Source organism: Somniosus microcephalus, unplaced genomic scaffold (genome assembly GCF_052327205.1).
Source record: "Somniosus microcephalus isolate GS21.2 unplaced genomic scaffold, FLI_Smic_1.0 unresolved_chr5, whole genome shotgun sequence".
NCBI classification, from domain to species: domain Eukaryota; kingdom Metazoa; phylum Chordata; class Chondrichthyes; order Squaliformes; family Somniosidae; genus Somniosus; species Somniosus microcephalus.
The window spans coordinates 50,561,896-50,633,167 of record NW_028225183.1 but is presented as its reverse complement, the minus strand read 5'-3'; the positions used below and the strand labels follow the sequence as shown (position 1 = coordinate 50,633,167).

Below are 71,272 nucleotides of genomic sequence, written 5' to 3'. Positions count from 1 at the left end.
TAAACATACCAGGTTATTTAACGATCAGGAAGGACAGGCAGGAAGGAAGGGGAAGTGGCGTGGCTATGTTAATAAAGGAAGGAATCACTGTAATACAGAGAAATGATATTGGGTCAAAAGATCAGGATAATGAAACAGTTTGGGTGGAGGTAAGGAATAAAAAGGGGAAAAAAACACTAGTGGGCGGAGTCTATAGGCCTCCGAACAGTGGCAACTCTGTTGGACGGAGTATCAATCAGGAAATAGTTGAGGCTTGTAATAAGGGAACATCTATAATTATGGGGGATTTTAACTATCATATTAATTGGACAAATCAAATTGGGCAGGGCTGCCTTGAGGATGAGTTCATTGAGTGTATTAGGGATGGGTTTCTTGAGCAGTATGTAACTGAACCGACCAGGGGGCAAGCAACCTTAGATCTGGTCCTGTGTAACGAGAAAGGATTAATTAAAAATGTAAATGATCCCCTTGGAATGAGTGACCATAACATGGTAGAATTCCATATTCAATTAGAGGGTGAGAAGGTTGGATCTCAAACAAGCGTGCTAAGCTTGAATAAAGGAGACTATGAAGGTATGAGAGCGGAATTGAGTAGAGTAGATTGGGAAAATAGATTAAAGGGTAGGACGATACATGATCAGTGGTGTACATTTAAGGAGTTATTTTACAACTTCCAAAAAGTATATATTCCACTTAGAAGAAAAGGGTGCAAAAGAAAAGACAGCCATCCGTGGCTAAGTAAAGAAATTAAGGATAGTATTCGACTAAAAACAAGGGAATATAAGGTAGCCAGTGGGAGGATAGAGGATTGGGAAAACTTTAAAAGACAGCCAAAAATAACAAAAAGATTGATTAAGAAAAGGAAGATAGGTTATGAAAGTAAATTAGCAAAAAATATAAAAACAGATAGTAAGAGTTTTTATAGTTATATAAAAAGAAAAAGGGTGGCTAAAGTAAAGTTGGTCCCTTAGAGGATGAGACTGGGAAATTAATGGTGGGAAATATGGAGATGGCAAAAACACTGAATGAATATTTTGTATCAGTCTTTACAGTAGAAGACACTAAGAATTTCCCAACACTGGACAAACAGGGGGCTAACGGGGGGGAGGAGCTAAACACGATCAAAATCACTGAGGAAGTGGTACTCGGTAAAATAATGGGACTCAAGGCGGATAAATCACCTGGACCTGATGGCTTACATCCTAGGGTCTTGAGGGAAGTGGCGGTAGGGATTGTGGATGCATTGGTAATAATTTTCCAAAACTCCCTGGACTCGGCAAAGGTCCCGGCAGAATGGAAAACAGCTAATGTAACACCCTTATTTAAAAAGGGCAGTAGATTGAAGGCTGGAATCTATAGACCAGTTAGCCTAACATCTGTGGTAGGTAAAATTTTGGAGTCCATTAATAAGGAGACAGTAACAGGACATTTGGATAATCATAATTTAATAGGACAAAGTCAGCATGGTTTTATGAAGGGGAAGTCATGTTTGACATATTTGCTGGAGTTCTTTGAGGAAGTAACATATAGGGTGGATAAAGGGGAACCAGTGGACGTAGTGTATTTAGACTTCCAAAAGGCATTTGACAAGGTGCCACACAGAAGATTATTGCTTAAGATAAAAAATCACGGGATTGGGGATAATATTCTGGCATGGATAGAGGATTGGCTATCTCATAGAAGGCAGAGATTTGGGATAAATGGTTCATTCTCAGACTGGCAATCATTAACTAGTGGTGTTCCGCAGGGGTCAGTGCTGGGTCCCCAAAATCTTTACAATCTATATTAACGATTTGGAGGAGGGGACCGAGTGTAACATATCAAAGTTTGCAGATGATACTAAGATGGGAGGGAAAGTAGTGAGTGAGGAGGACATAAAAAACCTGCAAGGGGACATAGACAGGCTAAGTAAGTGGGCAGAGATTTGGCAGATGGAATACAATACTGGAAAGTGTGAGATTATGCACTTTGGCAGGAAAAATCGTAGAGCAAGTTATTATCTTAATGGCAAGAAACTGGAAAGTACTGAAGTACAAAGGGATCTGGGGGTCCTGGTGCACGAAACTCAAAAGGTTAGTATGCCGGTGCAGCAAGTGATTAAGAAGGCCAATGGAATGTTGGCTTTCATTGCTAGGGGGATAGAATATAAAAATAGGGAGGTATTGCTTCTGTTGTACAAGGTATTGGTGAGACCGCACCTGGAATACTGCATACAGTTTTGGTGTCCATACTTAAGAAAGGACATACTTGCTCTCCAGTCAGTACAAAGAAGGTTCACTCGGTTAATCCCGGGGATGAGGGGATGGACATATGAGGAGAGGTTGAGTAGATTGGGACTCTACTCATTGGAGTTCAGAAGAATGAGAGGTGATCTTATTGAAACATATAAGATTGTGAAGGGGTTGCATCGGGTGGATGCGGGGAAGATGTTCCCCATGATGGGTGAAACTAGAACTAGGGGGCATAGTCTTAGAATAAGGGGCTGCTCTTTCAAAACTGAGATGAGGAGGAACTACTTCACTCTGAGGGTGGTAGGTCCATGGAATATGCTGCCCCAAAAAGCTGTGGAAGCTACACCATTACATAAATTTAAAACAGAAATAGACAGTTTCCTAGAAGTAAAGGGAATTAAGGGTTATGAGGAGCGGGCAGGAATTTGGACATGAGTCTAGGTTCGGAGCGGGTCCAGGGGCCGTATAGCCTGACCCTGCTCCTATTTCGTGTGTCTAATTCTGTTAGATTCAGGAGATGGTTCTGTGATAGTGGATTGGCGGTTAGGATCAGATCAGCCATGATCTTATTGAATGGCGGTGCAGGCTCGAGGGGCCGATTGGCCTACTCCTGCTCCTATTTCTTATGTTCTTATGTTCAAATGAGAAGGTGCTTGAGACCAATCGACTACCGGGGTAGTCGTGGCTGAGTGGTTATGGTTAAAGCGATGGACTTGACATCTGTTGGGGTTTCCCCGTGCAGATTCGAATCCTGCCGACTACGGAAATGAAGACGTCGTCCCAAATTACCCGCTTTTACTTCATTTTAACCGTTGCCTTTCGTTTCCTGTGCCGAGACACATTCAAAGCTACAATCAAACAAAGATTCAAGCAGAAAGTAAAACAAGCGCTTCACCCCATTATTACATCAAGGCACCACGAGAGGCCGAGGCCACAGGAGAAATACTACGTTGTTTAATGCTCTTGAAACCGTGAAAGCAATTGTAACCGTGGAAAATATTTCTTTTGCAACGCATTGAAGAAAATGCACGTCGTCCGTGCAGCCATTTTCCAGTTTATGCTACTGCCTTCTGCGATGCTTATTAATGAACTAAGCCAGACCAGCCACAGTTCGCAAACCTGCCGGCCAAGATCGGTACATGATAACATAAGAAATAGGAGCAGGATTTGGCCATGTGGCCCTCGATCCTGCTCCGCCGTTCAATAAGTTCATGGCTCTACCTCAACTGAAAATTACCGACCTAGCCCCATATACCTTGATTTCTGTAATGGGCAAATCCATCTCGGTTAGGAATGTACTCAACGACTGAACACCACAACCGTCTGCGGTAGAGAATTCCAAAGAACCGCAATCCTTACAATTAAGCAATTTCTCCTCATCTCAATTGTTAATGGCCGGCCCCTTATTCTGAAACATTGACCCCGAGTTCGGGACTCCACAGCCAGGGTTAACAGCCTCTCAGCATCCGCACAGTCAAGCCCTGAAAGAATTTATATGTTCTTCCTTCGTACAGTCTGCTGATTTCATTTCACCACTGAAAACAATGCAGCCGCAGATTTATTCTCCAACCACATTCTCTGACACGCACGCGGCCGTATAAAGGGACAAAAGCAGCACACGAGAGAAATGGCGATTTGAATCCCGTTCGTTGTGTTGAATTCCTCAATTTGGCCGAACGTCATATGGAGCAGCAATTTGAATCAGACATTACACTTCATTTCAGTCTCAAAACGTTAAGCGGTCACACACTGCAAACCGCACGCGAAAAGAAAAGCACAAGGCCCGTGCGAGTCACTAAACCGCATTCAAACACAATAATCAAGTCATCTCGGGTCAAAGATTTGATGATTAGAAATTCATACCTCTAGCATTTGGCTGAAAACAGGAGATTGCAGGGGCTGCTCGTTTCTCGGCCATGCCGCCAGCGACAGGAACAAATCACCCGCTCACAACCGAGTCCTCCAACGTACTGGAGCTGATTGTGATGGAGCAGCTCAATCCTCAGGCCCTGATTGGACACATCCAAATGGGGGCGTTCTCGCGACGTTGTATGTGATTGAATCGTTGTTGACTCGTGATCAGGGTGCGGGGCGATGCAAGGAAGCTGAAGTTGTCTGGCAATTGTTATTGTTTCAAGCTTTCCGTTCTTGTCCATGTAAGTGTAAAACGGAGGAAAGTGTAGATAAGGGTTTTCAGAATGGATTATCTACTGTGGCCGATTTTCCTGCTGGATTTTCACGGCAAGAACTCTGCACTTGGAATATTGGTATAAGGGAAGTAGTATATCCAGGCTGCCTGGCAGAAGACTGATCGCTGAAGCGATTGTTCCCATTGGAAGCAGGAAGGCAGCAGCAGTTTGCTCACCACTGTTCATTTCATGGAATGAAAGACTCAATTTTTATACAATAGATATGTTTTCAATAAGTAAAACCTGGTGAATGTTAAATCTCAAGAGTTTAATTACCTTGCTTGTATAACAATTAAAAGAGTACGCAGGAGACAGAGTTCAGTTAACAGCCATCACTTTCAAGAGAGTCTTCTCAACTCGATGCACTCTCATTCCCATAGTGCATTGCACATCACAACTACGGTAACCTATGTGGAACAATTCAAATACAACATTCAAAATACACAACATCTCCTCCCCTCTTACATTAGATGTCCCAATAGAACCACAACATTTTAAAACACAATAACCTGGGTGGGGGTAGACTTCCTCCCACCATGGCTATAGCCATGGGGATTATACTGCCCCAGATAAATGGTAAGCCTCTGAACTTTAAGTTCAAATGTATAGGTGCCCGCCGTTCTCTGGTAGGATACCGGCGGTCAACCTGACTCTCCAGTTCATTGTCTCTCACAGGTGACGTCAACACAGTTGTAGGCGGCTGAGGTGCCTATATACAGGCCTCCCTTGCTGATGAGATAGGGGCTCAAGCGGCTGCTTTCTCAGAAGTTGAGCCTCTCGGTGCAGAAGGCGGATGACCCACAGCATCACCCAATGGCAGATAAACTGCTGTTGGTGGTTCAGTGGGTGTTGCTGCACTTTGAAGAAGCTGATCGGTGTGTCACTTCCAGACAATGTCCTCAGGTGTCTGTCCAGTGTAGGGTACTGGACCAGTCTTTGCAATGACAGTAGCAGGAACCCACTTAGGTCCAGCACTGTAGTTCCGTGCCAACCCATGTTCACCTGGACTGAAGACAATGGGCTAGATTTTCAGTTGCTTGCGCCAGCAGTTAGCGCCTTAAGAGAAGTGATTTCCGGGCGCTATGCGTGTAGCGCCCGGGCGCAGCGCAGTTTGCGCCCCGCCCCAAATTAAGTTGCCCGTTAGCGCCGGCGCAAAGTTTAGCGCCCGCCCGGATGCGCGCGCAGAAAATGACGTCACATCCTCGTGCAACGCCCTTTGGCCGCCCCGATTGCAAACTTCAGTCGGACCGCCCCATTGTGCGGCGGGCGGCCGGAGCGTTTGGAAAAAGGAACGCAACACAACCAGCGCGGGCCCCGGGGGGCGCTAATTAAAGGGACCGTCCTCTCCAGTATAAAGGCCATCCATTATTTCAGAAAACAGTCTTGTGCAACGCATTTCTGGAGACACAACAAGGAGGATAGCTAACTGGTTTCAAGCAGCAAGAGCCAGGTATTTTTGGACTCAGGCAACAGCGCTGCAAGTGGCCATTTGGAAATTAGAGTGTTTGCCAGGATTTGATGGGGGTTGCATGGGGTGCCAACGCGGAGCTGCAGCTCCATGTCCGTAGGGCTCGCAGATGCATTGTGAGAGGGGCAGCCCTGGCTAGAGGCAGAGGGGGCTACAGGCGTCGGCCACGTAGGCCTTACCCAGTCAGGCTATACCGCCAGCAGCGCTCCTACCTAAACATGAGTGCCGCGCGATGTGTTAAAAGGCTCCGATTCCGGAAGGGGGTGATTGCAGAGATCTGCCACCTGCTTCGCCGAGATCTGCGGCCAAAGCTCAGGTGCAGGACGTCTCTGTCGGTGGAAGTGAAGGTGACAGTGGCATTGAACTTCTATGCCACCGGCTCCTTCCAATACGCTGCTGGGGACATAGCAAACATCTCCCAGTACGGCGCGCATCGCTGCATCCGCCAGGTGACCGAAGCACTGTTCAGAAGGAGAAGCCAATTCATCTCCTTCCCCATGGCCCTGGAGAGCCAGCATCAGTGCGCATTGGGATTTTCCAGACTCGGGGAATTCCCCTTGGTGCAGGGCGCCATTGACTGTACGCATGTGGCTTTGCGGGCCCCTCTGGAGCATGGCGAGCAGTATCGCAACAGGAAGGGCTACCATTCTCTGAATGTGCAGCTGGTCTGTGACCACAAGCAGCGCATCATGGCAGTCAATGCCAGCTTCTCAGGCAGCAGCCATGATGCCTTTATCCTGCGGCAGAGTACTGTGCATAACATGTTCCAGGCACAGCCTCCCCCAAGAGGATGGCTACTCGGGGACAAAGGCTATCCTTTGTGCACCTGGCTCATGACCCCGCTCCACGCGCCCAGGACCGCTGCTGAAGAGGCCTACAACGAGAGCCATCAAACCACCCGCAACATCATCGAGCTAACTATTGGGGTCCTCAAGCAGCGGTTCCGCTGCCTTGATCGCTCCGGAGGAGCTCTCCAGTATTCGCCGGACCGGGTCTCCCAATTTGTGGTGGTTTGCTGCATGCTACACAACCTGGCTATCCGCAGGACTCAGGCACTGCCACCTGACGTTGGACCAGCACCTCAGGAGGAGGAGCAGGAGGAGCATGAGGAGGAGGAGGAGGAGGAGGAGGAGGAGCAGGAGTACGTTCCCAGGAGGGAGCGACCAGGGCCAAGGGCCGCACGACGCCACCTTATTACACGGTACTTCTAAGCCCCCTGTCAGGGAATGGCCAGGGGCCATGAGGGAAGATGAATGCAGCCGCTCCGCAAGCCCTCAGCCGGCGAAGCCAACAAACACTAAGAAGAACAACCATGGAGACTGCATGAATAAAGATAATTTTTTATTAAACAAAAATGAAAAGCCCTTCCCACATGAATCCCCAAAAACAATAAACGGGCCCCACAAAAAGCCCAACAAACGACTCACTCCCACAAACTGGGGAGGAGCCACTCCACCTTTATTGAAACCGGGCCTCAACGTCGGCCTAACGCAAAAAAAAAGCCCTCCAAAAGAACAACCATGGGCAAAATAAAGATGGCCACCGCCATATTAAAGGAAAGCTGGCCACACTCTCTACTGAGTGGCCCGCGAGGGCGAGACCTTGGCCAGCATTTTGCCTCCCCTGCCCTGCCTGCTGCTCCTTCGCAAGCTCTGCCCAGTGGCTGCTGCGAGGCTGGGGGAAGGCGCCTGAGGCTCAGATGCCCTTCCGCCAGATGCCGCTGGGGGGCGGCCTACACGGCGTTTGGGCCTCGAGGGGCCGTCTCCTGAGTGGCGCACCTGAGCCTGGCCACCATCAGCTGCAGCCGCTTGCCCTTGACGGCCCAGAGGGGGAATGGCGGCGACGGATGGCGCAATGTGGGCCAGCAGGCGTCTGGGATGCGCTCGCTGGTGCTGTGGCGCGGTGGCACTCGGCCGGGCCCGCACTGCAGGATCCGCAGCAATCAGCCGACGGCCGGCTTGCTGGGATGGTCCAGCGCGGCGCCTGCCCTGGCGATGCCTGCCTGAGACAGCGCGTGTGGCAGCAGTGAGTGGCCCTGTGGTCCTGGTGTGCACGCGCATCACATCCGCCAGGGTCTTGACGGCATCAGTTAGCATGCGGCCAGTCACGGCAGTTGCTGCCCCGAACTCGCGCACACTGGTCGCCAGCGACTCGATGGCCTCAGGCATGCGCCCCACCACGCTCATGAGCTCCGTGTGGCGCCGGTCCGAGTCGTCGGCCATCTGATCGAGCTTCCGCACCTCCTCCGAAGTGAAGGTGTCCGGACTGGAGTCGCGACTCTCCCGCTGGGGAGGAGGGGGCCGAACTAGGGGACCCTTGCCGCGTTGGTGACGGCGAGTGTGCCGAGCAGCAGCACTCCCCTCTGATCCTTCCCCCCTTTGGGGGGAAGGCCGCGGGCCACGCGCACGGCTGCTGGGTGGCTGGACGCCACTGGTCCCAGAAGCTGCATTGCCCTGCGACAGTTCCTCCAGGCACTCGTCCAGTGAGGAGGTGTCGAGCATTTCCTCCTCTCCTGCGGGACGTGACTGTTCCCCCGAAGGTCCGGCTTGCTCCTCCTCCTCCTCCTGGTTGGAGGTGCTGTCACTGGCAGCCTCAGGGTCCTGGTCGTCACCAGCTGAAAGCAGGAATGCACAAGAGTAGCTTCAGAGTGAGGAGACGGCGTCAGCGAGGGAGTTAGGACTGGTGGGATTCAGCGCATTGTTGGGACAGTGGCAAAGGAGGTAGCTCGGATGGGCCAGTGCGACGCGAGAGGGCCAAAAGGCGAGGTCCTTACCATTGCCGGGCAGTGGAGGGTCGGATACACCGCACGCTGTGGGGACAATCACACGTGCTCCCATGAGCACACACACGCGCTCCTCCAGCTGAGTGAGATTCTGCAGCTTGGCGCGGCCACCCCTGGCACGGGCCTGGCGATTAAACGCTACTTTAGCCTGCAAGAGAAAGGACGGGCTGTAAGTGCGCAGTGAAGCCCTGATGTAGTGTGCACTGCCTCCCATGGTGGAATAGCTTGGACAGAGTGAAGCTCTGATGTACTGTCCACTGCCTCCCATGGTGGAATAGCTTGGACAGAGTGAAGCCCTGATGTACTGTCCACTGCCTCCCATGGTGGAATAGCTTGGCCAAAGTGTAGAGTGCCGAATGGCCATTTGATGCTCATGACTGTCCCAATGCTGCTGGCTGAGGGCTGGCCAAAAGGACTTTCAGGTCCCTTTGCCCATCATGTCAGGTGTACATGCAAGAATGAGGAGGAGACTGGAAAGGCTACTCACCCTCACAATCCTGGTCAGATCGTTGTATTTCTTACGGCATTGTGTGTGGGTCCTGGGGGCCTCGCCGGTGAACGTCACCCTCTGGGCGATCTGCTTCCAGGCTTTGGTGTAGTCGTGGTGGGTTGGATTCCTCCCACTGTCTGGAAACAAGATCTTGCGCCTCACCTCCAGAGCTGTGACCATGATGTCCAGATCACCCTCTGAGAAGCGCAGGGCACGCTGACGGGCCTTCTCTGGCGTTGCCATGACTCCCTGGGGCTGAGCAGTAGTGTTGAGGCCTCTTTGCAAGGCTGCAGTGTGCAGGGCGTGGCAGCAGACCAATTCGTCCCTTCCCCCTTTAAGAGCTGGTCGGCACCACGGGGTCTGCTGTCAGTGCAAAAATGACCGCACCCGTGCTGCGCCCCGCCTGGGCGCTATCCCTCTGGACCGCCGGCTTAGCGCCTAAAGAGAGTAGTGGAACGCCTCTTTTAGCGCTCCACCAACCTCTTAGGGCGAAGCCACTGAATTCCCGGCAACGGGGCGCTACTTTGGGGCGGGCGCTAACTTCGGGCGGGCGCTAAGGTTAGCGCCCCAAAACTGCCTATACTGAAAATCTAGCCCTCTGTCTTTGGAGCGTTCTTCACGTCGTTTGCTGTGCTTATCCTGCTGATACTGTACCACGTCTTTCACCTTTGGCGGTTTCAGTCGGTCGAAGTTGGTTCGTAGCTATCTTTTGAGCAGTAGAGTGGCAGGTGATGCTTTTGTGGTCGTTTGTGGTGTGTTCCTGTAACTCAACAGGAAACTATACAGGCGCTGATGAAGCATTGCCTGGCCTTAGAGAGTGCTCCATGGTCTGAACAAACCTCTCAGCTAGACCATTGGTCGCAGGGTGGTATAGTGCAGCCCTGATATGTTGTATGCCATTCACCTGCAGGAATGTAGCCATTTCTTGTGACACCCATTGTGGACCGTAGTCTGAGACAAGTTGCATTGGAGATCCACATCGGCTGAACACCTCACCTAACTTCTCGATGGTCTTCTCAGCGGTGGTGAACCTCATTATAACAACCTTTGGCCACTTACTGTGCGCGTCAACAGCCACCAGGAACATTCTCTCCTCGAATGGACCTGCAAAGTCTACATGAATGCGGTGCCATGCTTCCTCTAGAAAGTCCCAGGGGTGAAGAGGTGCAAGCTGTGGCACATTACGAACTCTCTGACATGAGGAACAGGTTTTAGCTTTGTCCTCAACCTATCCATTCATACCCAGCCACCAGAAGTAGCTCTTCGCCATTTCTTTCATACGAACCATTCCGCAGTGTCTGGAGTGTAGTGGCTGTAACACTGGTTTCCGTAGTGATGGTGGAATAACCACTCTCCTCCCCCACAGGAAACATCCAGACTGCACCAACAGTTCGTTTCACCGTAAGAGATATGGTTTCAGGTTTGGGTCATCGCTGACAAGCTTGCCCCTGATGATAATGTCCAGCAGTGCAGACAACACTGGGTCGTTTCTGGTGTTTCGTCGGACCTGTGTAGCAGGCACGTTCTCCACCTGCCTAAAATAGCAGATGTCCAAGCTACGCATCATAGGCTTGGTGACAGGCAGCGGCAACCTGGAAAGACCGTCGGGATTGCCGTGCATGTCAGATTTGCGATATCTAATGTCAAATGTGTGTACAGACTACAGCAGCGCCCACCTTTGCATTCTGCTCGCAGCAAGTGACTGAATCCCTGTATGGGGCCCGAGGATGGTCGTGAGAGGGCGGTGATCTGTTAGTGGGGTGAACTGTCTCCCGTACAAATATTGGAGAAACTTGCGAACGCCATAAACGATGCTCAGTGCTTCTCGTTCTATTTGGGCGTAGTTAGTTTCAGCTCTGTTCAAAGTCCTAGATGCGAATGCTGTCGGCTTCTATTCTCCATTTGGCATGATATGAGAAACGACCGCTCCAACAACATATGACAATGCATTGCAAGCTAACTGTATTGGTAATGAAAGGCTAAAATGCGTCAAAGGCTCTGAATTCAGGAGCGTGTCCTTTGCTGTCATGAACGCCTCCTGACACTTGTTAGTCAATTCCCACTTCTTGCCTTTACATAGAAACCAATGCAGCGGCCTCAGCATCGAAGCTAGTTTCGGTATGAACCGTCATAGTAGTTCAGTAACAATAGAAAAGAACGCAGCTGGCTGATATTTTCAGGTGCTGGGGCATCCTCGATTGCCTTGGTCTTGGACGGTGCCTTGTGAAGGCCTGTGGCATCGATCACATGACCGAGGTACTCAACTGATGCCTGAATAAAATCGCATTTATCCCTGCGAACTCTGAGTCCGCAATCCCTCAGTCTCTGTAGCATTGCGTCCAAGTTACGCAGATGGTCTTGGTCATCACACCCAGTAACTAAGATATCATCTAAATAGCAGTGGACTCCAGGCAATCCACTAACGATCTGGTCCATAGCATGTTGGAAATGCGATGGAGCTAAAGTAAATTCGAAAGGTAGTCGACGATACCTAAATAGGCCCTTGTGCATCACAATAGTCAGCATTTCTCGTGACTGTTCATCCACATGCATTTGCAGGTAGGCTTGACAGAGGTCGACTGGCCCCCAGCAAGTCCCGCAAACAAATCATCAATATGGGAAAGTGGATATTGCTCCACGGACAATACAGGGTTAACAGATACTTTAAAATCTCCAAATATCCTAACTCCACCCCCTTTCTTGAGCACTGGTAAGATGGGCGTTGCCCATTCACTCATGCTGCATGGTTCTAGTACTCAGCTTTCAACTAGGGCTTCTAAGTCACCCTCGACTTTTGGTCTGATGGCATAGGGTACAGGTCGGACCTTCATGAACTTGGGTTTGCTATCCTGCTTAATAGGGAGCTTCACAATAATATCTTTCATGCTACCCAGTTCTCCAATAAAGAATTCTGCATGCTTCTTTAAGATGGCGGGTAAGCCTGGATCATTGTGTGACATCATATAGACTGATGACCAGTCTAATTTTATTTCCTCCATCCACGAACGTCCCAGCAGGGAGGGTTAGTCTCCTTTAACTATGTAGAGTGGTAACTTCCTAGTTTGTTCATTCAACTAAACTGCGACCTCAGTGATATCTCTCACGGTTACTCTTTCACCAGAATATGTCTTTAATGCTATGTTAGCTGGCTGAAGTGGAAGGTGCTTTAATGTCTTTTTGTAGACTGTCTCTGACATAAGAGATACTGCTGCCCCGGTATCGATCTGCATTCGCACAGGCTGCCCCTCTAACAAGGGTGATAGCCAGTAGCCATGCGAATCCCCAGCTACAGTCAGCACGCTCAGTGATCATTCCTCCTCTGACGTGTCACTTGCCTCTGTTTTGTCCTGTTCTACAGAGCCGACATGCTTCTTTGTCTTTTGTCTGAATGTTTCTTTTCTTCCTTCCGTCTTTGACGTTATCTCTGTGTCCTTTTTATTTCTGCATGTGCGCTGACTATGTCCCTTTTTACCACAACTGTGGCAATCCATGTCCACTCAACAGCATGCAGACGCAAGATGCCCCGTTTTGCCACAACGGAAGCATGGCCCTTGGCTCTCTGTTCTTACTTTGTGCACTTTTTCTTTTGTACCCAAATGTTGAGCTTCCTTTGCTGCCAACTCCGTGGAAATACTGATTTCAATGGCCCTTTGTAGTGTCAGATTAATCTCCATTAATAGTCTCTTCTGTAAGGCTTCAGTCAGTTCTCATACCATACACTAGCCTATCTCTTATAGTATCATTTAGCACGTCATTAAACTCACAGTGCTCTGATAGTCTTTTTAGTGCAGCTACAAACATGGTCACTGTTTCTCCTTCTTCCTGGTTACGCCTGTGGAACCTAAACATTTCAGCTACGACTATGGGTTTGGGTGAAAAATGCCCTTTTAGTATCTCCACAATTTCGCTATATTGTTTAGTCCCTGGTTTATCTGGATGCACTAAAGTACGCAAAAGATTGAAAGTCTTTGGTCCCATCACACTTAACAATGTAGGTACTACTTTGTTCCCTCCAATGTCATTTGCTTGTGTGAAGTATTCAAATCGTTCTGTGTATGAGCTCCATTGTTCGACATTCTCATCAAATGGTCCAGTGTTAACGACAATTCCAGCCATTTTCCTTCTCTCAGGATCCTAATTATCATTCACTAAGGATCCTTCCAATGTTGAACTCAACGAACATCACTATCAGTTATTTAGTGCTTCAATTCACAGGTCGTTTCACAGTCGAATAAGTGTCCTTCCCGATTTACTCACTGCTTTTACTCCCCTTTTTCAAGTCGTTAGAACATTATACGCCATCTCGTCTTCCCGACATTGCAAGCTCCTTTATCCTCGAGCCAGCCTCACTTTAATTAACTGTCCATGGCAAAAATAACAGTTTTAAACACGTAAAACATATAAGTATGTGAAGGGGTTGGATCGGGTGGATGCGGGTAAGATGTTCCCGATGATGGGTGAAACTAGAACTAGGGGGCATAGTCTTAGAATAAGGGGCTGCTCTTTCAAAACTGAGATGAGGAGGAACTACTTCACTCAGAGGGTGATAGGTCCATGGAATATGCTGCCGCAAAAAGCTGTAGAAACTACATCATTACATAAATTTCAAACAGAAATAGACAGTTTCCTAGAAGTAAAGGGAATTAAGGGTTACGGGGAGCGGGCAGGAATTTGGACATGAGTCTAGGTTTGGATTGGTCATGGCCCTGTGGGTAGCGGAGCGGGCCCAGAGGCCGTGTAGCCTGATCCTGCTCCTATTTCATGTGTCTAATTCTGTTAGATTCAGGAGATGGTTCTGTGATAGTGGATTGGCGGTTAGGATCAGATCAGCCATGATCTTATTGAATGGCGGAGCAGCCTCGAGGGGCCGATTGGCCTACTGCTGCTCCAATTTCTTATGTTCTTAAAACCCGACTATTTTCCGCACAGCAGAGCCACGTAAGTTCAGACGTCCTCGTCGCCACTTTTGTTAAATCTCAAGAGTTTAATAACATTTCTTGTATAACAATTAAAAGAGTATGCAGGAGACAGAGTTCAGTTAACAGCCATCACTTTCAAGAGAGTCTTCTCAACTCGATGCACTCTATTTCCCATAGTGTATTGCACATCACAACTACGGTAAGCTTTATGGAACAATTCGAATACAACATTCTAAATACGCAACAGTCACGTCCCTGGGTGGTCTCAAACCATCAACCTTTCAGTTAACAGCCGAACGCGCTGGCTCATTGCGCCCCAGAGACAAGTGACGAAAACTTTACAACTGGAATTATTCCACAGGAACCCAAGTGATTATGTACCAGAGCGTTTGCAGCAGAGGCACCGATTTTGCAGCAAATGAGAAGCTGCGTGGTTCCAATGGAATGTCGGGTTTGTCGTGGCCGAATGGTTAAGTCGATGGATTTTAAATCCATTGGAGTTTCCCAGCGCAAGTTCGAATTATGCCGACTACGGAAATGAGGACATCGTCCCCAATGAGTCATTTTTACTGCATTTTAACCGCTGCCTTTCGGTTCCTGTGCCGAGACACATTCAAAGCTACAATCAAACAACGATTCAAGCAGAAAGTTAAACAAGCACTTCACCCCATTATTACATCACGACATCACGAGAGGCCTAGGCCACAGGAGAAATACTACATTGATTAATGCTCTTGAAACCGTGAAAGCAATTTTAAACGTCGAATATATTTATTTTGCCACCCATTGAAGAAAATGCACGTCGTCCGCGCAGCCATCTTCAAGTTGATGCTGCTTCCTACTGCGATGCTTATTTAATGAACTAAGCCAGACGAGCCACAGTTCGCAACCCCGCTGGCCAAGATCGGAATATGAGAACGTAAGAAATAGGAGCAGGATTTGGCCATGCGTTCCTCGAGCCTGCTCCGCCATTCAATAAGATCATGGCTGATCAGATGTTCGACTCAACGCCACTTTCGCACCCGCTTCCCCTAACGCTTGACTCCCTTGTAGCTCAAATGTATGTCTATCTCCGCCTTGAATATAATCAATGACTCCGCTTCCACAGCTCTCTGGGCTAGAGGATTCCAAAGATTCACGACCGTTTGAGAGAAGAAATTCCTCCTCATCTCCGTTTTAAATGGGCTACCTCTTATCCTGAAACGCTGCCCCCATGTTATAGATTCTCGCAGGAGGGGAACATCCTCCCTGCATCTACACTGTCAATCCCCCACAGAATCATATAAAGAGACAAAGAGGGAGACAGAGACAAAGATAGACATATAGAGCGAGAGCCTCAGTTTGACGTCTTACGGACTGGTCCGAGGGAAAAGGGACTTCAGATATGTTGAGAGTGTGGAGAAGCTGCGATTGTTTTCCTCAGAAGGTTAAGAGGAAATTTAATTGAGGCTTTCAAAGCTAAAGTGGCTTTGATTGAGGTAATAAGGAGAAACGCTTTCCAGTGGCAGGAGTGACGGCAACCAGAGGACACCGATTGAAGATAACCAGCAAAAGAATCAGTATGGGGAGAATTGTCTTACGCAGCAAGGGCTCAGGACTAATGAATATCTTACTGCTCAGGATAAGTTATCACGGCCCAGGCACTCTCTCATTCCAGGATTGCAACCGTTTATAAGTCTCAAATGTTGCATTTTTCACACTGGCAATGAGTTGATTGATAGCCGTGCTGTGATCAGCTAAGTTTGTTCGGGAGATGCAGTTGACAAGAAAATACATGGAATACGGATAATAACCGTGACTGTTCTGACACTGTCAGCTGCAGTTAAATGTGGGCATGTACACGTTTAAATTGTCTCGTCCCAAATGTAATTTCCTGCTGACTTTGAAACAGCAGGCATTTTACAAAAGGCAAGGAAGTGCATTGTGTACCTGTTGAGGCAGCAGCAGTGTTGAAATTGCAAAGGTTGATGAGGAGCAGGCATTACTTCGCGCGGGTGCGTTGATTGGAGGCATTTCAAACAGCCACAAAACGCACTGGTCCCTAACCGGGAATCGAACCCGGGCCGCGGCAGTGAAAGCGCCGAATCTTAACCACTCGACCACCAGGAAAGCTGCAAAAAGCAGCAAGAAGCTGCCTGCCAGCAAGCAGAGCAACGCAGACTTTCCTCCTTGCTGCTTTGAAATTCAGATCACTTTCACGCCAGGCAAACTTTTCGTACAAGATGACATCTTTTAGACGAGAACACAAAGGACATGTTCACTAAGCCACAGCATCAAGTGCGGGAAGGGGTCCATTTGCCATATATTTCCTTCTATGCTTTTCTCAGAGACAGAGGCATAAAGTCAGAGAGAAGCCGTCGGGGAAGTGAAAACTGAACATCATAATATCCACGACATTGTCCAGGAAATGGTTATGCAGTGCTTGAGACAAAGCAGCAAACACACACAAAATACCCGTATGTGCTCTCTTTGTGTGGGTATGTCTCAGATATCCATCTCAGTGTCATGCATTCATGGAGGCTGGCAGCACGGTGGGAGGCCATTCGGCCAATCGTGCCTGTGCTGTCTCTTTGAAAGAGCAGTCGTGCTTTCTCCCGCTGTTATCTCATTTTCTCTCTCCCTCCTCAGTGCCCCACACAACAGGCAAACAGAAGGAGAACACTCTACTAACGAGGAACTGGTGCAGGGAGTTGTTATAAATTTCGTCATGTACATATTTTAAAATTATTTTCGTTCATTTTGTTCTATTCAACTTTTCCCAGGGTCTTTTTAAGGAGCTGCCCAAAGGTTTAAAATTGGGGATGTTAAAAATTCTCCCCGTCGGGTAATTGAACCCCGGTCTCCCGCGTGACAGGCGGGGATACTCACCACTATACTAACGAGGAACTGAAAGGTGCCGAATCTGTCAGAGCAAAAATCGACCTGTGAACAGAGGGACAGAAGGGACAGAAATAAGAATAAGAACAGAAGGAATAGGAGCAGGCCATTCGGCCCCTCGAGCCTGCCCCGCCATTCAATAAGATCATGGCTGATCAGATCTTCTACTCAACGCCACTTTCCTGCCCGCTCCCCATAACCCTTGACTCCACTGCAGCTCAAATATATGTCTACCTCCACCTTGAATATATTCAGTGGCTCCGCCTCCACAGCTCTCTGGGGTAGAGGATTCCAAAGATTCACGACATTCTGAGAGAAGAAATTCCTCCTCATCTCCGTTTTAAATGGGCGACCGGATATCCTGGAGCTTTGCCCCCTAGTTGTAGATTCCCCCAGGAGGGGAAACATCTTCCCTGCATCTATCCTGTCAAGCAACCTCAGAATCCTATACAGAGAGAGACAGGGACAAAGAGGGAGACAAAGATAGACATACAGAGCGAGACACTCAGTTTGACGTCTTGCAGAGTGGTCCGAGGGATAAGGAACTTCAGTTATGTTGAGAGTTTGTGATTGTTTTCCTCAGACGGTTAAGAGGAAATTTAATAAGAGGCTTTCAAAATTACAAGGGGATTTGATTGAGGTAATAAGGAGAAACGCTTGCCAGTGGCAGGTATGACGGTAACCAAAGGAGACCAATTGAAGATAGCAGAATCAGTATGGGGAGAATTGTATTACGCAGCAAGGGCTCAGGCCTACTGAATATCTTACTGCTTAGAAATGTTATCACGGCCCAACTCTCTCTCACTAAAGTCTTGCACACGTTGCTAACTTTCAAATGTTGCATTCTTCAAACTGGCGTTGAGTTGATTGATAGCCGTGCTGTGATAAGCTAAGTTTGTTAGGGGTGCAGCCTGCAAGAAAATACATGGAAGTTTGATAATAACCGTGACTGTTCTGACACTGTCAGCTGCAGTTAAATGTGGGCATATACGCGTTTAAATTGTCTCGTCCCAAATGTAATTTCCTGCTGACTTTGAAACAGCAGGCATTTTACAAAAGGCAAGGAAGTGCATTGTGTACCTGTTGAGGCATCAGCAGTGTTGAAATTGCTAAAGGTTGATCAGGAGCAGACATTGCTTCGCGCGGGTGCATTGATTGGAGGCATTTCAAACAGCCTCAAAACGCACTGTCCCCTAACCTGGAATCGAACCCGGGCCGCGGCGGTGAAAGCGCCGAATCCTAACCACTAGACCACCAGGGAAGCAGCAAAAAGCTGCAAGAAGCTGCCTGCCAGCAAGCAGAGCAACGCAGACTTTCCTCCTTGCTGCTTTGAAATTCAGATCACTTTAACGCCAGGCAAACCTTTCGTACAAGATGACATCTTTTAGACGAGAACACAAAGGACATGTTCACTAAGCCACAGCATCAAGTGCGGGAAGGCGTCCATTTGCCATATATTTCCTTCTATGCTTTTCTCAGAGACAGAGGCATAAAGTCAGAGAGAAGCCGTCGGGGAAGTGAAAACTGACATCATAATATCCACGACATTGTCCAGGAAATGGTTATGCAGTGCTTCAGACAAAGCAGCAAACACACACAAAATACCCGTATGTGCTCTCTTTGTGTGGGTATGTCTCAGATATCCATCTCAGTGTCATGCATTCATGGAGGCTGGCAGCACGGTGGGAGGCCTTTCGGCCAATCGTGCCTGTGCTGTCTCTTTGAAAGAGCAGTCGTGCTTTCTCCCGCTGTTATCTCATTTTCTCTCTCCCTCCTCAGAGCCCCACACAACAGGCAAACAGAAGGAGAACACTCTACTAACGAGGAACTGGTGCAGGGAGTTGTTATAAATTTCGTCATGCACATATTTTAAAATTATTTTCGTTCATTTTGTTCTATTCAACTTTTCCCAGGGTCTTTTTAAGGAGCTGCTCAAAGGTTTAAAATTGGGGATGTTAAAAATTCTCCCCGTCGGGGAATTGAACCCCGGTCTCCCGCGTGACAGGCGGGGATACTCACCACTATACTAACGAGGAACTGAAAGGTGCCGAATCTGTCAGAGCAAAAATCGACCTGTGAACAGAGGGACAGAGGCAGAAGGGACAGAAATAAGAATAGAAGGAATAGGAGCAGGAGTGGGCCATTCGGCCCCTCGAGCCTGCCCCGCCATTCAATAAGATCATGGCTGATCAGATCTTCTACTCAACGCCACTTTCCTGCCCGCTCCCCATAACCCTTGACTCCACTGCAGCTCAAATATATGTCTATCTCCACCTTGAATATATTCAGTGGCTCCGCCTCCACAGCTCTCTGGGGTAGAGGATTCCAAAGATTCACGACATTCTGAGAGAACAAATTCCTCCTCATCTCCGTTTTAAATGGGCGACCGGATATCCTGGAGCTTTGCCCCCTAGTTGTAGATTCCCCTAGGAGGGGAAACATCCTCCCTGCATCTATCCTGTCAAGCACCCTCAGAATCCTATACAGAGAGAGACAGGGACAAAGAGGGAGACAAAGATAGACATACAGAGCGAGACAGTCAGTTTGACGTCTTGCAGAGTGGTCCGAGGGATAAGGAACTTCAGTTATGTTGAGAGTTTGTGATTGTTTTCCTCAGACGGTTAAGAGGAAATTTAATAAGAGGCTTTCAAAATTACAAGGGGATTTGATTGAGGTAATAAGGAGAAACGCTTGCCAGTGGCAGGTATGACGGTAACCAGAGGAGACCAATTGAAGATAACAGAATCAGTATGGGGAGAATTGTATTATGCAGCAAGGGCTCAGGCCTACTGAATATCTTACTGCTTAGAAATGTTATCACGGCCCAACTCTCTCTCACTAAAGTCTTGCACACTTTGCTAACTTTCAAATGTTGCATTCTTCAAACTGGCGTTGAGTTGATTGATAGCCGTGCTGTGATAAGCTAAGTTTGTTAGGGGGGTGCAGCCTGCAAGAAAATACATGGAAGTTTGATAATAACCGTGACTGTTCTGACACTGTCAGCTGCAGTTAAATGTGGGCATGCACACGTTTAAATTGTCTCGTCCCAAATGTAATTTCCTGCTGACTTTGAAACAGCAGGCATTTTACAAAAGGCAAGGAAGTGCATTGTGTACCTGTTGAGGCAGCAGCAGTGTTGAAATTGCAAAGGTTGATCAGGAGCAGGCATTGCTTCGCGCGGGTGCATTGATTGGAGGCATTTCAAACAGCCTCAAAACGCACTGTTCTCTAATCGGGAATCGAACCCGGGCCGCGGCAATGAAAGCGCCGAATCTTAACCACTAGACCACCAGGGAAGCTGCAAGAAGCTGCCTGCCAGCAAGCAGAGCAACGCAGACTTTCCTCCTTGCTGCTTTGAAATTCAGATCACTTTAACGCCACGCTAACTTTTCGTACAAGATGACATCTTTTAGACGAGAACACAAAGGACATGTTCACTAAGCCACAGCATCAAGTGCGGGAAGGCGTCCATTTGCCATATATTTCCTTCTATGCTTTTCTCAGAGACAGAGGCATAAAGTCAGAGAGAAGCCGTCGGGGAAGTGAAAACTGAACATCATAATATCCACGACATTGTCCAGGAAATGGTTATGCAGTGCTTGAGACAAAGCAGCAAACACACACAAAATACCCGTATGTGCTCTCTTTGTGTGGGTATGTCTCAGATATCCATCTCAGTGTCATGCATTCATGGAGGCTGGCAGCACGGTGGGAGGCCATTCGGCCAATCGTGCCTGTGCTGTCTCTTTGAAAGAGCAGTCGTGCTTTCTCCCGCTGTTATCTCATTTTCTCTCTCCCTCCTCAGTGCCCCACACAACAGGCAAACAGAAGGAGAACACTCTACTAACGAGGAACTGGTGCAGGGAGTTGTTATAAATTTCGTCATGTTCATATTTTAAAATTATTTTCGTTCATTTTGTTCTATTCAACTTTTCCCAGGGTCTTTTTAAGGAGCTGCCCAAAGGTTTAAAATTGGGGATGTTAAAAATTCTCCCCGTCGGGGAATTGAACCCCGGTCTCCCGCGTGACAGGCGGGGATACTCACCACTATACCAACGAGGAACTGAAAGGTGCCGAATCTATCAGAGCAAAAATCGACCTGTGAACAGAGGGACAGAGGCAGAAGGGACAGAAATTAGAATAAGAACAGAAGGAACAGGAGCAGGAGTGGGCCATTCGGCCCCTCGAGCCTGCCCCGCCATTCAATAAGATCATGGCTGATCAGATCTTATACTCAACGCCACTTTCCTGCCCGCTCCCCATAACCCTTGACTCCACTGCAGCTCAAATATATGTCTATCTCCACCTTGAATATATTCAGTGGCTCCGCCTCCACAGCTCTCTGGGGTAGAGGATTCCAAAGATTCACGACATTCTGAGAGAACAAATTCCTCCTCATCTCCGTTTTAAATGGGCGACCGGATATCCTGGAGCTTTGCCCCCGAGTTGTAGATTCCCCCAGGAGGGGAAACATCCTCCCTGCATCTATCCTGTCAAGCACCCTCAGAATCCTATACAGAGAGAGACAGGGACAAAGAGGGAGACAAAGATAGACATACAGAGCGAGACAGTCAGTTTGACGTCTTGCAGAGTGGTCCGAGGGATAAGGAACTTCAGTTATGTTGAGAGTTTGTGATTGTTTTCCTCAGACGTTTAAGAGGAAATTTAATAAGAGGCTTTCAAAATTACAAGGGGATTTGATTGAGGTAATAAGGAGAAACGCTTGCCAGTGGCAGGTATGACGGTAACCAGAGGAGACCAATTGAAGAAAGCAGAATCAGTATGGGGAGAATTGTATTACGCAGCAAGGGCTCAGGCCTACTGAATATCTTACTGCTTAGAAATGTTATCACGGCCCAACTCTCTCTCACTAAAGTCTTGCACACGTTGCTAACTTTCAAATGTTGCATTCTTCAAACTGGCGTTGAGTTGATTGATAGCCGTGCTGTGATAAGCTATGTTTGTTAGGGGGGTGCAGCCTGCAAGAAAATACATGGAAGTTTGATAATAACAGTGACTGTTCTGACACTGTCAGCTGCAGTTAAATGTGGGCATGTACACGTTTAAATTGTCTCGTCCCAAATGTAATTTCCTGCTGACTTTGAAACAGCAGGCATTTTACAAAAGGCAAGGAAGTGCATTGTGTACCTGTTGAGACATCAGCAGTGTTGAAAATGCAAAGGTTGATCAGGAGCAGACATTGCTTCGCGCGAGTGCATTGATTGGAGGCATTTCAAACAGCCTCAAAACGCACTGTTCCCTAACCGGGAATCGAACCCGGGCCGCGGCGGTGAAAGCGCCGAATCCTAACCACTAGACCACCAGGGAAGCTGCAAGAAGCTGCCTGCCAGCAAGCAGAGCAACGCAGACTTTCCTCCTTGCTGCTTTGAAATTCAGATCACTTTCACGCCAGGCAAACTTTTCGTACAAGATGACATCTTTTAGACGAGAACACAAAGGACATGTTCACTAAGCCACAGCATCAAGTGCGGGAAGGGGTCCATTTGCCATATATTTCCTTCTATGCTTTTCTCAGAGACAGAGGCATAAAGTCAGAGAGAAGCCGTCGGGGAAGTGAAAACTGAACATCATAATATCCACGACATTGTCCAGGAAATGGTTATGCAGTGCTTGAGACAAAGCAGCAAACACACACAAAATACCCGTATGTGCTCTCTTTGTGTGGGTATGTCTCAGATATCCATCTCAGTGTCATGCATTCATGGAGGCTGGCAGCACGGTGGGAGGCCATTCGGCCAATCGTGCCTGCGCTGTCTCTTTGAAAGAGCAGTCGTGCTTTCTCCCGCTTTTATCTCATTTTCTCTCTCCCTCCTCAGTGCCCCACACAACAGGCAAACAGAAGGAGAACACTCTACTAACGAGGAACTGGTGCAGGGAGTTGTTATAAATTTCGTCATGTTCATATTTTAAAATTATTTTCGTTCATTTTGTTCTATTCAACTTTTCCCAGGGTCTTTTTAAGGAGCTGCCCAAAGGTTAAAAATTGGGGATGTTAAAAATTCTCCCCGTCGGGGAATTGAACCCCGGTCTCCCGCGTGACAGGCGGGGATACTCACCACTATACTAACGAGGAACAGAAAAGTGCCGAATCTGTCAGAGCAAAAATCGACCTGTGAACAGAGGGACAGAGGCAGAAGGGACAGAAATAAGAATAGAAGGAATAGGAGCAGGAGTGGGCCATTCGGCCCCTCGAACCTGCCCCGCGATTCAATAAGATCATGGCTGATCAGATCTTCTACTCAACGCCACTTTCCTGCCCGCTCCCCATAACCCTTGACTCCACTGCAGCTCAAATATATGTCTACCTCCACCTTGAATATATTCAGTGGCTCCGCCTCCACAGCTCTCTGGGGTAGAGGATTCCAAAGATTCACGACATTCTGAGAGAAGAAATTCCTCCTCATCTCCGTTTTAAATGGGCGACCGGATATCCTGGAGCTTTGCCCCCTCGTTGTAGATTCCCCCAGGAGGGGAAACATCCTCCCTGCATCTATCCTGTCAAGCAACCTCAGAATCCTATACAGAGAGAGACAGGGACAAAGAGGGAGGCAAAGATAGACATACAGAGCGAGACTCTCAGTTTGACGTCTTGCAGAGTGGTCCGAGGGATAAGGAACTTCAGTTATGTTGAGAGTTTGTGATTGTTTTCCTCAGACGGTTAAGAGGAAATTTAATAAGAGGCTTTCAAAATTACAAGGGGATTTGATTGAGGTAATAAGGAGAAACGCTTGCCAGTGGCAGGTATGACGGTAACCAGAGGAGACCAATTGAAGATAGCAGAATCAGTATGGGGAGAATTGTATTACGCAGCAAGGGCTCAGGCCTACTGAATATCTTACTGCTTAGAAATGTTATCACGGCCCAACTCTCTCTCACTAAAGTCTTGCACACGTTGCTAACTTTCAAATGTTGCATTCTTCAAACTGGCGTTGAGTTAATTGATAGCCGTGCTGTGATAAGCTAAGTTTGTTAGGGGGGTGCAGCCTGCAAGAAAATACATGGAAGTTTGATAATAACCGTGACTGTTCTGACACTGTCAGCTGCAGTTAAATGTGGGCATGTACACGTTTAAATTGTCTCGTCCCAAATGTAATTTCCTGCTGACTTTGAAACAGCAGGCATTTTACAAAAGGCAAGGAAGTGCATTGTGTACCTGTTGAGGCAGCAGCAGTGTTGAAATTGCAAAGGTTGATCAGGAGCAGGCATTGCTTCGCGCGGGTGCATTGATTGGAGGCATTTCAAACAGCCTCAAAACGCACTGTTCCCTAATCGGGAATCGAACCCGGGCCGCGGCAGTAAAAGCGCCGAATCTTAACCACTAGACCACCAGGGAAGCTGCAAAAAGCTGCCTGCCAGCAAGCAGAGCAACGCAGACTTTCCTCCTTGCTGCTTTGAAATTCAGATCACTTTCACGCCAGGCAAACTTTTCGTACAAGATGACATCTTTTAGACGAGAACACAAAGGACATGTTCACTAAGCCACAGCATCAAGTGCGGGAAGGGGTCCATTTGCCATATATTACCTTCTATGCTTTTCTCAGAGACAGAGGCATAAAGTCAGAGAGAAGCCGTCGGGGAAGTGAAAACTGAACATCATAATATCCACGACATTGTCCAGGAAATGGTTATGCAGTGCTTGAGACAAAGCAGCAAACACACACAAAATACCCGTATGTGCTCTCTTTGTGTGGGTATGTCTCAGATATCCATCTCAGTGTCATGCATTCATGGAGGCTGGCAGCACGGTGGGAGACCATTCGGCCAATCGTGCCTGTGCTGTCTCTTTGAAAGAGCAGTCGTGCTTTCTCCCGCTTTTATCTCATTTTCTCTCTCCCTCCTCAGTGCCCCACACAACAGGCAAACAGAAGGAGAACACTCTACTAACGAGGAACTGGTGCAGGGAGTTGTTATAAATTTCGTCATGTCCATATTTTAAAATTATTTTCGTTCATTTTGTTCTATTCAACTTTTCCCAGGGTCTTTTTAAGGAGCTGCCCAAAGGTTTAAAATTGGGGATGTTAAAAATTCTCCCCGTCGGGGAATTGAAACCCGGTCTCCCGCGTGACAGGCGAGGATACTCACCACTATACTAACGAGGAACTGAAAGGTGCCGAATCTGTCAGAGCAAAAATCGACCTGTGAACAGAGGGACAGAGGCAGAAGGGACAGAAATAAGAATAGAAGGAATAGGAGCAGGAGTGGGCCATTCGGCCCCTCGAACCTGCCCCGCCATTCAATAAGATCATGGCTGATCAGATCTTCTACTCAACGCCACTTTCCTGCCCGCTCCCCATAACCCTTGACTCCACTGCAGCTCAAATATATGTCTACCTCCACCTTGAATATATTCAGTGGCTCCGCCTCCACAGCTCTCTGGGGTAGAGGATTCCAAAGATTCACGACATTCTGAGAGAAGAAATTCCTCCTCATCTCCGTTTTAAATGGGCGACCGGACATCCTGGAGCTTTGCCCCTTAGTTGTAGATTCCCCCAGGAGGGGAAACATCCTCCCTGCATCTATCCTGTCAAGCACCCTCAGAATCCTATACAGAGAGAGACAGGGACAAAGAGGGAGACAAAGATAGACATACAGAGCGAGACAGTCAGTTTGACGTCTTGCAGAGTGGTCCGAGGGATAAGGAACTTCAGTTATGTTGAGAGTTTGTGATTGTTTTCCTCAGACGTTTAAGAGGAAATTTAATAAGAGGCTTTCAAAATTACAAGGGGATTTGATTGAGGTAATAAGGAGAAACGCTTGCCAGTGGCAGGTATGACGGTAACCAGAGGAGACCAATTGAAGAAAGCAGAATCAGTATGGGGAGAATTGTATTACGCAGCAAGGGCTCAGGCCTACTGAATATCTTACTGCTTAGAAATGTTATCACGGCCCAACTCTCTCTCACTAAAGTCTTGCACACGTTGCTAACTTTCAAATGTTGCATTCTTCAAACTGGCGTTGAGTTGATTGATAGCCGTGCTGTGATAAGCTATGTTTGTTAGGGGGGTGCAGCCTGCAAGAAAATACATGGAAGTTTGATAATAACAGTGACTGTTCTGACACTGTCAGCTGCAGTTAAATGTGGGCATGTACACGTTTAAATTGTCTCGTCCCAAATGTAATTTCCTGCTGACTTTGAAACAGCAGGCATTTTACAAAAGGCAAGGAAGTGCATTGTGTACCTGTTGAGACATCAGCAGTGTTGAAATTGCAAAGGTTGATCAGGAGCAGACATTGCTTCGCGCGGGTGCATTGATTGGAGGCATTTCAAACAGCCTCAAAACGCACTGTTCCCTAACCGGGAATCGAACCCGGGCCGCGGCGGTGAAAGCGCCGAATCCTAACCACTAGACCACCAGGGAAGCTGCAAGAAGCTGCCTGCCAGCAAGCAGAGCAACGCAGACTTTCCTCCTTGCTGCTTTGAAATTCAGATCACTTTCACGCCAGGCAAACTTTTCGTACAAGATGACATCTTTTAGACGAGAACACAAAGGACATGTTCACTAAGCCACAGCATCAAGTGCGGGAAGGGGTCCATTTGCCATATATTTCCTTCTATGCTTTTCTCAGAGACAGAGGCATAAAGTCAGAGAGAAGCCGTCGGGGAAGTGAAAACTGAACATCATAATATCCACGACATTGTCCAGGAAATGGTTATGCAGTGCTTGAGACAAAGCAGCAAACACACACAAAATACCCGTATGTGCTCTCTTTGTGTGGGTATGTCTCAGATATCCATCTCAGTGTCATGCATTCATGGAGGCTGGCAGCACGGTGGGAGGCCATTCGGCCAATCGTGCCTGCGCTGTCTCTTTGAAAGAGCAGTCGTGCTTTCTCCCGCTTTTATCTCATTTTCTCTCTCCCTCCTCAGTGCCCCACACAACAGGCAAACAGAAGGAGAACACTCTACTAACGAGGAACTGGTGCAGGGAGTTGTTATAAATTTCGTCATGTTCATATTTTAAAATTATTTTCGTTCATTTTGTTCTATTCAACTTTTCCCAGGGTCTTTTTAAGGAGCTGCCCAAAGGTTTAAAATTGGGGATGTTAAAAATCCTCCCCGTCGGGGAATTGAACCCCGGTCTCCCGCGTGACAGGCGGGGATACTCACCACTATACTAACGAGGAACAGAAAAGTGCCGAATCTGTCAGAGCAAAAATCGACCTGTGAACAGAGGGACAGAGGGGACAGAAATTAGAATAAGAACAGAAGGAACAGGAGCAGGAGTGGGCCATTCGGCCCCTCGAGCCTGCCCCGCCATTCAATAAGATCATGGCTGATCAGATCTTATACTCAACGCCACTTTCCTGCCCGCTCCCCATATCCCTTGACTCCACTGCAGCTCAAATATATGTCTATCTCCACCTTGAATATATTCAGTGGCTCCGCCTCCACAGCTCTCTGGGGTAGAGGATTCCAAAGATTCACGACATTCTGAGAGAACAAATTCCTCCTCATCTCCGTTTTAAATGGGCGACCGGATATCCTGGAGCTTTGCCCCCGAGTTGTAGATTCCCCCAGGAGGGGAAACATCCTCCCTGCATCTATCCTGTCAAGCACCCTCAGAATCCTATACAGAGAGAGACAGGGACAAAGAGGGAGACAAAGATAGACATACAGAGCGAGACACTCAGTTTGACGTCTTGCAGAGTGGTCCGAGGGATAAGGAACTTCAGTTATGTTGAGAGTTTGTGATTGTTTTCCTCAGACGGTTAAGAGGAAATTTAATAAGAGGCTTTCAAAATTACAAGGGGATTTGATTGAGGTAATAAGGAGAAACGCTTGCCAGTGGCAGGTATGACGGTAACCAGAGGAGACCAATTGAAGATAGCAGAATCAGTATGGGGAGAATTGTATTACGCAGCAAGGGCTCAGGCCTGCTGAATATCTTACTGCTTAGAAATGTTATCACGGCCCAACTCTCTCTCACTAAAGTCTTGCACACGTTGCTAACTTTCAAATGTTGCATTCTTCAAACTGGCGTTGAGTTGATTGATAGCCGTGCTGTGATAAGCTATGTTTGTTAGGGGGGTGCAGCCTGCAAGAAAATACATGGAAGTTTGATAATAACAGTGACTGTTCTGACACTGTCAGCTGCAGTTAAATGTGGGCATGTACACGTTTAAATTGTCTCGTCCCAAATGTAATTTCCTGCTGACTTTGAAACAGCAGGCATTTTACAAAAGGCAAGGAAGTGCATTGTGTACCTGTTGAGACATCAGCAGTGTTGAAATTGCAAAGGTTGATCAGGAGCAGACATTGCTTCGCGCGGGTGCATTGATTGGAGGCATTTCAAACAGCCTCAAAACGCACTGTTCCCTAACCGGGAATCGAACCCGGGCCGCGGCGATGAAAGCGCCGAATCTTAACCACTAGACCACCAGGAAAGCTGCAAGAAGCTGCCTGCCAGCAAGCAGAGCAACGCAGACTTTCCTCCTTGCTGCTTTGAAATACAGATCACTTTCACGCCAGGCAAACTTTTCGTACAAGATGACATCTTTTAGACGAGAACACAAAGGACATGTTCACTAAGCCACAGCATCAAGTGCGGGAAGGCGTCCATTTGCCATATATTTCCTTCTATGCTTTTCTCAGAGACAGAGGCATAAAGTCAGAGAGAAGCCGTCGGGGAAGTGAAAACTGAACATCATAATATCCACGACATTGTCCAGGAAATGGTTATGCAGTGCTTGAGACAAAGCAGCAAACACACACAAAATACCCGTATGTGCTCTCTTTGTGTGGGTATGTCTCAGATATCCATCTCAGTGTCATGCATTCATGGAGGCTGGCAGCACGGTGGGAGGCCATTCGGCCAATCGTGCCTGCGCTGTCTCTTTGAAAGAGCAGTCGTGCTTTCTCCCGCTGTTATCTCATTTTCTCTCTCCCTCCTCAGTGCCCCACACAACAGGCAAACAGAAGGAGAACACTCTACTAACGAGGAACTGGTGCAGGGAGTTGTTATAAATTTCGTCATGTTCATATTTTAAAATTATTTTCGTTCATTTTGTTCTATTCAACTTTTCCCAGGGTCTTTTTAAGGAGCTGCCCAAAGGTTTAAAATTGGGGATGTTAAAAATTCTCCCCGTCGGGGAATTGAACCCCGGTCTCCCGCGTGACAGGCGAGGATACTCACCACTATACTAACGAGGAACTGAAAAGTGCCGAATCTGTCAGAGCAAAAATCGACCTGTGAACAGAGGGACAGAGGCAGAAGGGACAGAAATAAGAATAGAAGGAATAGGAGCAGGAGTGGGCCATTCGGCCCCTCGAACCTGCCCCGCCATTCAATAAGATCATGGCTGATCAGATCTTCTACTCAACGCCACTTTCCTGCCCGCTCCCCATAACCCTTGACTCCACTGCAGCTCAAATATATGTCTACCTCCACCTTGAATATATTCAGTGGCTCCGCCTCCACAGCTCTCTGGGGTAGAGGATTCCAAAGATTCACGACATTCTGAGAGAAGAAATTCCTCCTCATCTCCGTTTTAAATGGGCGACCGGATATTATGGAGCTTTGCCCCCTAGTTGTAGATTCCCCCAGGAGGGGAAACATCCTCCCTGCATCTATCCTGTCAAGCACCCTCAGAATCCTATACAGAGAGAGACAGGGACAAAGAGGGAGACAAAGATAGACATACAGAGCGAGACACTCAGTTTGACGTCTTGCAGAGTGGTCCGAGGGATAAGGAACTTCAGTTATGTTGAGAGTTTGTGATTGTTTTCCTCAGACGGTTAAGAGGAAATTTAATAAGAGGCTTTCAAAATTACAAGGGGATTTGATTGAGGTAATAAGGAGAAACGCTTGCCAGTGGCAGGTATGACGGTAACCAGAGGAGACCAATTGAAGATAGCAGAATCAGTATGGGGAGAATTGTATTACGCAGCAAGGGCTCAGGCCTACTGAATATCTTACTGCTTAGAAATGTTATCACGGCCCAACTCTCTCTCACTAAAGTCTTGCACACGTTGCTAACTTTCAAATGTTGCATTCTTCAAACTGGCGTTGAGTTGATTGATAGCCGTGCTGTGATAAGCTATGTTTGTTAGGGGGGTGCAGCCTGTAAGAAAATACATGGAAGTTTGATAATAACAGTGACTGTTCTGACACTGTCAGCTGCAGTGAAATGTGGGCATGTACACGTTTAAATTGTCTCGTCCCAAATGTAATTTCCTGCTGACTTTGAAACAGCAGGCATTTTACAAAAGGCAAGGAAGTGCATTGTGTACCTGTTGAGGCAGCAGCAGTGTTGAAATTGCAAAGGTTGATCAGGAGCAGACATTGCTTCGCGCCGGTGCATTGATTGGAGGCATTTCAAACAGCCTCAAAACGCACTGTTCCCTAATCGGGAATCGAACCCGGGCCGCGGCAGTAAAAGCGCCGAATCTTAACCACTAGACCACCAGGGAAGCTGCAAGAAGCTGCCTGCCAGCAAGCAGAGCAACGCAGACTTTCCTCCTTGCTGCTTTGAAATTCAGATCACTTTCACGCCAGGCAAACTTTTCGTACAAGATGACATCTTTTAGACGAGAACACAAAGGACATCTTCACTAAGCCACAGCATCAAGTGCGGGAAGGGGTCCATTTGCCATATATTACCTTCTATGCTTTTCTCAGAGACAGAGGCATAAAGTCAGAGAGAAGCCGTCGGGGAAGTGAAAACTGAACATCATAATATCCACGACATTGTCCAGGAAATGGTTATGCAGTGCTTGAGACAAAGCAGCAAACACACACAAAATACCCGTATGTGCTCTCTTTGTGTGGGTATGTCTCAGATATCCATCTCAGTGTCATGCATTCATGGAGGCTGGCAGCACGGTGGGAGGCCATTCGGCCAATCGTGCCTGTGCTGTCTCTTTGAAAGAGCAGTCGTGCTTTCTCCCGCTGTTATCTCATTTTCTCTCTCCCTCCTCAGTGCCCCACACAACAGGCAAACAGAAGGAGAACACTCTACTAACGAGGAACTGGTGCAGGGAGTTGTTATAAATTGCGTCATGTACATATTTTAAAATTATTTTCGTTCATTTTGTTCTATTCAACTTTTCCCAGGGTCTTTTTAAGGAGCTGCCCAAAGGTTTAAAATTGGGGATGTTAAAAATTCTCCCCGTCGGGGAATTGAACCCCGGTCTCCCGCGTGACAGGCGGGGATACTCACCACTATACTAACGAGGAACTGAAAGGTGCCGAATCTGTCAGAGCAAAAATCGACCTGTGAACAGAGGGACAGAGGCAGAAGGGACAGAAATTAGAATAAGAACAGAAGGAACAGGAGCAGGAGTGGGCCATTCGGCCCCTCGAGCCTGCCCCGCCATTCAATAAGATCATGAGTGATCAGATCTTATACTCAACGCCACTTTCCTGCCCGCTCCCCATAACCCTTGACTCCACTGCAGCTCAAATATATGTCTATCTCCACCTTGAATATATTCAGTGGCTCCGCCTCCACAGCTCTCTGGGGTAGAGGATTCCAAAGATTCACGACATTCTGAGAGAACAAATTCCTCCTCATCTCCGTTTTAAATGGGCGACCGGATATCCTGGAGCTTTGCCCCCTAGTTGTAGATTCCCCCAGGAGGGGAAACATCCTCCCTGCATCTATCCTGTCAAGCACCCTCAGAATCCTATACAGAGAGAGACAGGGACAAAGAGGGAGACAAAGATAGACATACAGAGCGAGACAGTCAGTTTGACGTCTTGCAGAGTGGTCCGAGGGATAAGGAACTTCAGTTATGTTGAGAGTTTGTGATTGTTTTCCTCAGACGGTTAAGAGGAAATTTAATAAGAGGCTTTCAACATTACAAGGGGATTTGATTGAGGTAATAAGGAGAAACGCTTGCCAGTGGCAGGTATGACGGTAACCAGAGGAGACCAATTGAAGATAGCAGAATCAGTATGGGGAGAATTGTATTACGCAGCAAGGGCTCAGGCCTACTGAATATCTTACTGCTTAGAAATGTTATCACGGCCCAACTCTCTCTCACTAAAGTCTTGCACACGTTGCTAACTTTCAAATGTTGCATTCTTCAAACTGGCGTTGAGTTGATTGATAGCCGTGCTGTGATAAGCTATGTTTGTTAGGGGGGTGCAGCCTGCAAGAAAATACATGGATGTTTGATAATAACAGTGACTGTTCTGACACTGTCAGCTGCAGTTAAATGTGGGCATGTACACGTTTAAATTGTCTCGTCCCAAATGTAATTTCCTGCTGACTTTGAAACAGCAGGCATTTTACAAAAGGCAAGGAAGTGCATTGTGTACCTGTTGAGACATCAGCAGTGTTGAAATTGCAAAGGTTGATCAGGAGCAGACATTGCTTCGCGCGGGTGCATTGATTGGAGGCATTTCAAACAGCCTCAAAACGCACTGTTTCCTAACCGGGAATCGAACCCAGGCCGTAGCGGTGACAGCGCCGAATCCTAACCACTAGACCACCAGGGAAGCTGCAAGAAGCTGCAAGAAGCTGCCTGCCAGCAAGCAGAGCAACGCAGACTTTCCTCCTTGCTGCTTTGAAATTCAGATCACTTTCACGCCAGGCAAACTTTTCGTACAAGATGACATCTTTTAGACGAGAACACAAAGGACATGTTCACTAAGCCACAGCATCAAGTGCGGGAAGGGGTCCATTTGCCATATATTACCTTCTATGCTTTTCTCAGAGACAGAGGCATAAAGTCAGAGAGAAGCCGTCGGGGAAGTGAAAACTGAACATCATAATATCCACGACATTGTCCAGGAAATGGTTATGCAGTGCTTGAGACAAAGCAGCAAACACACACAAAATACCCGTATGTGCTCTCTTTGTGTGGGTATGTCTCAGATATCCATCTCAGTGTCATGCATTCATGGAGGCTGGCAGCACGGTGGGAGGCCATTCGGCCAATCGTGCCTGTGCTGTCTCTTTGAAAGAGCAGTCGTGCTTTCATCCGCTGTTATCTCATTTTCTCTCTCCCTCCTCAGTGCCCCACACAACAGGCAAACAGAAGGAGAACACTCTACTAACGAGGAACTGGTGCAGGGAGTTGTTATAAATTTTGTCATGTACATAATTTAAAATTATTTTTGTTCATTTTGTTCTATTCAACTTTTCCCAGGGTCTTTTTAAGGAGCTGCCCAAAGGTTTAAAATTGGGGATGTTAAAAATTCTCCCCGTCGGGGAATTGAACCCCGGTCTCCCGCGTGACAGGCGGGGATACTCACCACTATACTAACGAGGAACTGAAAGGTGCCGAATCTGTCAGAGCAAAAATCGACCTGTGAACAGAGGGACAGAAGGGACAGAAATTAGAATAAGAACAGAAGGAACAGGAGCAGGAGTGGGCCATTCGGCCCCTCGAGCCTGCCCCGCCATTCAATAAGATCATGGCTGATCAGATCTTCTACTCAACGCCACTTTCCTGCCCGCTCCCCATAACCCTTGACTCCACTGCAGCTCAAATATATGTCTATCTCCACCTTGAATATATTCAGTGGCTCCGCCTCCACAGCTCTCTGGGGTAGAGGATTCCAAAGATTCACGACATTCTGAGAGAAGAAATTCCTCCTCATGTCCGTTTTAAATGGGCGACCGGATATCCTGGAGCTTTGCCCCCTAGTTGTAGATTCCCCTAGGAGGGGAAACATCCTCCCTGCATCTATCCTGTCAAGCACCCTCAGAATCCTATACAGAGAGAGACAGGGACAAAGAGGGAGACAAAGATAGACATACAGAGCGAGACAGTCAGTTTGACGTCTTGCAGAGTGGTCCGAGGGATAAGGAACTTCAGTTATGTTGAGAGTTTGTGATTGTTTTCCTCAGACGGTTAAGAGGAAATTTAATAAGAGGCTTTCAAAATTACAAGGGGATTTGATTGAGGTAATAAGGAGAAACGCTTGCCAGTGGCAGGTATGACGGTAACCAGAGGAGACCAATTGAAGATAGCAGAATCAGTATGGGGAGAATTGTATTACGCAGCAAGGGCTCAGGCCTACTGAATATCTTACTGCTTAGAAATGTTATCACGGCCCAACTCTCTCTCACTAAAGTCTTGCACACGTTGCTAACTTTCAAATGTTGCATTCTTCAAACTGGCGTTGAGTTGATTGATAGCCGTGCTGTGATAAGCTATGTTTGTTAGGGGGGTGCAGCCTGCAAGAAAATACATGGAAGTTTGATAATAACAGTGACTGTTCTGACACTGTCAGCTGCAGTTAAATGTGGGCATGTACACGTTTAAATTGTCTCGTCCCAAATGTAATTTCCTGCTGACTTTGAAACAGCAGGCATTTTGCAAAAGGCAAGGAAGTGCATTGTGTACCTGTTGAGACATCAGCAGTGTTGAAATTGCAAAGGTTGATCAGGAGCAGACATTGCTTCCCGCGGGTGCATTGATTGGAGGCATTTCAAACAGCCTCAAAACGCACTGTTCCCTAACCGGGAATCGAACCACGGGCCGCGGCGGTGAAAGCGCCGAATCCTAACCACTAGGGAAGCTGCAAGAAGCTGCCTGCCAGCAAGCAGAGCAACGCAGACTTTCCTCCTTGCTGCTTTGAAATTCAGATCACTTTCACGCCAGGCAAACTTTTCGGACAAGATGACATCTTTTAGACGAGAACACAAAGGACATGTTCACTAAGCCACAGCATCAAGTGCGGGAAGGGGTCCATTTGCCATATATTTCCTTCTATGCTTTTCTCAGAGACAGAGGCATAAAGTCAGAGAGAAGCCGTCGGGGAAGTGAAAACTGAACATCATAATATCCACGACATTGTCCAGGAAATGGTTATGCAGTGCTTGAGACAAAGCAGCAAACACACACAAAATACCCGTATGTGCTCTCTTTGTGTGGGTATGTCTCAGATATCCATCTCAGTGTCATGCATTCATGGAGGCTGGCAGCACGGTGGGAGGCCATTCGGCCAATCGTGCCTGTGCTGTCTCTTTGAAAGAGCAGTCGTGCTTTCTCCCGCTGTTATCTCATTTTCTCTCTCCCTCCTCAGTGCCCCACACAACAGGCAAACAGAAGGAGAACACTCTACTAACGAGGAACTGGTGCAGGGAGTTTTTATAAATTTCGTCATGTTCATATTTTAAAATTATTTTCGTTCATTTTGTTCTATTCAACTTTTCCCAGGGTCTTTTTAAGGAGCTGCCCAAAGGTTTAAAATTGGGGATGTTAAAAATTCTCCCCGTCGGGGAATTGAACCCCGGTCTCCCGCGTGACAGGCGGGGATACTCACCACTATACTAACGAGGAACTGAAAGGTGCCGAATCTGTCAGAGCAAAAATCGACCTGTGAACAGAGGGACAGAGGCAGAAGGGACAGAAATAAGAACAGAAGGAATCGGAGCAGGAGTGGGCCATTCGGCCCCTCGAGCCTGCCCCGCCATTCAATAAGATCATGGCTGATCAGATCTTGTACTCAACGCCACTTTCCTGCCCGCTCCCCATAACCCTTGACTCCACTGCAGCTCAAATATATGTCTATCTCCACCTTGAATATATTCAGTGGCTCCGCCTCCACAGCTCTCTGGGGTAGAGGATTCCAAAGATTCACGACATTCTGAGAGAACAAATTCCTCCTCATCTCCGTTTTAAATGGGCGACCGGATATCCTGGAGCTTTGCCCCCTAGTTGTAGATTCCCCCAGGAGGGGAAACATCCTCCCTGCATCTATCCTGTCAAGCACCCTCAGAATCCTATACAGAGAGAGACAGGGACAAAGAGGGAGACAAAGATAGACATACAGAGCGAGACAGTCAGTTTGACGTCTTGCAGAGTGGTCCGAGGGATAAGGAACTTCAGTTATGTTGAGAGTTTGTGATTGTTTTCCTCAGACGGTTAAGAGGAAATTTAACAAGAGGCTTTCAAAATTACAAGGGGATTTGATTGAGGTAATAAGGAGAAACGCTTGCCAGTGGCAGGTATGACGGTAACCAGAGGAGACCAATTGAAGATAGCAGAATCAGTATGGGGAGAATTGTATTACGCAGCAAGGGCTCAGGCCTACTGAATATCTTACTGCTTAGAAATGTTATCACGGCCCAACTCTCTCTCACTAAAGTCTTGCACACGTTGCTAACTTGCAAATGTTGCATTCTTCAAACTGGCGTTGAGTTGATTGATAGCCGTGCTGTGATAAGCTATGTTTGTTAGGGGGGTGCAGCCTGCAAGAAAATACATGGAAGTTTGATAATAACAGTGACTGTTCTGACACTGTCAGCTGCAGTTAAATGTGGGCATGTACACGTTTAAATTGTCTCGTCCCAAATGTAATTTCCTGCTGACTTTGAAACAGCAGGCATTTTACAAAAGGCAAGGAAGTGCATTGTGTACCTGTTGAGGCAGCAGCAGTGTTGAAATTGCAAAGGTTGATCAGGAGCAGACATTGCTTCGCGCATTGATTGGAGGCATTTCAAACAGCCTCAAAACGCACTGTTCCCTAACCGGGAATCGAACCCGGGCCGCGGCGGTGAAAGCGCCGAATCCTAACCACTAGACCACCAGGGAAGCTGCAAGAAGCTGCCTGCCAGCAAGCAGCGCAACGCAGACTTTCCGCCTTGCTGCTTTGAAATTCAGATCACTTTCACGCCAGACAAACTTTTCGTACAAGATGACATCTTTTAGACGAGAACACAAAGGACATGTTCACTAAGCCACAGCATCAAGTGCGGGAAGGGGTCCATTTGCCATATATTTCCTTCTATGCTTTTCTCAGAGACAGAGGCATAAAGTCAGAGCGAAGCCGTCGGGGAAGTGAAAACTGAACATCATAATATCCACGACATTGTCCAGGAAATGGTTATGCAGTGCTTGAGACAAAGCAGCAAACACACACAAAATACCCGTATGTGCTCTCTTTGTGTGGGTATGTCTCAGATATCCATCTCAGTGTCATGCATTCATGGAGGCTGGCAGCACGGTGGGAGGCCATTCGGCCAATCGTGCCTGTGCTGTCTCTTTGAAAGAGCAGTCGTGCTTTCTCCCGCTGTTATCTCATTTTCTCTCTCCCTCCTCAGTGCCCCACACAACAGGCAAACAGAAGGAGAACAATCTACTAACGAGGAACTGGTGCAGGGAGTTGTTATAAATTTCGTCATGATCATATTTTAAAATTATTTTCGTTCATTTTGTTCTATTCAACTTTTCCCAGGGTCTTTTTAAGGAGCTGCCCAAAGGTTTAAAATTGGGGATGTTAAAAATTCTCCCCGTCGGGGAATTGAACCCCGGTCTCCCGCGTGACATGCGGGGATACTCACCACTATACTAACGAGGAACTGAAAAGTGCCGAATCTGTCAGAGCAAAAATCGACCTGTGAACAGAGGGACAGAGGCAGAAGGGACAGAAATAAGAATAAGAACAGAAGGAATAGGAGCAGGAGTGGGCCATTCGGCCCCTCGAGCCTGCCCCGCCATTCAATAAGATCATGGCTGATCAGATCTTCTACTCAACGCCACTTTCCTGCCCGCTCCCCATAACCCTTGACTCCACTGCAGCTCAAATATATGTCTATCTCCACCTTGAATATATTCAGTGGCTCCGCCTCCACAGCTCTCTGGGGTAGAGGATTCCAAAGATTCACGACATTCTGAGAGAAGAAATTCCTCCTCATCTCCGTTTTAAATGGGCGACCGGATATCCTGGAGCTTTGCCCCCTAGTTGTAGATTCCCCTAGGAGGGGAAACATCCTCCCTGCATCTATCCTGTCAAGCACCCTCAGAATCCTATACAGAGAGAGACAGGGACAAAGAGGGAGACAAAGATAGACATACAGAGCGAGACATTCAGTTTGACGTCTTGCAGAGTGGTCCGAGGGATAAGGAACTTCAGTTATGTTGAGAGTTTGTGATTGTTTTCCTCAGACGGTTAAGAGGAAATTTAATAAGAGGCTTTCAAAATTACAAGGGGATTTGATTGAGGTAATAAGGAGAAACGCTTGCCAGTGGCAGGTATGACGGTAACCAGAGGAGACCAATTGAAGATAGCAGAATCAGTATGGGGAGAATTGTATTATGCAGCAAGGGCTCAGGCCTACTGAATATCTTACTGCTTAGAAATGTTATCACGGCCCAACTCTCTCTCACTAAAGTCTTGCACACTTTGCTAACTTTCAAATGTTGCATTCTTCAAACTGGCGTTGAGTTGATTGATAGCCGTGCTGTGATAAGCTAAGTTTGTTAGGGGGGTGCAGCCTGCAAGAAAATACATGGAAGTTTGATAATAACCGTGACTGTTCTGACACTGTCAGCTGCAGTTAAATGTGGGCATGCACACGTTTAAATTGTCTCGTCCCAAATGTAATTTCCTGCTGACTTTGAAACAGCAGGCATTTTACAAAAGGCAAGGGAGTGCATTGTGTACCTGTTGAGGCAGCAGCAGTGTTGAAATTGCAAAGGTTGATCTGGAGCAGGCATTGCTTCGCGCGGGTGCATTGATTGGAGGCATTTCAAACAGCCTCAAAACGCACTGTTCTACTAATCGGGAATGGAACCCGGGCCGCGGCAATGAAAGCGCCGAATCTTAACCACTAGACCACCAGGGAAGCTGCAAGAAGCTGCCTGCCAGCAAGCAGAGCAACGCAGACTTTCCTCCTTGCTGCTTTGAAATTCAGATCACTTTAACGCCAGGCAAACTTTTCGTACAAGATGACATCTTTTAGACGAGAACACAAAGGACATGTTCACTAAGCCACAGCATCAAGTGCGGGAAGGCGTCCATTTGCCATATATTTCCTTCTATGCTTTTCTCAGAGACAGAGGCATAAAGTCAGAGAGAAGCCGTCGGGGAAGTGAAAGCTGACATCATAATACCCACGACATTGTCGAGGAAATGGTTATGCAGTGCTTGAGACAAAGCAGCAAACACACACAAAATACCCGTATGTGCTCTCTTTGTGTGGGTATGTCTCAGATATCCATCTCAGTGTCATGCATTCATGGAGGCTGGCAGCACGGTGGGAGGCCATTCGGCCAATCGTGCCTGTGCTGTCTCTTTGAAAGAGCAGTCGTGCTTTCTCCCGCTGATATCTCATTTTCTCTCTCCCTCCTCAGTGCCCCACACAACAGGCAAACAGAAGGAGAACACTCTACTAACGAGGAACTGGTGCAGGGAGTTGTTATAAATTTCGTCATGTACATATTTTAAAATTATTTTCGTTCATTTTGTTCTATTCAACTTTTCCCAGGGTCTTTTTAAGGAGCTGCCCAAAGGTTTAAAATTGGGGATGTTAAAAATTCTCCCCGTCGGGGAATTGAACCCCGGTCGCCCGCGTGACAGGCGGGGATACTCACCACTATACTAACGAGAAACTGAAAGGTGCCGAATCTGTCAGAGCAAAAATCGACCTGTGAACAAAGGGACAGAGGCAGAAGGGACAGAAATAAGAATAAGAACAGAAGGAATCGGAGCAGGAGTGGGCCATTATGCCCCTCGAGCCTGCCCCGCCATTCAATAAGATCATGGCTGATCAGATCTTCTACTCAACGCCACTTTCCTGCACGCTCCCCATAACCTTTGACTCCACTGTAGCTCAAATATATGTCTATCTCCACCTTGAATATATTCAGTGACTCCGCCTCCACAGCTCTCTGGGGTAGAGGATTCCAAAGATTCACGACATTCTGAGAGAAGAAATTCCTCCTCATCTCCGTTTTAAATGGGCGACCGGATATCCTGGAGCTTTGCCCCCTAGTTGTAGATTCCCCCAGGAGGGGAAACATCCTCCCTGCATCTATCCTGTCAAGCACCCTCAGAATCCTATACAGAGAGAGACAGGGACAAAGAGGGAGACAAATATAGACATACAGAGCGAGACACTCAGTTTGACGTCTTGCAGAGTGGTCCGAGGGATAAGGAACTTCAGTTATGTTGAGAGTTTGTGATTGTTTTCCTCAGACGGTTAAGAGGAAATTTAATAAGAGGCTTTCAAAATTACAAGGGGATTTGATTGAGGTAATAAGGAGAAACGCTTGCCAGTGGCAGGTATGACGGTAACCAGAGGAGACCAATTGAAGATAACAGAATCAGTATGGGGAGAATTGTATTACGCAGCAAGGGCTCAGGCCTACTGAATATCTTACTGCTTAGAAATGTTATCACGGCCCAACTCTCTCTCACTAAAGTCTTGCACACGTTGCTAACTTTCAAATGTTGCATTCTTCAAACTGGCGTTGAGTTGATTGATAGCCGTGCTGTGATAAGCTAAGTTTGTTAGGGGGGTGCAGCCTGCAAGAAAATACATGGAAGTTTGATAATAACCGTGACTGTTCTGACACTGTCAGCTGCAGTTAAATGTGGGCATGTACACGTTTAAATTGTCTCGTCCCAAATGTAATTTCCTGCTGACTTTGAAACAGCAGGCATTTTACAAAAGGCAAGTAAGTGCATTGTGTACCTGTTGAGGCAGCAGCAGTGTTGAAATTGCAAAGGTTGATCAGGAGCAGGCATTGCTTCGCGCGGGTGCATTGATTGGAGGCTTTTCAAACAGCCTCAAAACGCACTGCTCTATAACCGGGGATCGAACCCGTGCCGCGGCGGTGAAAGCGCCGAATCTTAACCACTAGACCACCAGGGAAACTGCAAGAAGCTGCCTGCCAGCAAGCAGAGCAACGCAGACTTTCCTCCTTGCTGCTTTGAAATTCAGATCACTTTCACGCCAGGCAAACTTTTCGTACAAGATGACATCTTTTAGACGAGAACACAAAGGACATGTTCACTAAGCCACAGCATCAAGTGCGGGAAGGCGTCCATTTGCCATATATTTCCTTCTATGCTTTTCTCAGAGACAGAGGCATAAAGTCAGAGAGAAGCCGTCGGGGAAGTGAAAACTGACATCATAATATCCACGACACTGTCGAGGAAATGGTTATGCAGTGCTTGAGACAAAGCAGCAAACACACACAAAATACTCGTATGTGCGTATGTCTCAGATATCCATCTCAGTGTCATGCATTCATGGAGGCTGGCAGCACGGTGGGAGGCCATTCGGCCAATCGTGCCTGTGCTGTCTCTTTGAAAGAGCAGTCGTGCTTTCTCCCGCTGTTATCTCATTTTCTCTCTCCCTCCTCAGTGCCCCACACAACAGGCAAACAGAAGGAGAACACTCTACTAACGAGGAACTGGTGCAGGGAGTTGTTATAAATTTCGTCATGTACTTATTTTAAAATTATTTTCGTTCATTTTGTTCTATTCAACTTTTCCCAGGGTCTTTTTAAGGAGCTGCCCAAAGGTTTAAAATTGGGGATGTTAAAAATTCTCCCCGTCGGGGAATTGAACCCCGGTCTCCCGCGTGACAGGCGGGGATACTCACCACTATACTAACGAGGAACTGAAAGGTGCCGAATCTGTCAGAGCAAAAATCGACCTGTGAACAAAGGGACAGAGGCAGAAGGGACAGAAATAAGAATAAGAACAGAAGGAATAGGAGCAGGAGTGGGCCATTCGGCCCCTCGAGCCTGCCCCGCCATTCAATAAGATCATGGCTGATCAGATCTTCTACTCAACGCCACTTTCCTGCACGCTCCCCATAACCTTTGACTCCACTGTAGCTCAAATATATGTCTATCTCCACCTTGAATATATTCAGTGACTCCGCCTCCACAGCTCTCTGGGGTAGAGGATTCCAAAGATTCACGACATTCTGAGAGAAGAAATTCCTCCTCATCTCCGTTTTAAATGGGCGACCGGATATCCTGGAGCTTTGCCCCCTAGTTGTAGATTCCCCCAGGAGGGGAAACATCCTCCCTGCATCTATCCTGTCAAGCACCCTCAGAATCCTATACAGAGAGAGACAGGGACAAAGAGGGAGACAAAGATAGACATACAGAGCGAGACACTCAGTTTGACGTCTTGCAGAGTGGTCCGAGGGATAAGGAACTTCAGTTATGTTGAGAGTTTGTGATTGTTTTCCTCAGACGGTTAAGAGGAAATTTAATAAGAGGCTTTCAAAATTACAAGGGGATTTGATTGAGGTAATAAGGAGAAACGCTTGCCAGTGACAGGTATGACGGTAACCAGAGGAGACCAATTGAAGATAACAGAATCAGTATGGGGAGAATTGTATTACGCAGCAAGGGCTCAGGCCTACTGAATATCTTACTGCTTAGAAATGTTATCACGGCCCAACTCTCTTTCACTAAAGTCTTGCACACGTTGCTAACTTTCAAATGTTGCATTCTTCAAACTGGCGTTGAGTTGATTGATAGCCGTGCTGTGATAAGCTAAGTTTGTTAGGCGGGTGCAGCCTGCAAGAAAATACATGGAAGTTTGATAATAACCGTGACTGTTCTGACACTGTCAGCTGCAGTTAAATGTGGGCATGTACACGTTTAAATTGTCTCGTCCCAAATGTAATTTCCTACTGACTTTGAAACAGCAGGCATTTTACAGAAGGCAAGGAAGTGCATTGTGTACCTGTTGAGGCAGCAGCAGTGTTGAAATTGCAAAGGTTGATCAGGAGCAGGCATTGCTTCGCGCGGGTGCATTGATTGGAGGCTTTTCAAACAGCCTCAAAACGCACTGCTCTATAACCGGGGATCGAACCGTGCCGTGGCGGTGAAAGCGCCGAATCTTAACCACTAGACCACCAGGGAAACTGCAAGAAGCTGCCTGCCAGCAAGCAGAGCAACGCAGACTTTCCTCCTTGCTGCTTTGAAATTCAGATCACTTTCACGCCAGGCAAACTTTTCGTACAAGATGACATCTTTTAGACGAGAACACAAAGGACATGTTCACTAAGCCACAGCATCAAGTGCGGGAAGGCGTCCATTTGCCATATATTTCCTTCTATGCTTTTCTCAGAGACAGAGGCATAAAGTCAGAGAGAAGCCGTCGGGGAAGTGAAAACTGACATCATAATATCCACGACACTGTCGAGGAAATGGTTATGCAGTGCTTGAGACAAAGCAGCAAACACACACAAAATACTCGTATGTGCTCTCTTTGTGTGGGTATGTCTCAGATATCCATCTCAGTGTCATGCATTCATGGAGGCTGGCAGCACGGTGGGAGGCCATTCGGCCAATCGTGCCTGTGCTGTCTCTTTGAAAGAGCAGTCGTGCTTTCTCCCGCTGTTATCTCATTTTCTCTCTCCCTCCTCAGTGCCCCACACAACAGGCAAACAGAAGGAGAACACTCTACTAACGAGGAACTGGTGCAGGGAGTTGTTATAAATTTCGTCATGTACATATTTTAAAATTATTTTCGTTCATTTTGTTCTATTCAACTTTTCCCAGGGTCTTTTTAAGGAGCTGCCCAAAGGTTTAAAATTGGGGATGTTAAAAATTCTCCCCGTCGGGGAATTGAACCCCGGTCTCCCGCGTGACAGGCGGGGATACTCACCACTATACTAACGAGGAACTGAAAGGTGCCGAATCTGTAAGAGCAAAAATCGACCTGTGAACAAAGGGACAGAGGCAGAAGGGACAGAAATAAGAATAAGAACAGAAGGAATAGGAGCAGGAGTGGGCCATTCGGCCCCTCGAGCCTGCCCCGCCATTCAATAAGATCATGGCTGATCAGATCTTCTACTCAACGCCACTTTCCTGCCCGCTCCCCATAACCCTTGACTCCACTGTAGCTCAAATATATGTCTATCTCCACCTTGAATATATTCAGTGACTCCGCCTCCACAGCTCTCTGGGGTAGAGGATTCCAAAGATTCACGACATTCTGAGAGAAGAAATTCCTCCTCATCTCCGTTTTAAATGGGCGACCGGATATCCTGGAGCTTTGCCCCCTAGTTGTAGATTCCCCCAGGAGGGGAAACATCCTCCCTGCATCTATCCTGTCAAGCACCCTCAGAATCCTATACAGAGAGAGACAGGGACAAAGAGGGAGACAAAGATAGACATACAGAGCGAGACACTCAGTTTGACGTCTTGCAGAGTGGTCCGAGGGATAAGGAACTTCAGTTATGTTGAGAGTTTGTGATTGTTTTCCTCAGACGGTTAAGAGGAAATTTAATAAGAGGCTTTCAAAATTACAAGGGGATTTGATTGAGGTAATAAGGAGAAACGCTTGCCAGTGACAGGTATGACGGTAACCAGAGGAGACCAATTGAAGATAACAGAATCAGTATGGGGAGAATTGTATTACGCAGCAAGGGCTCAGGCCTACTGAATATCTTACTGCTTAGAAATGTTATCACGGCCCAACTCTCTCTCACTAAAGTCTTGCACACGTTGCTAACTTTCAAATGTTGCATTCTTCAAACTGGCGTTGAGTTGATTGATAGCCGTGCTGTGATAAGCTAAGTTTGTTAGGGGGGTGCAGCCTGCAAGAAAATACATGGAAGTTTGATAATAACCGTGACTGTTCTGACACTGTCAGCTGCAGTTAAATGTGGGCATGTACACGTTTAAATTGTCTCGTCCCAAATGTAATTTCCTGCTGACTTTGAAACAGCAGGCATTTTACAAAAGGCAAGGAAGTGCATTGTATACCTGTTGAGGCAGCAGCAGTGTTGAAATTGCAAAGGTTGATCAGGAGCAGGCATTGCTTCGCGCGGGTGCATTGATTGGAGGCTTTTCAAACAGCCTCAAAACGCACTGCTCTATAACCGGGGATCGAACCCGTGCCGCGGCGGTGAAAGCGCCGAAGCTTAACCATTAGACCACCAGGGAAGCTGAAGAAAGCTGCCTGCCAGCAAGCAGAGCAACGCAGACTTTCCTCCTTGCTGCTTTGAAATTCAGATCACTTTCACGCCAGGCAAACTTTTCGGACAAGATGACATCTTTCAGACGAGAACACAAAGGACATGTTCACTAAGCCACAGCATCCAGTGCGGGAAGGCGTCCATTTGGCATATATTTCCTTCTATGCTTTTCTCAGAGACAGAGGCATAAAGTCAGAGAGAAGCCGTCGGGGAATTGAAAACTGAACATCATAATATCCACGACATTGTCGAGGAAATGGTTATGCAGTGCTTGAGACAAAGCAGCAAAAACACACAAAATACCCGTATGTGCTCTCTTTGTGTGGGTATGTCTCAGATATCCATCTCAGTGTCATGCATTCATGGAGGCTGGCAGCACGGTGGGAGGCCATTCGGCCAATCGTGCCTGTGCTGTCTCTTTGAAAGAGCAGTCGTGCTTTCTCCCGCTGTTATCTCATTTTCTCTCTCCCTCCTCAGTGCCCCACACAAAAGGCAATCAGAAGACGAACACGCTACTAACGAGGAACTGGTGCAGGGAGTTGTTATACAGTTCTTCATATGCCAGTATATATATTAAAATTATTGTAGTTCACTTTGTTCTATTCAACTTTTCCCAGGGTCATTTTAAGGAGCTGCCTAAAGGTTTAAAATTGGGGATGTTAAAAATCCTCTTCGTCGGGGAATTGAACTCCGGTCTCCCGCGTGACAGGCGGGGATATTTACCACTATGCTAACGAGGAACTGAAAGACGCCGAATCAGTCGGAGCAAAAATCGATCTGTGAACAGAGGAAGAAAGAGGCAGAAGGGACAGAAATATGAATAAGAGCAGCAGAAATAGGAGCTGGAGTGGGCCATTCGGCCCCTCGTGCCTGCCCCGCCATTCAATAAGGTCATGGCTGATCAGATCTTCTACTCAACGCCACTTTCCTGCCCGCTCCCCATAACCCTTGACTTCACTGTAGCTCAAATATATGTCTATCTCCACCTTGAATATATTCAATAACTCCGCCTCCACAGCTCTCTGGGATAGAGGATTCCAAAGACTTACGACATTCTGAGAGAAGAAATTCCTCCTCATCTCCGTTTTAAATGGGCGACCGGATATCCTGAAGCTTTGCCCCCTAGTTGTAGATTCCTCCAGGAGGGGAAACATCCTCCCTGCATCTATCCTGTTAAACACCCTCGGAATCCTATACAGAGAGAGACAGGGACAAAGAGGGTGACAAAGATAGACATACAGAGCGAGACACTCAGTTTGACGTCTTGCAGAGTGGTCCGAGGGATAAGGGACTTCAGTTATGTTGAGAGTCTGGGATTGTTTTTCTCCGACAGTTAGGAGGAAATTTAATATGGGGGAATTGTTATACAGTTCTTCTTATGCCAGTACATATTTTGAATTATTTTAGTTCGTTTTGTCCTGTTCAACTTCTCCCAGGAGCATTTTAAGGAGCTGCCCAAAGGATTAAATTTGGGGGATGAACCACTGTCTCCACATTACAGGCAGGGATACTCACCGTTATACTAACGAGGAACTAAAACATACCGAATCTGTCAGAGCAAAAATCGACCTGTGAACAGAGGGACAAAGAGGCAGAAGGGACAGAGATAAGAATAAGAACAGAAGAAATTGTAGCAGGGGTGTGCCATTCGTCTCGTCGCGCCTGCCCCGCCATTCAATAAGGTCATGGCTGATCAGATCTTCGAATCAACGCCACTTTTCCGCCAACTCCACATAACCCGTGACTCCACTGTATCTCAAGCATATGTCTGTCTCCGCCTTGATTATATTCAGTGACTCCGCCTGCACAGCTCTCTGGGGTAGAGGATTCCAAAGTTTCACTGCACTCTGAGAGAAGAAATTCCTCCTCATCTCTGTTTTAATTGGGCGACCACTGATTCTGAGCTCTGCCCCCAAGTTATCGATTCCCCCAGGAGGAGAAATATCCTCCCTGCATCTATCCTGTCAAGCATCCTCAGAATCCTATACAGAGAGAGACAGGGACAAAGAGGTAGACAAAAATAGACATACAGAGCGAGACCCTCAGTTTGACGTCTTGCTGATTGGCCCGAGATTTAAGGGACTTTAGTTATGTTGAGAGTCTGGGATTGTTTTCCTCAGAAGTTAAGAGGAAATTTAATAAGAGGCCTTCAAAATTACAAGGGGATTAGATAGAGGCAATAAAGAGAAACGCTTGCCAGTGGCAGGAGTGACGGTAACCAGAGGACACCGATTGAAGATAACCAGCAAAATAATCAGTATGGGGAGAATTGGCTTACACAGCAAGGGCTCAGGCGTAATGTTTTTCTTACTGCTCAGGATAAGTTATCATGACAGGCGGGGATACTCACCACTATGCTAACGAGGAACTGAAAGATGCAGAATCTGTCAGAGCAATAATCGACCTGGGAACAGAGGGACAAAGTGGCAGAAGGGACAGAAATAAAAACAAGTACAGAAGAAATTGGAGCAGGAGTATGCCATTCGGACACTCCAGCATGCCCCGCCATTCAATAAGATCATGGCTGATCAGATCTTCGGCTCAACGTCCGCACCCCATAACCCTTGACTCCCTCAACATTGGCTAACAAGGGAAATTAATGATAGCATAAGTTCCAAGGAGAGGACATATCAATTGGACAGATAAAGCAGCAAACAAAAGAACATAAGAAATAGGAGCAGGAGTAGGCTAATCGGCACCTCGAGCCTGCTCCAGCATTCAATAGATCATGGCTGATCTGATCCTCACCTCAAATCTACTATAACTCTACATCCCTCCCGAACCCATGTGATCTCCTGGGAGAGGCGAAAAACCTGATAAAAAACCCAATGGCCAATTTGGGAGATAAAAATCTGGGAAATTCTTCTCCGACCCATCTAGGCGATCGCAACTCGTCCAGGAGATCACTGTCCCTATATTTTCTACAGTACTTACATTCTGTAAAAGTTGATTTCCACCCCAGCCAGGAACAGGAATAGAACCATCTCCTGCAATCTAACACATAATTAGAACATAAGAAGTAGGAGCAGAACCAGGCTACATGGCCACTGAGCCCGCTCCTTTACCCACAGGGCCATGACCATTCCGAACATAGACTCATGTTCAATTTCCTGCCGGCTCCCCGTAACACCTAATTCCCGTTAATTCTAAGAAACTGTCTATTTCTGTTTTAAATTTATTTAAATATGTAGCTTCCACAGCTTTCTGGGGCAGCAAATTCCACAGACCTACTACCCTCTGATTGAAGAAGTTTCTCCTCATCTCAGTTTGAAAGAGCAGCCCCTTAGTCTAAGATTATGCCCCCTAGTTCTAGTTTCAGCCATCATTGGGAACATCCTCACCACATCCACCCGATCAAGCCCCTTCACAATCTTATATATTTCAATAAGATCGCCTCTCATTCTTCTGAACTCCATTGAGTAGTGTCCCAATCTACTCAACCTCTCTCATATGACCAGCCCCTGATCCCTGGGATTAACCGAGTGAACCTTCTTTGTACTGACTCGAGAGCAAGTATGTATTTTCTTAAGTACGGACAACAAAACTGTATGCAGTATTCCAGGTGCGGGCTCACCAATACCTTGTACAATTGCAACAATACCTCCCTGTTTTTATATTCTGTCCCCCAAGCAATAAAAGCCAACATTCCATTGGCCTTCTTGATCACTTGCTGCACCTGCATACTAAATCTTTCTGTTTCGTGCACCAGGACCCCCAGATCCCTTTGTATTACAGTACTTTCCAGTTTCTTGCCATTAAGATAATAACTTGCTCTATGATTTTTTTCTGCCAAAGTGCATAACCTCACACTTTCCAGTATTGTATTCCATCTGGCAAATCGCTGCCCACTTACGTAGACTGTCTATCTCCCTTTGCAGGTTTTTTATGTCCTCCTCATTCACTACTTTCCTTCCCATCTTTGTATCATCTGCAAACTTTGATATGTTACACTCGGTCCCCTCCTCCAAATCATTAATATAGATTGCAGAGTGTTGGGGACCCAGCACTGGCCCCTGCGGGACAACAATAGTTACTGATTGCCAGTCTGAGAACGAACCATTTATCCTAACTCTCTGCTTTCTGTTAGATAGCCAATCCTGCACCCATGCCAGAATATTACCCCTAATCCCATGATTTTTTACCTTGAGCAATAACTTTTGTGTGGCACCTTGTCAAATGCCTTTTGGAAGTCTAAATACAATACATCCACTGGTCCCCCTTTATCCACCCTGTATGTTACTTCCTCAAAGTACACAAGCAAATTTGTCAAACATGACTTCCCCTTCATAAAACCATGCTGACTTTGCCCTATTAAATTATGTTTATCCAAATGTCCCGTTACTGTCTCCTTAATAATGGACTCTAAAATTTTACAAACCACAGATGTTAGGCTAACAGGTCTGTAGTTTTCAGCCTTCTGCCTACTACCTTTTTTAAATAAGGGTGTTGCATTAGCAGTTTTCCAATCTGCTGGGACCTTTGCTGAGTCCAGGGAGTTTTGGAAAATTATTACCAATGCATCCACAATCCCTACCGTCACTTCCCTCAAGACCCTAGGATGTAAGCCATCAGGTCCAGGGGATTTATCCGCCTTGAGTCCCATTATTTTACCAAGTACCACTTCCTTAGTGATTGTAATCGTATTTAGCTTCTCCCCGCCCCCCCTAGAGCCCACTGTTTGTCCAGTGTTGGGATATTCTTAGTGTCCTCTGCCGTAAAGACTGATACAAAATAATTGTTCAGCTTTTTTGCCATATCCATGTTTCCCAGCATTAATTCCCCGGTCTCATTCTCTAAGGGACCAACATTTACTTTAGCCACCCTTTTTCTTTTTATATAACTATAGAAAATTTTGCTATCTGACGATTGGGAGCAGTTTCCCAGGCTGATACCTGGGATGGCAGGAATGATGTATGAGGAGAGATTGTGTCGACTGGGCTTTTACTCGCTGGAGTTTAGAAGAATGTGAGGGGGTCTCATTGAAACTTATAATATTCTAACAGGACTAGACAGACTAGATGCAGGAAGGATGTTCCAGATGGCCAGCGAGTCCAGACCCAGGTGTCAGAGTTTAAGGATAAGGGGTAAGCCACAGTGTGGTGAACCTGTGGAATTCTCTACACCAGAAGGCAGTGGAGGCAAATTCATTAAATATGTTCAAGTAGGAGTTAGATCTATTTCTTCAGGCCAGTGGGATCAAGGGATATGGGGAGAAGGCAGGGACAGGGTACTGAATTTGGATGATCAGCCATGATTTCATTGAATGGTGGAGCAGGCTCGAGGGGCTGAATGGCCGACTCCTGCTCCTATCTTCTATGTTTCTATCTTTCTATGTTTAGGATCCAGCAAAGGAGGACAAAGGTATTAATTAAGAGGGGGAATATAGAGTATGAGAGTAAGCTATCAGGGAACATAAAAACTGACAGTAAAAGCATCTATAGATATGTGAACAGAAAGAGATTGTTAAAGTGAAGCGCAGGTCCCTTGCAGTCAGAATCAGGGGAATTTATAATGGGGAACAAAGACATGGCAGACAAATTAAATCCATACTTTGGTTCTGTCTTCACAAAGGAGGACACCAATAAACTCCCAGAGATGTCGGGGAACATAAGGTTTAATGAAAGGGAGGAACTGAATGAAATCAGTATTTGTAGGGAAATGGTGTTAGGGAAATTGACGGGATTGAGGGCCGATAAATCCTCAGCACCTGATAATCTACATCCTAGGGTAATTAAGGAAGTGGATCTAGAAATAATCGATGCAATGCTGGTCATCTTCCAAAATTCTATAAATTCTGGAACAATTCCCATGGATTGGAGGGAAGGTAATGTAACACCACTATTTAAAAAAGGTGGTAGAGCAAAAACGGGGCATTATAGATCGGTAAGCATGACATCGGTAGTGGGGAAAATGCTATTGTCCATTATAAAAGATGTAATAGCACAGCACTTGGAAAACAATGACAGGATCGGACAAAGTCAAAAGCAAAATGCTGCAGATGCTGGAAATCCGAAATAACAACAGGAAATGCTGGAAAAGCTCAGCAGGCCAGGCAACATCCGTGGAGAGAAAATAGAATCAACGTTTCGGGTCTATTTTCAACGTAGACTCTATTTTCTCTCCAAGGATGTTGCCTGGCCTGCTGATTTTTTCCAGCATTTTCTGTTGTTATGTCGGACAAAGTCAAAATGGATTTACAAAAGGTAAATCGTGCTTGACTAATCTACTGGAATTATTTGAAGATGTAACTGGTAGAATAGAAAAGGGAGAACAAGTGGATGTGGTGTATTTGGAATTTCAGAAGGCCTTCGAAAAGGTCCTGCATAAGAGACTAGCATGCAAAGTTAAAGCACATGGGATTGGGGGTAATGTACTGACTTGGATAGAAAACTGGTTGGCAGACAGGAAGCAAAGATTTGGAATAAATGGGTCTTTTTCCGAGTTGACGGCGCTGACTAGTGGGGTCGCAGAGGGATCAGGGCTAGGACCCCAGTTATTCACAATATATACTAATGATCTAGACGGGGGAACTAGATGTAATATCAGCAAGTTTGCAGACAACACAAAGCTGGGTGGGCGTGTACGATTTGGATAGGTTGGGCGATTGGGCAGATGCATGGGAGATGCAGTATAATGTAAATAAATGCGAGGTTATCCACTTTGGTGGCAAAAACAGGAAGGCAGATTATTAACTGAACGGCAATAGATTGGGAAAAGGGGAAGTGCAACGAGACGTGGGTGTCCTTGTGCACCAGTCGCTGAAGGCAAGCATGCAGGTGCAGCAGGCGGTTAAGAAGGCAAATGGTATGCTGTCCTTCACAGCGAGAACATTCGTGTACAGGAACAAAAATGTGTTGATGGAATTCTACAGGGCCTTGGTGAAATCATACCTTGAGTATTGTGTGCAGCTTTGGTCGCCTTATCTGACGAAGGATGATCTTGCCCTGGAGGGAGTGCAGCGAAGATTCACCAGACTGATACCTGGAATGGCAGGAATGACGTATGAAGAGAGATTGGATTGATTAGTCTTATATTCGCTAAAGTTTATAAGAATGAGAGGGGATCTCATTGAAACTTATAAAATTCTAACAGGACTAGGCATACTAGATGCAGGAAGGCTGTTCCCGATGGTGCGGGAGTCCAGAACCAGGGGTCACTGTCTAAGGATAAGGGGTAAGCCATTTAGGGCTGAGATTAGGAGAAATTGCTTCACCCAGAGTGGTGAACCTGTGGAATTCTCTACCACAGAAGACAGTTGAGGCCAATTCATTAAATACATTCAAGAAGGCGTTAGAAATATTTCTTAAGGATAAGGGGATCAAGGGATATGGGGAGAAAGCAGGGACAGGATGCTGAATCTGGATGATCAGCCATGACCGCATTGAACGGAGGAGCAGGCTCGAGGGGCCGAATGGACTTCTCCTGATCCTATCTTCTACGTTTCTATGCAGCTCAAATATTTGTCAATCTCCGACTTGATTATATCCAACGACTCCGCCTCCACAGCTCTCTGGGTTAGAGATTTCCAAAGATTCACGACCCTCTGAGAGAAGAATTCCTCCGTTTTAAATGGACTACCCCTTAGCCTGAATCTTTGCCCCCTAGTTCTAGATTCCCCCAAGAGGGGAAACATCCTTCGTGCATCTACCCTGTCAATCCCCCTCAGAAATGTATACAGAGACAAAGAAAGAGACAGAGACAAAGATAGAGAGAGACACACAGAGAGCGAGAGCCTCGGTTTCACGTCTCACAGAGTGGTCCGAGGGGTGAAGGACTTCAGTTATGTTGAGAGACTGGAGAAGCTGAGATTGCTTTCCTCAGAAGTTTAAGAGGAAATTTAATAGAGTTTTTCATAATTGCAAGGTGCATTGAAAGAATAAATAAGGAGAAACCGTTTGCAGTGGCAGGAGGGTCGGTAACCGAAGGACATAACCGGCAAAAGGCCCAGAGGGGAGATGAGGAACATTTTCTTACGCAGCAAGGGCTCAGGCCAAATGAATATCTTGATGCTCAGGATAAGCTATCACTGACCACGGCCCAGGCACTCTCTCATTCCAGTCTTGCACACGTTGCTAAGTATCAAGAGTTGCATTTTTCACACTGGCAATGAATTGATTGATAGCCATGCTGTGATCAGCTAAATTTGTTAGGGAGATGCCGTTCAACAAGCATCAAAATCCAGCAATTTTCTGATCGCAAAGCACTTTACTCCTTGTCAATATTCCTTGTCGATTTCCTGGTGTTTCCCAACTCTGTCTGCCTCTCTGGTTGTTTATTTGTGCGTGGTCATCTGCGGGTTCATTTTGATCAAATACCTGTGTTTTTGTCTGCTTATTACTTTAAACAAATGAGGGCATGAGTCGCTTCCTACATAAGCACAGTATTTTCCTTCAATACATTCCTCCCACCCACGCCCCCTCCCCCGTCCATGCACCTGCTTAATATCTGTTACATCTCCAGCTTTCTCCAGTTCTGATGAAGGGTCCCAGACCTCAAACGTTAACTCTGTTCGGCTCTCCACATATTCTGCCTGGCCTGCTGAGTATTTCCAGCGTTTTTTGTTGTTATGTAAGATGTCCAATATCCGAAGTACTTTTCTATTATATTCACTATAAGCCCACTGACTCCCACAGATATCTGGACTGCACTTCCTCCCACCCCGCTTCCTGTAAGGATTTTATTCCAGTCTCCCAGTTGCTCCATCTCCGCCGCTTCTGGCCTGACGATGCCTCATTCCATTCCAGTGCTTCAGACATGTCTTCCTCTTTCCTCAACCTAGGATTCCCCTCTACCGTGGTTGACACGGCTCTTGACTGTGTCCATTCTATTTCCCGCACTTCTGCTCTCACCTTTTCCCCTCCCTCGCGGAACCACAATAGGGTTCCCCTTGTCATCAGCTTTCACCCCACCAGTCTCCACATTCAAAGAAATAATGGGACAGTCTGTGCTAGGATTGAAGGCAGGAGAGATGAAATGTTGCAAATGGGGATTGCAGAATGATCAACAGCTGCCACCTGCAAAAATCTTCCGCCATTTCTGCCACTTCCAGCATGATACCACCGCCAAGCACATCTTGCCCTCACCTCCACTTTCAGCATTCTGATGGGGCCGCTCCCTCCACAACACCCTGGTCCAATCCTCTATCACCCCAACACTCCTTCCCGTTCGCCCGGCACGTTCCCGTGTAAGTGCAGGAGTAGCAATACATGCCCTTTTACTTCCTACCTTCCCACTGTCCAGGGCTTCAAGCAACCCTTCCAGGTGAAAGAGCGATTTACTTGTACTTCTTCCAATTTAGTATACTGTATTCACTGCTCATGATGCGGTCTCCTCTTCATTGGGGAGACCAAAGCCAGATTGGGAATACCACTTTGCAGAACACGTCCATTTCGTCCGTAATGGTGACCTCGAGCATCTGGTCGCCTGTCACTTTAATTCGCCGCTCCACTCCAACACAGGCCACTCTGTCCTAGGCCTGTTACACTGATCCAATGAAGCTCAATGCAAGCTGGAGGAACAGCACCTCCTCTTTCGATTAGGCACTTTACAGCCTTCTGGACTCAACACTGAATTCATCAATTTCAGACTATAACTCCTGAACTTATTTTTGCAGGTCGCAGCTGTTGATCATTCTGCCATCCCCATTTGCAACATTTCATCTCTCCTGCCTTCAATCCTAGCACAGACTGTCCCTTTATTTCCTTCCTCCGCTCCCCCACTTTCCCTGCCTTTACACCTGCTTAAAACCTGTTGCATCTCCAACTTTTTCCAGCTCTGACGATGGTTCACGATGGTACTGGGGAAAGATAACCTCACCGCCTTCTTAGGAAGTTTAACCACTTTATTCACTTTCTTATTTGAGCTCCGTTTGTAATTAGAGTTTATTTTATATTAATGCAGCATGTTTAAAGACAGCTTTCAAGAGGGAAAGAGAAACTTGGAGCAACTTCTTCTGTCATAGCTGCGATGTGACTAGAAAGAATTTAAAGATTTGTAAAGAGATTTTCTCAAAAAATAAATGTTATAAACACTTCTTTACCCCTACGTTTCGAATATGGTTTTGGAAGAAACAAGCAAACATCAATGTTCCCCGCATCTAAACAAGTTTCAAGCGCGTCTTGAAGTCGGAATTATTTTAAGCAGGCGCTAAATTGCTTAAAACTTTTTAAATTGGAAATTGCTCAAAATTTGATTTTCAACAATGAAATGAAGTGAGTAGCTTCACAGAAACATGCAGTTGAATTCGGGGAGAGTAGTGGAGGTTTTGGAGGAGTAACTTATTACTTTTTATTTATTTTATAATAATATAATTAAGACGTTTAGGAAGAGAACCAAAAATGGGGAAAAACACAAACAATTTTATTTTACATAATATAAAAAGAGAAAATGCTGGATATACTCAGCAGGCCAGGCAGCATCGGTGGAGAGAGAGAAAAACAGATTTAACGTTTCAGGTCTGTGACCTTTCTTCAGAAATGAAAAATGTTAGAGTTGTTACAGATTTTAACCAGGTACAGAGTCAGCGAAATGCGGGCGGGCGGAAGGAACAAAGGGGATGGTCTGTGATATGGTGGAAGGCAGCAGTGGTTAAATCCGGCCTCTGCATCTGGTTAAATCTCTAACTTTATCCAGTTGCGACAACAGGCCACAGACCTGAAGCCTTAACTTTGTTCATCTCTCGCTCTCCACAGATGCTGCCTGGCCTGCTGAGTATTCCCAGCTTTTTCTGTGTATATTTCAGATTCCAGCATCCGCTGTATTTTGCTATTGTGAACGATTTTATTTTGTCTGTCGTTCTATAGTCTGAACAATCCCAGCAATAACGTAACTATAGATTCCTTCTTAAATGATTAGTGGAGTGTTAATAGAAACAAGAACTCTGTATTGATGTATGAAAAATGGAGGCAGCTACTTTAGAAGAAACCATTACTTGTTTATTGAGAAAGAAACGCAAAATACTTTGATTAAACAGCTAATCTGTCATTTTGATTAGGTATACATTTTTGATTTAGGAGATTGAAAATTGAGACAACAATAAAGTTTGTTCCCTGCTGTTTACTTGGGAAGTACCTAAAATAATTCAACACTTTTCGTGATAAGAGCAGGGATTAATATTGTGGAGAATATTTGAGAGAAAAAACATTGGAAGCAAAATTTGTAAATTAACATCTTTACATCAACATATTAGTAAATATTTCGAAGTCAGTCTGAATGGTTCTCTTGTCCAGGAGGAGTGATGAATATTTATTTGTGTTAAATCATAGCTTTCCCTGCATTTTATTTTTAATTCAGCGACGCAAAATGTGTATATGTTTTTCTGCACTTGTGAATAAGTTCTGCATTTCTGTCATGTTACATGTGGGGTGTGTCGGTTCAACAAGACCATGTTTATTAATGGGATTGATTGAATTTGGAAATATGGATACCAGTTTTTGTTCAATTATTTTTAATATTGTGTACTAAAGAACTACAGCACTTCATATTTGTTGGTTGCCTGGTTGCATTGTAATTATTATTCTGATTACATATCAGGGCGTACAGCACGTCAGCGCCATGGGAAAGTCACTGCGCCTGCTGCTTGTGCAGCCTTTACTATAGTGACAAGAGGGATGGGCTAATAAGTTGAAAACCTTAAAATTAATACAAATTGCACGAATGGATTTGCCTCATTCAGCTCAAGTTGAGCTTTTGGATTGTTTGTCGATGTGTAACTGAGTGACGTTGCTGAAGTGTTAATTTATTATTCTGCAGTTCTTTTATATCCCAGTCATTTCTGACAAGTTTTTATTTAAATAGAATTTGTACATGACGAACTAAAAGCTTTTAATTAATTCTACCGTAAACAAAATAGTAGAATGGGCATGTAAATTACAAATGAATTTCAATATCCGTAAGTGTGAGGTGGAGCATTGTGGTAGCAGGTTTAAGGAGCCGAGCTACTCCTTGGAAAATAAGAGGCTAAATGGAGTAGAGGTGCAAAGGTATCTCGGGGTATAGATTCACAAATCATCAGAAGTAGCAACGCAGGTTAAAACTCCATGAAATTGCAAATAAAGCACGGGCTCATTTCTAGAGGAATAGATTTCAAAAGCAGGGAAGTTATGTTTAACTTGCAGAAACTTATCTGATTGCCTCATGATTTGGGGTGGTGGGGTGGCAATATCTCATTACTGTATATATGATTTTAACTGGTTGTTGCTGCTGTCGTTGTTGGGTAAGTTGCTTTTCTAAAAGTTGCTCTAATATTTGTTGTTTTAAAATTTGCCCGTGGAAGAAAAGGTCGAGCTCAAAAGAGATTGCAGCCGCTGAGTACAAAAAGATTCGATGGAACATTAGTGGGGAGGAGCTGAGGATATTAGTTGGGGTGGAGAGGAGCTGAGGATACTAGTTGGGGTGGGGAGGAGCTGAGGATATTAGCTGGGTTGGGGAGGAGCTGAGAATATTAGTTGGGATGGGGAGGAGCTGAGGATATTAAGTGGGTTCAGGAGTAGCTAAGGATATTAGCTAGGTTGGGGAGGAGCAGAGGATATTAGTTGGGATGGGGAGGAGCTGAGGATATTAGGTCTGTGGAGGATGAGCTGAGGATTTTAGGTAGGGTGGGGAGGAGCTGAGGATATTAGGTGGTGTGGGGATCAGCTGAGGATATTAGGTGGGGTGGGGAGGAGCTAAGGATAATAGGTTGGGTGGGGATGAGCTGAGGATATTATGTAGGGCGGGGAGGAGCTGAGCATATTAGGTGGTGTGGGGAGGTGTTCAGGATATTAGATGGGTTCAGGAGGAGCTGAAGATATTAGGTGGGGTGGAGAGGAGCTGAGGATATTAGGTGGGTGCAGGAGCTGCTGAGGATATTAGGTGCGTTGGGGAGGAGCTAAGGATATTAGGTGGGGTTGGGAGGAGCTGAGGATATTGGTGTGGTGGGCGGAGCTGAGGATATTCGGTGGGGTGTGGAGGAGCTGAGGATATTTCGTGGCGTGTGGAGGAGCTGTGGATGGTGGTGGGGTGGGAAGGATCTGAGGATATTAGGTGGGGTGAGGAGGAGCTGAGGATATTAGATGGGGTGGGGAGGAGCTGAGTATATTAAGTGGCGTGGGGATGAGCTGAGGACATTAGGTGGCGTGGGGAGGAGCTGAAGATATGAGCTGAAGTTGGACGGAGCAGAGGATATTAGGTGGGGTGGGGAGGAGCTGAGGATATTAGGTGGAGTGGGGAGGAGCTGCGGATAGTAGGTGGGCTGGGGAGGAGCAGAGGGTATTAGATGGGGTGGGGAGGAGCTGATTATATTAGATGGCGTGGGGATGAGCTGAGGACATTAGCTGGAGTGGGGAAGAGCTGACGATATGAGCTGAGGTTGGTCGGAGCTGAGGATATTAGGTGGGGTCGGGAGGAGCTGAGGATATTAGGTGGAGTGGGGAGGAGCTGCGGATATTAGGTGGGGTGGGGAGGAGCTGAGGATATTAGGTGGGGTGGGGAGGTGTTGATGATATTAGTTGGGGTGGGGTGGAGCTGAGGACATTAGGTGGGGTGGGGCAGAGCTGAGTATATTAGATGGGGTGAGGAGGAGCTGAGGATATTAGGTGTGGTGGGGCAGAGCTGAGGATATTAGGTGGGGTGGGGCAGAGCTGAGGATATTAGGTGGGGTGGGGCAGAGCTGAGGATATTAGGTGGGGTGGGGAGGCGCTGATGATATTAGATGGGGTGGGGAGGTGCTGAGGATATTAGTTGTGGTGGGGCAGAGCTGAGGATATTAGGTGGGGTGGGGAGGCGCTGATGATATTCGGTGGGGTGGGGAGGCGCTGAAGATATTAGGTGTGGTGGGGCAGAGCAGAGGATATTAGATGGGGTGGGGAGGCGCTGAGGACATTAGGTGTGGTGGGTCAGAGCTGAGGATGTTTGGTGGGGTGGGGCAGAGCTGAGGATATTAGGTGTGGTGGGGCAGAGCTGAGGATATTAGATGGGTGGGGCAGAGCTGAGGATATTAGGTGTGGTGGGGCAGAGCTGAGGATATTAGTTGGGGTGGGGAGGAGCTAAGGATATTAGTTGGGGTGGGGAGGAGCTGAGGATATTAGGTGTGGTGGGGCAGAGCTGAGGATATTAGATGGGGTGGGGAGGCGCTGAGGATATTAGGTGTGGTGGGGCAGAGCTGAGGATATTAGATGGGGTGGGGAGGAGCTGCGGATATTAGGTGGGGTGGGAAGGAGTTTAGTATGTTCGATGCATAAATAGATTTCGAAAGTCACAAAGTGAGGCTGAAGCATACAGGAGGGCAATTATGTTATTTGATATAAATAATATCTTCACCAACTTCTTCGAAATGCAGTGGTACAAAGTGAGAAGCCATGAAGTTTCTCTGCAATAAATCCTCAGGTTTTTGGATAAAATTCCAAAACCACACATTGTTTTAGATGGCAACCTTTATTAATTACTAGCTGGAGTGCCCGGCGGTGCCTGTGCAAAGTCTGCCCCTGTGCCTTGTTGATTGACATTGCGGGGAAGGAGAGAGAGGGAGTGCTAAGGAGAGAGAGAGAGAGAGGGAAGGGGAGAGAGAGAGAGGGAAGGAGAGAGAGAGAGAGGGGGAAAGAGAGAGAGACAGAGAGAGAGAGGGAAGGAGAGAGAGAGAGGGAGGGAGAGAGAGAGAGAGAGAGGGAAGGAGAGAGAGAGAGAGAGGGAAGGTGCGAGAGACAGAGAGAGAGAGAGCAGGAGAGAGTGAGGGAAGGAGATAGACCAGAGCACCCGTGCACGACGTAGCACCTCAGGCCCGGCCTGAGTCACCGCAGCTAAGCTCCCACTGTGGCCCGCTGCCACGGAGCCCCAGTGGGCAGCGTAGCGCCTGAGTCCGGGCCCGAGTCACCCGAGCTGAGCTCGCGCTGCGGTCCGCTGCCCCGGAGCCCCCATGGGCGGCGTAGCACCTGAGGCCCGGCCCGAGTCACCTGAGCTGAGCTCCCACTTCGGCCCGCCACCTAACGTGAATAACAAACACCCTCCTCACCTGTCACCGAGTTGAAGTCTCCGAAAGCGGCCATGGTTCCCCGGGACCCCGACCCGACGAGCTCGGCAGTGACATCCTGCAGAGCGGCGAGGCCGGGGTCACAGGAGAGAGGGGAGAAAGCGGCGAGAAGGAGGAGGAGGAGACAGAGGGTGGGACTGGGGCCCAAGGTCGGACAGAGGCAGAATTTATGCATAACAAACACCCCACCGCCGCTGCGCCCCCACACGCTGTCTCTCGGGCCGCATCAAAACAGATAAAGAGAGACGCCACTGAGTGAATCTAATTTAAAGCAGCCTCTCCCCCGGTAAAAGGTGAGAGCTGGAGGGAGATTTTGTGGGTGAAGATGGGTGGCTGCCATTTTGTGAGGCACTAACGGCAGTTTGAAGCATTAGGTCACGCCCACACACACCATGAAACGCCCCCCGTGAGCAGCGCGCTCCCCCCGTAGGATTGGTCAACCTTCACGTCAGTCAACGCTAATGAGCAGATTCCCCCGTAGGATTGGTCAACAGCTAATGAGTGGATTTTGTCCGTTTTGTGAACGTTTTTTGTATACTGTCCGAACAACGTTTGTCTGGCCAAAAACTAAATACGTCTATGAAACTCCCCTAATCATAAGCTTTCTTTTGTTATAGGATATGTGTAGGTAGGCTCTATACCTTTTGAGTTATGCCCGGACATACACACAGACAGACAGACACACAGACACGCAGACAGACAGACACCACAATCCTTTTGTATATATGGATTATTGTTTTATATTCAATACACTGATGCTTTGCTTCAAATATTGAAAAGTCATTTCTCTATATGACTTCTCACAATAGACATTAGAAAACGTACAGACTGCGCAGTTATGTGGCAAGTGAAGTTTAACATCGATTAATGCAAGGCGATGCACTTTGGTAGGAAAATAGAAGCATCATGAGGGTAGTGTGGTTGGTGTTGTGTATATGGACTTTGAAAAGGCGTTTGACAAAGTACCACATGACATACCTGGTCACAAAATTATAGCCCATGGGATTAATGGGACAGGGCAGCATGGATACCAAATTGGCTAAGGGTCAGAAAGCAGAGAGTCGTGGTGACGGGTTCTTTTTCATACTGGAGGGAAGTATATAGGGCATCGAAACTCAGAAAAGCAGCACACAACGAGGAGGATAGTAACATACTTCAAGAGGATGCAGACTGACTGGTCAACAAGAGTGCATAAGAAATAGGAGCAGGAGTAGGCCATTCAGCACTTCGAGCCTGCTCCACCATTCAATATGATCATGGCTGACCTTCGGTTAAAATGTCATTCATGCAACACCTTCTAACTGACCCTCATTCATGCATATAAAGTTATCTCGTTACTCAGTTTACTGACATATTTTGCATTAACAGAATAAAATATAATTGGAGCCGAAAGCAAGAATCTAAAGGCCAAGAAAAGTTTGCTGTGTCTTTACCCTTATAAACTGTACTTCAGGCTGGAGGTTTTGAGTGCTTCAGATACGTCCTTGACATGATCCTGCTCTTCTCTGATGGCGTTTCTTTCCGAATCCAATCACTTTGCATGCAGCATAATCCGAAATCTGATTCAATTCGGCAGGCACTTGGCAGATTCTATTTAACAGAGAGAATTGTGAAGTGAAAAATGAGAAGAAACAATGTGATCTCAATGGCACATCTTTAAAGGGAGTGCAGGAACAGAGGGACCTAGGCATGTATGTGAACTGATTTTTGAAGGCGGCCGGACAATTTGATAAGTATGTTAATAAAGCATATGGGATCCTTCACTTTATTAATAAGCAGTAAAGTACAAAAGCACAGTAGTTATAAGAACATTTTATAAAGTGCTGATTAGGCTTCAGGTGGAGCATTGTGTCCCATTCTGGGCACCAAACTTTAGGAAAATTTTAAGGCCTTTGAGCGTGTGCAGAAGAGATTTACTAGAATGGTACCAGGGATAAGGGACTTCAGTTATGTGAAGAGACTGGAGTAGCTGGGGTTGTTCAGGTTAGAGCTGAGAAGGTTAAGAGGAGATTTGCTAGAATGGTACCAGGGATAAGGGAATTCAGTTATGTGGAGAGACTGCAGAAGCTGGGGTTGTTCAGATTAGAGCAGAGAAGGTTAAGATGAGATTTACTGGAATTGTTCCAGGGATAAGGGACTTCAGTTATGTGGAGAGAATGGAGAAGCTGGGGTTGTTCTGATTAGAGCAGAGAAGGTTAAGATGAGATTTACTAGAATGGTATCAGGGATAAGGGACTTCAGTTATGTGGAGAGAATGGAGAAGCTGGGGTTGTTCTGATTAGAGCTGGGAAGGTTAAGAGGAGATTTACTTGAATGGTACCAAGGATAAGGGACTTCAGTTATGTGGAGAGACTGGAGAAGCTGGGGTTATTCTGATTAGAGCAGAGAAGGTTAAGAGGAGGTTTACTAGAATGGTATCAGGGATAAGGGACTTCAGTAATGTGGAGAGACTGGAGAAGCTGGGTTTGTTCTGATTAGAGCAGAGAAGGTTAAGAGGAAATTTAGGAGAATGGTACCAGGGATAAGGGACTTCAGTTATGTGAAGAGACTGGAGTAGCTGGGGTTGTTCAGATTAAAGCTGAGAATGTTAAGAGGAGATTTGATAGAGCTGTTCAAAAGCCTAAATAGGTTTAATAGGGTAATTAAGGAGCAACTGTTCCCAGTGGCAGAAATGAGTTGCCGGCTGGTGTTGTGCCTACTGAGTCTCTGATCGTTCGTGCTCTCTGGAAAAGTTACAACGCCTAAAATCGAATCCATTCCTCTCTCTGTGTCAGGCTGAAAATGTATTATTGTCATATTGATACACGTTAAAATACTTCATTCGCTGTAAAGAGCGTTGGGATGCGCTGACGTGGTGAAAGGCGCTAAGGAAGTGCAATTTTGAGCGGAGAATGTGAACCTGATGGGAAACAGTGCAAGAGGACAACAAATAAAACGGGAGAACCGGCAGCAGAGAGGCAGTGAGAGTGGAGAGAACGAGCCTGAGGGAAGAAAAAAACAACGGTAGAAAGAACGACAACCATTTCCATAGAGAAATATTTGAGAATTGTGCCAATTGTGGTAATACAATTCTGAGCATAGGTGGCTCATTGTGACCTTCCTTCTGAAGCTCTCTGAACTGAACTATTCCTGACGCATTGAGCGTGAAAGTTACCACAATTATAAGAGGAGACAATAAAAGGGAATATTTGCCCTCCTAATCAAACATTCCTCAGATTAATGGAATGATAAACACATCTGACCCGCATCCTGAACATAGACTCCTGCTCACCACCTACTTATAGAGAACGGATCTTCGCTTATCCTTGTCTTAATGTATTTTCACTGTCTGGATAGGTTAGATTGGAAAAAAAATATTCATGTTATATTAATCGGATTGGAGCATAGGAGCAGATGGCAGGTGCGGTTCAAACAGCAAGTTTGGAAGGGTGAACGGCTTAACGGCGGATAGATGGTGGGTGCGAGAGTGGCAGCAATGGGGGGGGCAGTCGATAGATTGTAAAAAATGGAAGAAACAACAATGTAAAAGTGGTGGCTATCTGAATAAGCGAGACGCAGAAGGTGTGGAGACGATTGAGTGCACGGTCTGTTCATAAGCCTAAATAGAGTTAATAGAGTAATTAAGGAGCAACTGTTTCCAGTGGCAGTGGGGTCGCCAGAGGACACATACTTAATACAAAAGAACCCGAGACAACATGAGGAAGTTTTTGTTATATACAGCGAGTTGTTGTGATCTGGAATGCGCTGCCTGAAAGGGCGGTGGAAGCAGATTCAATAGTAACTTTCAATGTGGATTTGGAAAAAATATTTGAGATAAAAAAAATACAGGGGTAAGAGCAGAGGAGTGGGATTAATTGGACAGTGCTTCCAAAGAGCCGGAACAGGTGTGGTGGGCCGGATGGCCTCCTTTTGTGCTGTATCATTCCATGATTCTATAATCACAGATACGTTAGAAAATAAGAAACTGAACCTGGCAGAAGTACAAAGGGCTCTAGGGCTACAGGTGAACAAAAAATTAAAAGCAGTATCACTGGACAGCAAAGCAATTAAAATGCTAACAATGATTTGGGGTTTATTTCTAAGGTGATAGAATTCAAAAGAAGCGAAGTTGGCCAATGGTGGGAAGTGATGATTCACAAGCATCGGTGCTGGGAACACATTTGTTCACCATTTACTTAAACAATTCGGACTCAGGAATCGGAAGTGCAATTGCAAACATTGTGGATGCCACCTAAAATGACATTCAGCCAAGGACATTCAGCCTCCGATCTTCGGGTAAGCATTCTCCAAGGTGGCCTTCGAGACACACGACAACGCAAAATCGTCGAGCAGAAACTGATAGCCAAGTTCCGCACCCATGAGGACGGCCTTAACCGAGATCTTGGGTTCATGTCACGCTACATGTAACCCCACCTGATGCAGGGTCATCCAGACTCGAGTCGACATTGGCTTGTTCTCTCTACACAGATGCGACTGGACCTGCTGTGATTTCCAGCCAAAAAAAATGTTTTTTGTCTTTTTTTGTTTTTCATACAGACACCAGCATCTGCAATATTTGACCCCTTGTGACCCCACCTCATTGTTCTTTGATGTAATGTTTCCCTGACTGACCTGTTTGGACACCATTCACACCTTTGACTGCTGTGATTATCTCTCTGCCGAGGTGTGATAAATTGCAGTTGGAAAGGTTACCTGTAAACATCTGACATGATTCTCTGGCTATATAAGCTGTGTCTTTATGCATTTCTCCACTTCACCTGAAGAAGGAGCAGCGCTCCGAAAGCTTGTGATTTCAAATAAAGCTGTTGGACTATAGCCTGGTGTTGTGTGATTTCTTACCTAAAATGAGGGTTCACAGTTAATACAGAGGACTGCGACAAAATCCAGGAAGACTTTATTCAACTGGCAGAATGGGTAAATGAACCTCATATAGAAAAATGTGAGGTAGTGCATTTTAATAGGAAGTGTACAGAGGTCACATACTCCTTCGAAAATAAGTTCTAAACGGGGTTGAGGGACAGAGGGATGAGAGGGTACAGTTATATAAATCAGTATAAGTTGCAATGCAGGTTGATAAGGCCATAAAAACAAAGAAAGCACTGGGGTTCATTACTAGAGGCATAGATTTGTAAATAAATAGAAGTTATTTTAAACTTGTATGGAACCTTGGTTAGACCACACTTGGTGTACTGTGAGCATAGTCTCCATCTTATAAAAAGGGCACAGAGGCACTGGCGAAGGCGAAGTATTTACTAGAATTATACCAGAACTGAGAAGTTATACCTGTCAGGAAAGACTCAACAGGCTGGGGCTCTTTTCTTTAGGGAAGTGAAGACTGAGGGATAATCAGATAATGTAATACAGAGAAATGATATTGGGTCAAAAGATCTGGATAATGAAACAGTTTGGGTGGAGGTAAGGAATAATAAGGGCAAAAAACACTAGTGGGCGTAGTCTATAGGCCGCCGAACAGTGGCAACTCTGTTGGACGGAGTATCAATCAGGAAATAGTTGAGGCTTGTAATAAGGGAACATCTATAATTATGGGGGATTTTAACTATCATATTAATTGGACAAATCAAATTGTGCAGGGCTGACTTGAGATGAGTTCATTGATTGTATTAGGGATGGGTTTCTTGAGCAGTATGTAACTGAACCGACCAGGGGGCAAGCATCTTAGATCTGGTCCTGTGTAACGAGACAGGATTAATTAAAAATGTCCTAGTAAAGGGTCCCCTTGGAATGAGTGACCATAACATGGCTGAATTCCATATTCAATTAGAGGGTGAGACGGTTGGATCTCAAAAAAGCATGCTAAGCTTGAATAAAGGAGACTATGAAGGTATGAGAGCGGAATTGAGTAGAGTGGATTGGGAAAATAGATTAAAGGGTAAGACGATACATGATCAGTGGTGTACATTTAAGGAGTTATTTTACAACTTCCAAAAAATATATATTCCACTGAGAAGAAAAGTGTGTAAAAGGAAAGACAGCCATCTATGGCTAAGTAAAGAAATTAAGGATAGTATTCGACTAAAAACAAGGGCATATAAGGTAGCCAAATCAAGTGGGCAGATAGAGCATTGGGAAAACTTTAAAAGACAGCAAAAAATAACAAAAAGATTGATTAAGAAAGGGAAGATAGATTATGAAAGTAAATTAGCAAAAAATATAAAAACAGATAGTAAGAGTTTTTATAGTTATATAAAAAGAAAAAGGGTGGCAAAAGTAAATGTTGGTCCCTTAGAGGATGAGTCCGGGAAATTAATGGTGGGAAATATGGAGATGGCAAAAACACTGAATGAATATTTTACATCAGTCTTTACAGTAGAAGACACTAAGAATACCCCAACACTGGACAAACAGGGGGCTAAATGGGGGGAGGAGCTAAACACGATCAAAATCACTAAGGAAGTGGTACTCGGTAAAATAATGGGACTCAAGGCGGATAAATCACCTGGACCTGATGGCTTACATCCTAGGATCTTGAGGGAAGTGGCAGTAGGGATTGTGGATGTTGGTAATCATTTTCCAAAACTCCCTGGACTCGGCAAAGGTCCCGGCAGACTGGAAAACTGCAAATGTAACACCCTTATTTGAAAAGGGCAGTAGACAGAAGGCTGGAAACTATAGACCGGTTAGCCTACCATCTGTGGTAGGCAAAATTTTGGAGTCCATTATTAAGGAGACAGTAACAGGACATTTGGATAATCATAATTTAATAGGACAAAGTCAGCATGGTTTTATGAAGGGGAAGTCATGTTTGACAAATTTGCTGGAGTTCTTTGAGGTAGTAACGTATAGGGTGGATAAAGGGGAACCAGTGGACGTAGTGTATTTAGACTTCAAAAAGGCATTTGACAAGGTGCCACACAAAAGATTATTGCTTAAGATAAAAAATCACGGGATTGGGGGTAATATTCTGGCATGGATAGAGGATTGGCTATCTAACAGAAGGCAAAGAGTTGGGATAAATGGTACATTCTCAGACTGGCAATCAGTAACTAGTGGTGTTCCGCAGGGGTCAGTGCTGGGTCCCCAATTCTTTACAATCTATATAAACGATTTGGAGGAGGGGACCGAGCATAACATATCAAAGTTTGCAGATGATACTAAGATGGGAGGGAAATTAGTGAGTGAGGAGGACATAAAAAAACTGCAAGGGGACATAGACAGGCAAAGTAAGTGGGCAGAGATTTGGCAGATGGAATACAAAACTGGAAAGTGCGAGGTTATGCACTTTGGCAGGAATAATAGTAGAGCAAGTTATTATCTTAATGGCAAGAAACTGAAAGTACTGAAGTACAAAGGGATCTGGGGGTCCTGGTGCACGAAACTCAAAAGATTAGTATGCAGGTGCAGCAAGTGATTAAGAAGGCCAATGGAATGTTGGCTTTCATTGCTAGGGGGATAGAATATAAAAATAGGGAGGTATTGCTTCAGTTGTACAAAGTATTGGTGGGACCGCACCTGGAATACTGCGTACAGTTTTGGTGTCCATACTTAAGAAAGGACATACTTGCTATCGAGTCAGTACAAAGAAGGTTCACTCGGTTAATCCCGGGGATGAGGGGATGGACATATGAGGAGAGGTTGAGTAGATTGGGACACTACTCATTGGAGTTCAGAAGTATGAGAGGCGATCTTATTGAAACATATAAGATTGTGAAGGGGTTGGATCGGGTGGATGCGGTGAAGATGTTCCCGATGATGGGTGAAACTAGAACTAGGGGGCATAGTCTTAGAATAAGGGGCTGCTCTTTCAAAACTGGGATGAGGAGGAACTACTTCACTCAGAGGGTGGTAGGTCCATGGAATATGCTGCCCCAAATAGCTGTAGAAGCTACATCATTACATAAATTTAAAACAGAAATAGACAGTTTCCTACAAGTAAAGGGAATTAAAGGTTACGGGGAGCGGGCAGGAAATTGGACATGAGACTAGGTTCGGATCGGTCATGGCCCTGTGGGTAGTGGAGCGGGCCCAGGGGCCGTGTAGCCTGATCCTGCTACTATTTCGTGTGTCTGATTCTGTTAGATTCAGGAGATGGTTCTGGGATAGTGGAATGGCGGTTAGGATCAGATCAGCCATGATCTTATTGAATGGCGGAGCAGGCTCGAGGGGCCGATTGGCCTACTCCTGCTCCTATTTCATATGTTCTTATGTTCTTATGTTCTTTGAGATTACGAAAGGGTTTCATAGGGTAGATTGATGAAGGTGTTTGCACTTGCAGGGGAGACCAGAACTTGGGGTCATAGATTTAAGATAATCATTAATAAACCTAATAGGGAATTGAGGAGAAACCTGTTTAAGAAATGACTGGTCAGAATGTGCAACTTGCTAACACAAGGAACAGTTGATGCGAATAGCAGAGACATATTTAAAGGGGAGTGAGACAAACACATGAGGGGGAATGGAATGGAACGATATTTTTACTGGGTTAGATGAAGGAGGTTCCTGTGGAGCATGGACACCACGTGGAATTTTGAGTCGACTGGCCTGTCTCTGTGATGTAAATACTTTGTAAATAGTATTAAACATGTCTAGGACCCGGGTCAGGTCACACTTAGAGAACTGTGCATAGTTATGCTCACCATGACATAAAAATGGAATAGAACAAATGGAGAACGTGCAAAAAAAGACTTACAACAAGAACAATTTCATTTATATAGCGCCTTTAACATAGCAAAATTGCCCAAGCGATTCATGCGAGCGTTATTGAACAAAACCTTACCCTGAGCCACATAAGCAAGATATTAGGAAAGATGACCAAAAGCTTAGTCAAAGTGGTATGTTTTAAGCAGTATCTTAAAGAGGGAGGGCGAGTTAGGGAGGGTGGGAGATGGGAAACTGGCCAGGAGAGAGTTGGTGTTATCAAGACTAGAGCTACCAAAAGCATGGATGATGGTTTGAGCAGCAGATGAGCTGAGGCAGGGGCGAATTTCGGCGATATTACGGAGTTGGAAGTATGCCGTCCTGGTGATGGAGTGAATATCTGGTCGGAAGATCATCCCGTGCTCAAATAAGACACCAATGTTGCAAACAGCAAACTGGTGCCAAGGAGAGGTATGGAGTCGTTGCCTAGGCAACGGAGTTTGTGAACGGGAAGAATAGCTTCGGTCTTACAAATATTTATTTGGATGGCACCAGAACTGAAAGATTGCAGCTATCCGGAACGATTAAACAGGTTGGGCCTTTCTGCTATAGAAGAGAGACGACTTTGATGAGGCCTGATAAAGATCTTGAAAATTATGAATGGGTTGGACAGGGTGGATGTGGAGAGACTCTTTACACTTGTGGGAGAATGCAAGACTTGGGGTCATAAATACAAGACAGTTACTAATAAATTCTATAGGTAAATAAGGAGCAATTTCTGTACTCAGAGAGTGTTGAGAATGTGGAACATATTAGCACAGGAAGTGCTTGAGGAAAATACCTTAGACTTTTTCAGAAGGAAACTAGACGTGTAAATGCTAGAAAGGGGTATATAAAGATATTCTGAGAGGCTGAGGTGAGGTAGATTCAATGAGAGGAGACTGGTGTGGAGCATAAACACCAGCACAGATTGATTGGGCCGAATGGCCTGTTTGTGTGCTGTATGTTCCATGTAATATAATCCTCTGAACTGCAGCTCAGCTCTGTCTGCCTACTTATTGACCAGGCTGTTGCTCTGGAAGCTGCAAATGAATTGCTGCCCTCAGTCGCTGAAGGGACTCTTTACAGAAGAGCTCAGAGTGAAAGCAGCAAACTAGTGGTCCTGCCCGAAAGACAACGTGGGAAATGTCAGTTAGAAACAGCGCCGAGTCCTAAATACAGTGCTCGCCCGGCCGCTGGCCGTATCTTCAGATCTCCAGCGATTTCTGGTGTAAGTCAGTGGATGGCAGTCTGGGGCTGAATATTACATTCCTGGGCTGGAAACAGTGGGAGCCGCCTCCGGGCTGCATTCAGTTATTTCTGATTATTAATGTATTGAATAATTGAGGTAAGTGGATATTTCACGGCGCTCTTCAGCTGCTCTCTGAACTTGGACTGGGTCACCCCATAAATAAATGTGTTTGTGCAGCAACTTAAAATCTGCAGCATAACTCCGACTTGTCTGAAGATAATTAAAGAGCCATTGTAATAATGGGGACTTGTTCCTGCAATGTTATAATATAAGAAATTTATAACATAGACCAGCCAGAGCAGTATGAAGCTGGCAGATATGGTGAAGAGCAAAATTACAGACTTCTTTCTGCTCTCTATCTCTGGGTCTCTGGCTTTCTCTCCCTTGTTCTCACCCTTCAGCCCCTTACGGATCAGACTGGCCACTAAAATGTGTCTGACTGTCAGAGCGTTGAGCGACAGAATTAAAGCGAATGGGAGCAATGGGGTTAAAGCCCGATCAAACCAGGTAAATCCCACCCACCCGGGTTCAGTATAATAGCTCAGGATTGAGTCACAGAACCACGGCACGTTGTCAATTGTACACCTGGGTTGAATTGCAAAGTAGAAGGGAACGTTTTTAAAACAGAGCAGAATGCCGGTTGTTGCTAGAACCACAGCCGCAGTTTTCTCGGTGCAATATTTAGATTTCAGCTTCTGGCAACAAATGGCCGCAAATGGATCAAAGTTGAAAGTGACGGTGAACCAGACAGATAAGTCTGTGGCTGCAGCGGTCAGGACAGTGTTTACACTACACACAGGGGTGATGGACTGGAAAGGCCATGGGAAATAATATATGCTGATCCTCCGCAGTATGACCTCAGTGACAATGACCAGGAGATCGGCCGCTGCCATGGCCACCAGGTAGCGAGTGGTGCAGGTGGAGAGCCCGCACTTTCCCCAGGACAGGATCACAATCGCCAGCAAATTCACTGTAAAACACAGAAGGGAAAAGAGACTGGTAATTACTGATCACACATTCTCCGTGTATGAGCCCAGACAGTGAGGGCTGGATTTTAACGCACCAAAAACAGTTGGGTTCGGGTCGGGTCTGAGGTGAAAATTGAACAACATCCTCCCGAACCACCCCACCTCCAACCCGCCCGCTTCCGAGTTTAAAGGAGACGGAAGCTGGGGGTGGGTGGGGCAATGAAGCGCGCCCAAGAGGCGGGTACACAATATACATTTTTTAATGAGGCGGGCAGCTTCGGATTTAACCTGTTTTACCTGTTTAACTACGGCTGGCCGGGTTTGCTGGGCTTCTGGAATGCTTTCACCACGCACCCCCAAGTTCTACCCATCGCCCGACTCCCATGGATAGAACCCCGGGTTCCCACATCCCCAAGACTGGGAATTGGACACACCACCGGGAATGATCTAACCCCTGTGACCGGTCAAAACCCCGGGTCCAACCAAACCCCAGGACCGGTCAAACACCCGGGACATGTCCATTCCTCCAAACCTGTCAAACCCCCGGGTCCAATCAAACCCCCAGGACCAGTCAAACCCCCGGGACCAGTCAAACCCATGGGACCAGTCAATCCCTCCGAACCTGTCAAACCCCCAGGACTGTTCAAACCCCTGGGACCGGTCAAACCCCCAGGACCGGTCAAACCCCCGGGACCAGTCAAACCACTGGAAACAGTAAAACCACCGGGACCAGTCAACCCCCCGGGTGCATTCAAACCCCCGGGACCAGTCAAACCCCTGGGACCAGTCAAACCCCCGGGA

General features: G+C 46.4%; 12 non-coding genes across 12 annotated transcripts; all 12 read right to left on the bottom strand.

Annotated features, from left to right (window-relative positions):
* Window positions 1–18,920: 18,920 nt before the first annotated feature.
* On the bottom strand, window positions 18,921–18,992 carry trnad-guc (transfer RNA aspartic acid (anticodon GUC)). Its single transcript has one exon. It is a non-coding gene; the product is annotated as a tRNA-Asp (tRNA).
* A 1,954-nt stretch (window positions 18,993–20,946) lies between these two features.
* On the bottom strand, window positions 20,947–21,018 carry trnad-guc (transfer RNA aspartic acid (anticodon GUC)). The gene has a single exon. It is a non-coding gene; the product is annotated as a tRNA-Asp (tRNA).
* A 1,194-nt stretch (window positions 21,019–22,212) lies between these two features.
* On the bottom strand, window positions 22,213–22,284 carry trnae-uuc (transfer RNA glutamic acid (anticodon UUC)). The gene has a single exon. It is a non-coding gene; the product is annotated as a tRNA-Glu (tRNA).
* Window positions 22,285–22,978: 694 nt separating this feature from the next.
* Window positions 22,979–23,050, bottom strand: trnad-guc (transfer RNA aspartic acid (anticodon GUC)). Its single transcript has one exon. It is a non-coding gene; the product is annotated as a tRNA-Asp (tRNA).
* Window positions 23,051–26,264: 3,214 nt separating this feature from the next.
* trnae-uuc (transfer RNA glutamic acid (anticodon UUC)) lies at window positions 26,265–26,336 on the bottom strand. The gene has a single exon. It is a non-coding gene; the product is annotated as a tRNA-Glu (tRNA).
* A 694-nt stretch (window positions 26,337–27,030) lies between these two features.
* On the bottom strand, window positions 27,031–27,102 carry trnad-guc (transfer RNA aspartic acid (anticodon GUC)). Its single transcript has one exon. It is a non-coding gene; the product is annotated as a tRNA-Asp (tRNA).
* A 3,980-nt stretch (window positions 27,103–31,082) lies between these two features.
* Window positions 31,083–31,154, bottom strand: trnad-guc (transfer RNA aspartic acid (anticodon GUC)). The gene has a single exon. It is a non-coding gene; the product is annotated as a tRNA-Asp (tRNA).
* Window positions 31,155–33,124: 1,970 nt separating this feature from the next.
* Window positions 33,125–33,196, bottom strand: trnad-guc (transfer RNA aspartic acid (anticodon GUC)). The gene has a single exon. It is a non-coding gene; the product is annotated as a tRNA-Asp (tRNA).
* A 1,947-nt stretch (window positions 33,197–35,143) lies between these two features.
* Window positions 35,144–35,215, bottom strand: trnad-guc (transfer RNA aspartic acid (anticodon GUC)). The gene has a single exon. It is a non-coding gene; the product is annotated as a tRNA-Asp (tRNA).
* A 1,182-nt stretch (window positions 35,216–36,397) lies between these two features.
* Window positions 36,398–36,469, bottom strand: trnae-uuc (transfer RNA glutamic acid (anticodon UUC)). The gene has a single exon. It is a non-coding gene; the product is annotated as a tRNA-Glu (tRNA).
* A 4,744-nt stretch (window positions 36,470–41,213) lies between these two features.
* On the bottom strand, window positions 41,214–41,285 carry trnad-guc (transfer RNA aspartic acid (anticodon GUC)). Its single transcript has one exon. It is a non-coding gene; the product is annotated as a tRNA-Asp (tRNA).
* Window positions 41,286–43,243: 1,958 nt separating this feature from the next.
* Window positions 43,244–43,315, bottom strand: trnad-guc (transfer RNA aspartic acid (anticodon GUC)). The gene has a single exon. It is a non-coding gene; the product is annotated as a tRNA-Asp (tRNA).
* Between the last annotated feature and the right edge of the window lie 27,957 nt (window positions 43,316–71,272).